Source organism: Sphaerodactylus townsendi, linkage group LG02 (assembly GCF_021028975.2).
Source record: "Sphaerodactylus townsendi isolate TG3544 linkage group LG02, MPM_Stown_v2.3, whole genome shotgun sequence".
In the NCBI taxonomy this organism is placed as follows: Eukaryota; Metazoa; Chordata; class Lepidosauria; order Squamata; family Sphaerodactylidae; genus Sphaerodactylus; species Sphaerodactylus townsendi.
In genome coordinates, this window is record NC_059426.1 from 54550525 (window position 1) to 54611472 (window position 60948).

At 41.9% G+C, this 60948-nt stretch overlaps 1 protein-coding gene across 2 annotated transcripts; it reads left to right on the plus strand.

The window, feature by feature from the left end:
* Nucleotides 1–34510: 34510 nt before the first annotated feature.
* On the plus strand, nucleotides 34511–54927 carry DDX18 (DEAD-box helicase 18). 2 transcript variants are annotated; one of them, XM_048485466.1, is made up of 14 exons: nucleotides 34511–34738; nucleotides 36640–36825; nucleotides 37870–37998; nucleotides 38730–38865; nucleotides 40125–40225; nucleotides 40329–40528; nucleotides 40630–40744; nucleotides 41903–42042; nucleotides 43369–43530; nucleotides 48804–48956; nucleotides 50253–50366; nucleotides 51383–51439; nucleotides 53300–53477; nucleotides 54466–54927. In XM_048485466.1, exons 1-14 carry the CDS (start codon nucleotides 34609–34611, stop codon nucleotides 54609–54611), a joined length of 1947 nt encoding a protein of 648 aa, XP_048341423.1. In that variant the 5' UTR covers nucleotides 34511–34608; the 3' UTR covers nucleotides 54612–54927. The 2 variants fall into 2 exon arrangements, with proteins under 2 accessions (XP_048341423.1, XP_048341424.1); XM_048485467.1 differs by having other exon boundaries at nucleotides 43480–43530.
* Nucleotides 54928–60948: the final 6021 nt, after the last annotated feature.

Here is a 60948-nt window from a genome sequence, read left to right on the forward strand (position 1 = left end):
TATCCTCTCTGCCTTCTTTCCCCAGCAAGACTAATTAAAGCTGGAAGTGGCAAATTTTGAAAAATCATCTTGCAAGGATAACTTTAGAGCCTCACTCAACACTGTAATGCTCTTCTGAAATGCTGTTTTGAAAGAAGGGTTGCCTTTTCAAGGTCCAAAATGCATCCAGAGAGCTGATGATGAACGTCCAATGTAGTACAGTTTGGAGTAAAGTCATGCATCGTGCTTAGACCTGAAATATTTGTTCTGGAAAGTTACCTATATCAAGAAAAGTATGTAATGGGTAGGAAATGTTAGGTAGATTCTTCTAGAGTTTATTCCAATTCCAGTTATCTCCTCTTACCTATCCAGAAAGTCATTAGTATTTCAAGAATCAAAAGGTTATATAAATTCTGAGCTGCAATGTGTAATCTCGTATTACATCAAAGAGCAGATCCCCCCAGTGATATGCATTGGATTGCAAAATGTTATGTGCTGAAATCTAAAAGTTTGTGTGAATACTGGAATTTATCAAAGAGGCTCCAGCTATGTAGTTGTGTGCCTCAGTAAAGACAAAAAGTTCAAGCAGGTTCACAAAGGAAAATAACATAGTTGTATTCCATTAGCTAAAGCCGGGAAAGCACTAAAATTACCAGAGATGACTTTGCTGCACTTTTAAATTTATATTTTCAGCTTTGACTCATAGGGTAGATTTTTGGTTCAACTCCATTTTAAATTCCTTGTGTGACCTTGGGAAAGTCATTTGTTTTTTTCATCTTCATTTTTGGAGATGACCATATGTGACATTTCACAAAGAGGCTTTATCTTTTAATGTCTTGGGGGGTCTCTTGATAAAAGCTGCTGAACACAGTGTTCTACACTAGCACTTTCCCAAAAAATGACTGCCTGGTCTTCTGAAAGGAAAGGCAAGGAGGATGAAGTATGTGAATGGCTGGGAAGATATTATTATGATTAATATTTTAAAATGTATAATTTCTCTTCAGTTGAAGCACTTCGTGGCTTCCCATAATCATATGAAACAGAATCTTTATTTATAAAGAGCCTTTTCATAAATGTTCAATGTGGTACAAATAAATTATTTCATTAAAATCAGCAGCAACCCTAAATACTGTCAAACTGGCTCTATGGCCTGTAGGAGACTGAGAGAAGGAGGGTTCATGGTTCCCCTAGCTCTAGCCTAAGAAGCTTTCTTCCAATTTAATGGCACTGGGTAAAGGGGGGGGGGAGTGAGAGCGAGAGAGAGAGAGAGAGAGTTAACTGTTTTCCTTACACTGTACTTGTTTCCAGTAAAAGATCTAAGTGTGACCATGCATTCTTTGGTGGGAAGCTAATTTAGTACATTTCTGCATTTGAAAAATGTCCAGATTCTCTTGTAGCATTTGGAATCTTATTTAAGTGCCACCTTCATCAAAACCATTACTCTCTGCACTGTTAACTAGGGTAAGAAGTGCATGCATAAATGGCATATATCTCTCATCCCATACCTAAGAAGAAGAAAGTGCTGTTATTGTAATTCCCATTTGGGTAGGGTCATGACATCTTTTATACCCCACTTATCTGAACTGAAATCTTCCTTGCTGAGTGTGAAAGAGAGGCCACCTTCTCCCAAGTATTACTGCAGTTTCCAGGGGTGAACTCTATGGGATGTGTGTGAACACATATCCCTGCTGAGCTCCCTCCCTTCCCCAAACACCACTTTCTCCAGGCAATGCCCTAACTCTCCAGGAATTTCCCAAGCCAGAATTGGCAGCCATATCTTCAATAGAAGAAAAGCTGTATTCATTTGAGTACCAGTTGGTGAAGAGGCCATCCTACCATTCATTGTGCCTTATGGGATCTGCCCAATGGTGGGATTCAGCAGGTTCGCACCACTTCGGCAGAACCGGTTGTTAAAATGGTGCTTGTGAACAACCAGTTGTTAAATTATTTGAATCTTACCACCAGAACCGGTTGTTAAATTATTTGAATCCCACAACTGGATCTGCCCCTAGTTATGGGATGGGACTGTGGTACACACACACTGCTTTCTAAGTAAATGCAGTTCACACCTTTTAAATCAAAAATGGATTTCTTGAGCTTTTCCTTATAAAAATAATCTAAATCCAGAAATGTGTGACTGTATATCAGGTAGAAATGAGGAATCATTTTTCATATTTAAAAAGGGAATGGAAATGTAATAAAAATGTAAAGCCAGAGGGCCATGCCTCTATTTACAATCTGGTTTCTATGGCAGCATGAAATGTGGAGGATTTTTTAAATTTTATTTAAAGAAACTATTGAATTTAAGAACAATCACTTATCCCATAAAATATTTTTTTTCTTTTTTGATGTTATGCCAGAAATGATAGAACATCAAGCATTTATACTGCAAAATATCATGGCAAAATATAATTTCACTTTAAAGCACAAGGCATGTTGAAAAGCACAAGGCATTTTCCCCTGCTTTAGATTCTCAGCCCCTTTCTTTGTGTTATGCATTTGTGGAATGAAGGAGGGCATCTGATTGTTGTCTTGTAAACAGCTGGAAGGCAGAACCTAATTTAATTAACAGTATTAAGCTAGGAGAAATGGAAAGAGCAGCAAAATTAGTCATGATTTGCCATCAACTCTTCCTTTAGATTTGCAGAAATGAGATTACATTTAGAATAAACAGCTGTGCAGCTGATCATCACGTTCAATGTTCAAAATTAGAAGCTTTTTAGAATCTCCTTGCTTGCATCTGACAACAGAATTTAGTAAGGACTACTGAGCGAACATGTACAAAGCTGCCATTGTGAGTATATTTCAGCTGAAGGAAGGAAGAGAAGCATAAGGCTGTGGCAGCCGGTGATCAGAATATACATATTAAGTCACAAGTGACTTGAGGAAATGCATTTAGTTAAGTGATCATATGTCCAGCCCTATCTTGGAGGTAGGCAACAACAGATTGTTAAAATAACAGAGGTGGGCATCAATTCCCACATACCTATCCCCATCTGCAGCCAACACAAAAAGTATTCAATGTTTTTGAAAATATGGTTAGGCTAACATGCTTGAGGCAATTTCATTTTCTGCACACAAAACTGCTGCCATAATGCCTAAAGCTCTGCTGGATCAGACCAAGTTTTATGTCCTCTGTCTCACAATGGCTAACTGAAAGCCCATATGAGCAGACTATCAGACAATTGCAGTCCCCCTTTGCTTGCTACCTAATCAATACTGGAGTTTTCTTTAGTTTCCCTAGGTGGGTTTCCACTGATGGAAATCTGCCAACAGCAGTGGCGTTAGTGCCCAAAGGTGGGGGGCATCTTGCACAGGGTGCGCACCGGGGCAGGGGTGTCATGAGGCACGGAGGGAGAATTCTGGGGGCATTCTGGGGCATGGCGGGCAGGGGCATGGCAAGGGCACAGGGCACATATGTGCCTCAGGTGCAGTTCCCCCCCCCCCACGGCTCTGGCCAACAGACCCCTCATTCAAGAGAATGACTGTTCTGCTTGCCACTAGTCCTGGTCTTCAGTGGCAGGCTCTGCCAAAACCCCATTACAACAGTCAAGATGACAAGCAGAGCTGCCATAAGTCAGCAGGGGTATACTGCCCAGGGGGAAATATGGGGTCAAATGTACTTGGGCTGCAGCCATTTAGAGACATGGGGGGGCAGACAATTGCCCCCACACCGCTCCTCCTCCCCCCCTGGGTCCATGCATTGACTTCAAGGCCTGGTGCAAAAAAAAGTTGTTTGGTCATGGTAGGGGAGGGCAGCCACCCATACAGGTGGGGTGGGGCTCAGATTTTGCACCAGCCTGAGTTTATGTTACAAAGAATTGTACGTTCATTCTTCTAGAATCTTCCAATCCATTCAGCTGCAGGACATTCATTTGCCTTATTTCCCAGTAATTTAAATCAGTATTTATACTTAATATTGTTCACTTGAGTCTTTTAGATACAGAAATTGGCATTTTTTTCCAGGAATCAACAATAGTATTTATTCTCTCGCCTTCTCTCCCCCACCCCAATGAGATAAATATTGTGTTGGGCCTACATTTTCCCTAGATATGCCTCTGTAAGCCAGCAAATCCAAATTCCACCACCAGAGTGGTATAATTTATTATACTGGCAAAGCTGACATTTGACATAGGATTAAGCCTAATTATTATAGTACAATTTGTATTCGCTGCACTGAATAATAGCCTGCATGTAAACAGCCATCTCTTCTGATTCTGTGAGATCTGCAGTAAAAGTATCTAGGACTCAAGAAACAGCTGAACAAGTCAAACAATAGGTCATATGTGTAAAAATGTGGGTTTTCTGAATAAGAGGAATCAAAAGTATCAGAGACACAAGTGGAAGGTCTTGCTGATGGGAATTAAGTGCTTACATGCTGTGTATCCCCTAAATGAGGGGAAAGGCATGTCTGGAGGGAAGCATAAAATACTAGTAATAAAGATACCAGAGGCAGGGGTGTGCATGGATTATCTGCTATGTTGTTTTTACTTCCTTGCTTCATGTCACATATATCTGGCATCTGATGATTATTCGTCCCACATGGCTTTTCTGCAAATGAGAAAAGAATGGTATTTTTAATACCATTGCCAGGTAAGTTTGACCTTTAAATATTAGCATTTAAATATTAATGGAATAGTTGAAGAAAATCAGATTGACAGGTGTAATACAAGTGAGACAAAATAGCACAGTAAAATTATATGCTGCTTTGAAATTCCCATTAGTGATAATGAAATATGCACATATACCTCTACGTGTCGATCTGAAAATGTACTTGGGGAAAAAAATCCAGTCAGAATAAATGAACAGGAAATAGACTTAGAAGTAATTATTCTTCTGTAACTTTTGGGGCACAGTTCTTTAAATTGCACACATACCTTGATGCACATAAGTGGACCTGCTCTATAATTCTTTTAAAAATTGGCTTCTTGTCATATTCATTTCCTAAAATATCACATCTACAGAGCCCTTTTCATTTTGCTAATTTAGTCAGATCTCAATCTTTTACATAAGGTTGCTTTCCAGCCTACTGTCCTGTTTCCTCTTAATAAATGAGTATATCTGAAATGCATATGGATCTCAAGTGCTGTCGAGTTTACTGCTGGTAAGGTTACATACCGGTACTATAGTTTTAGTGAAAACACCATAGTTACTGCCCAGTATACAAGTGCTAAAATCCCATGGAAATCAGTGGTACATAATGAAATATGAAGCTTGCATGCTAATTGTTCTCATTGGCTATTGAAGAAAAACAGGGTTTCTATACATTCTTTGATAAAGGAGTTTTTTTAAAAATAATGTTCAAATTTCTCCAAAGGTGCCAGATCTCACAAACTAACTTTCACATTGAGCCAGCTACTTGCTCTGATGAACATTTTGAGGAACACCTAACTTGGATTTGAGGCAGAGGCCAGCAACCTTATATAATTAAGAAATTATATTAAAATCCAGAGCGATCAATAAACAGCCAGCGTAAGTAAGCCTATGTGCATAACTGAGAATATACATCATAACAATACTGATAATTGGCATATAATCATCTGTAAAGTTTCTACAGCCCAAACACTGTTTTTTGCAAGTGGTATAGTGGTTAAGAGCAGCAGACTCTAATCTGGATAACAGGGTTTGTTTTTCTACTCCTTCACATGAAGTCTGTTGGGTGACCTTGGGCCAGTCACAGATTTCTCTGAACTCTCTCAGCCCCTGCATCTCCTCTCAGAATTATGGTACAGGGGCTGCTACTCCTGTCTCTTATCCAGGGCTGAGCAGATCTTTCTGTTTGCTATGGTGAGGTGGGGCAGACTGGAGGGCAGAGAGGGTGTTGATTATAAAGACAGAGAGCTGGAAGGAGAAGGATGAAAGCCTGAACAGAAGGTCACAATGTTGAAATACCAGGGTTGCACTTAAAAAGAATAAACAATGGGTGGTGCATTGCAGACTCAGCAGATGAAAGCACTGATGTAGGATAAAAGCAAACTTTTCCCAGCTAGGAAAACCACAAGGAACACTTATGTTTGGAAATAACTTCTGAAACTGATGCAGCACAAGGTGTGTCAGAAACAGATGAAATACAGACCAAAATGTTTTCTTCAGCTGTTTTCCTCTATCATTTCCCTTTCTGTAAAGAATCTCTGTGGTGCCCTTTGTGCATGTAAGGTGCCATCAAGTAGCAACTGACTACGGTGACCCCATAGGGTTTTCAAGGCAAGAGACTGCTAGAGGTGGTTTGCCACTGCCTGCCTCTGCATAGTGGACCTGGAATTCCTTGGTGGTCTCCCATCCAAATACTAGCCAGGGCTGACCTTACTTAGGTTCTGAGATTTCAGACCAGGCTAGTTTGGACCATCCAGGGCAAGGCACAAAGCCATGGGCAGCCCCATCCAAACCAGAGGTGGCCGGTCACAGCACTGATACAGTGCCGCCCCACCACTCCCATAGAGGCTTCCAAGCTGCTTGGGGAGGCTCCAGAGGTGGGATCCAACCAGTTCTCACCACTTCTCTAGAAGTGGTTACTATTTTTTTCTGAGTGCTGAGAAGGGGTTACTAAAGCAACCTCCCTGCCCAATAGGGACTGGAGGTGCGTGTGTGTGGCAGTGCCACTGTTTGAATCCCACCACCATTGGAACCTGTTATTAAAATTTTTGGATCCCACCACTGGGAGGCTCCCAAAGCACAAAAGGCTCCCTGCCACCAAGAAGCCTCCATGTGACTCAAAAGACTTATACCACCCTTTTGGTGGCTGAAGTCTAACATGCGACCTGCCAGAGTAATGCTGGCAAAGGTTGGGAGGGAGCAAACTGACATTGGCTCCTCCCCTGGCCATGCCCCTGGCCCATCCCCACTATGCCAGTCACATGGGAGGATCCCTGCGATGCTGGCATAGCATCCCATGGCGTCCCAGTGTGTGTGTGGTGGGGGGAAGGCACAGCAGCCACATGCTAGTGGAATTGCTCCTTTGCTGGGACAAGTGCCTCGGGAAGGGCAAATCCACCAGTGTGATTATGTACCACTCCCAGAAGCAGATCCCCCCCCCCTTGGATGGGACTCTTAATCCCATTCAAAAATTGCCCCAGGCAATTCTCACAAACTGTATTTGAGCATTCCACCCACTTCTTAACTTCAAGATCTTAATTCTTTTTAAAGAGTTATGTTTGGTTCTTCTTGGAGTCACATTTGGTTGTGGAACGGAAAGATGCAGTCCCCCTAGGTTTAAGGTATGCAAACCATATGAGCCATGCTGTATGCTCTGCGGATGTCTGTGACATGAAACCAAATTCGCCAAGGGATTTCAGCCAACTGTAAATTCATGAACTCAAAAACTCCTAACTGAATCAGTGGAGAGAGCAGTTGCTCATCATTGCAACAGATTAGGTTGTCTAAGGATACTGTAATGAAAAACTTCATAGACTGGTGTTATCATAACTCTGCTTGTCTAAGATAACTTTCTTCATCCTTTCATCTCTGTCTCCAACTTATTTTTCTTGACTCACATTATTCTTAGCTCAGGATATTTTTTAATAAGTTGTCAGCTCACCAACTGAAACGCTAGGATCTTTTGTATCTCCTGCCTCCTGCTGTGTTGTAACATATTTATTCTGTTGCCATTCAGAAGATATATGCTCTCCAGGGTTCACAGAAAACTCTGAACCTCACTTTATTTTGCGGGAGGGTAGTTGATTCATGTAATCTCTTGGGCCTTTCATGGGCATATTGGTTGCCTCCTTTTCATCTTCTTTCCTTTCTAGTTTGCAGTCATTAAGGTCTCAAACACACTGCATGAATCCTAAAGTTGACATCTGTTACAAAAAAAGTGAACTTTGTCAATGAATGATATAACTACTGCCCCGCATCCTTTCTCGTCACACATGCACAGATATGAAACATTGTACAATATTAGTGATAGCTTTAGCAGGCTTAGTCTTGTGTTAACATGCTGAATCACAGAACTTGGGTTCAAATGCTGACTCCTCTTAACTAACAAATTTCTGACTTTCTGCCTGGAATATGAGTGCCAGTTTCTGAAAAATTATGAATTTTTTTGTTGCATTAAATTTTCTTACAGAGTTGCTTCTGGTTTTTGTTTACAGAGAGAGTGAAATTTCTGTCAGTACTGGTGACACATTGTGCAGACATGGGTCAGTATTTTTAGTTCATGGAGTCTCTGCAATGTCTCTTTTAAAGGATGATGGAATGCTTTGCTTTGAATTGGGTTGAAAGATGCTTGAACCTTCTTGTTAAGAAGAAGAAGGTTCTTTGAATTACTCTGGTTACCAGAATAAGTCCTTTTTTCTCTACCCTGGAAAAAACTGCTTTTAGTACTAAGGAAAAGCATCTATGCTGCTTTGTATGGACTTATTTTCTTCATTCAGTGAAGTTACTTTATTTGATATATCATTGCAAATATTGTCATGGTAACATCTATCTTCGGTGGTGGCCTGCCATTGGTTAGTGGCAAATTATTTGAGTTTGAGGTACATTCATGGACTGTTATCCTCCTAGACTTTCCCAGTATGTCAGATTATATCATATCCTGATCTATACTTCCTAGTGTTGTCCAGTGTTCCATCATTTGGACATGTACATGAACACCCATCCTACTTTGCCTTCATTTTCCCCCCTTGTTTCTTCCTAATTTTCTGCTTCCAAAACTGATTTCATAATGAGTTTTCACATTAAGGCTGTCCAGGTTATTGATTATTGGATCCTGCCTTACTCATGTATGCCCATGACAATACAACACTACATTTATCTTAAGGCAGTGGTTTTCCAACTTTCTAATTTGAAGGGTAGGACAGAAGGGGGCATGGTGTAGCCCAGTCTAGTCAGATCTCAGAAACTAAGCAGGGTCGATACTTGAAAGTAGACCACTAAGGAAGGCTCTGCTGGGAAGGCAGTGACAAACCACCCCTATCCTCACTTGAAAGCCCCCTGCAGGGATTGCCAGGAGATGCACTGTAACAGAGCTAATTCTCCCTTGTTTTAACAGTGTAGGGAAAGCTCATCATGGTGGGCAAATTGTTTTTCAAAGATATTTGTCTGCCATTACAGAACTTGTTATTGTGAAACCTTCTAATAAACTTCATTATTCTTTGGAACAACATAGTTTCTTGGAAGTTCCTTAATTACAGAAAACACTAGTTAGTATTGAACATGGAGAATCATGAATAGGGCTAAGGTGGGTAATGTGGTCATAAGACTTGCTTACCATGCTGAAGAAAAGCTTTCTCCGGTACAGCTTATATATTCTTATTTCTACTCAATGACACCACTCCTCCCCCACGCACACACAGAGAGACACCTTCAAAAATTAGAAATAGATACATTTATTATAAAGTTTTTTAATACACTGGAAATAGAAAGGTTTATAAATAATGGAATTCTTTTCAAGTGAGCTGAACTACATGAGTAATGAGCTTCCTTCTGACACAGTGTTGTTATTTAATTTCTAGCTAGCTTACTTTGTGTATCTGGTCTTACATATCTTTACTCAAGCCAGTTATCCTTTCAAATTCAGGAGAGTCACCCACCAGAACAAGCTTTACTGAATAAGTGAAAGCTTGAGTTGTATTCCCAGATCTACCTCCAGATACTGGAGTTTGTTTTGGTACTGGTGGAGGGGTGGTTCTCATCTATTAAAAAACACTGCCATCTTCTGGCTTCTTCTTAAAATGGAACCGTTTCACACCAGAAAGGTGCTACTCTGTTTAATAAATGTGTCTGATCATAAAGGTCAAGTTTGCTTTGAACTTTTACAGGAAAATGCCATTGGTAATAAAGGAGAGCATAGCTGAATGTTACTGAGGCAGATTTATTATTATTGCACTACACAGGTTAAGTTTAAGAGAAAAACATTACAGTCACAGTTCAAACAAATGACAGGCATTCTTAGGAGATGTTCTCACAGAAGATGATTAATCCAACATACAGTAAAAGATTAATTTATCAGAAAGCTTATAAATATAACAGGTACAATCTCAGAAACCCAAAGGATAATGCTCAGAGTGGAGAAACCTTATGGACAACATGACAAAAGGCTGTGCTTGGGGGTGTCATCCTCCCCTCACCTTACAGCACAGCTTCCCCCACGCCCCATAAAATTTTGTCAGTGTCTACACCAAATCCCAATATTTGTCACAAGGAGTTGTTAAGGAAGGGAAGAGGCAGTAAAGATTGCCTCCGCAAATACCTTCAGAATGTTTTACCAATCAGAAATAGTGGGAATGTTTGAATGTAAACAGAATTGGAAAGGTGCTGGCCAAAATGAAGAAGCAACTGTGTGTGGCATGGGTGGGGTGTGTTTGGGAATCTGATACAAACTGGCATGTTTTCTGCCTGATGTAAGGGTGTCCTGGCATCCAATATGCTGTACCTATGCCTTTGTAAATAAAACAAATATTATAAAGGCACCATAAGTCTCCAGTACTCTTCAGTACTCTTTCATTCAAAGGAAACTAAACTTTGCAGTTCTGCCATGGAACATCTTATTGAACAGTCCTTTTCAGATCTTATGTCCATGCAAAGCATGAGGCCAATGACCATACATATCAGGAGTGTGAGCTGCCTTCAATCCTCCTGAGACACAAAGTGATCATGTTGTCTGTATTGTGATTGAGGACTGCAGGATAGCTTGATTAATACTCAAGAGGCACTGGTGGCCAGATAGGTCACTCTCTTTCCTGAAAACAAAGCTATAAACATCTTGGATTTCAGGCTGAGAGAAGATGGATACTTTTTATGGAGACAAATGAGCAGCATAGAGATAATTATTTGCCCACTTACTAGGAAAAAGCACGATAGAGTGTTCTGGATTTTCTGAGTAAGGGTTATAAAATTTGATGGGATGTGCTTTAGTGTGATTTTTTTAAAGATGCAGAGTGACACACATGAGAAAACTCCAGTTCCAGGGTAGGTCAGGGAAAAACCTCCCAGTTGGGAGAGAAAGAGTTACAAGGAGTTAGACACTTTGTGAAAGCCCACAAGCCAGGAGTCAGAGAAATGGAGTAAAGTCCTCCTTGAGCACCCTCTGTTTCAAAGGCCGTTTCCGCACAGCCAAAAAACAGCACCCCAGGGATGGGAAAAAAAGGTCCCCGGGGTGCTGTCCTGGCTCCCCCCAAGTGGCGCAAAGGCTCCATTTTTAAAAGTGGGATCTTCAAGCCAGCACAGTGCAAACCGCATCGGCAGGAAGACACCGCTTTCCCCCTCCCCTCCCCTCCCCTCCCCTCTTCTTCCAGTGTCACTCTGGAAGGCTGGAGGGACATACCCATGCTGCCCTCCGACCCCTGGAAGTGGGAGGGTAGTGTGGGCGTGTCCCTCCAGCCCTCCACAGTGTACACTGAAAGGAGAGGTGAGTGGAGGGGACCAAAGGAGAGGCAGCTCCATGTGGAGCTGCCTCTACCGCTGGGGAGAAAGTTGGGGCTGCTCGCATGCTACCATGCAAGCAATCCCCGAGCCTCCACCGGCATAATTTATGCCCGTGGAGGTTCATTTCTGCTGCTGTGCGGAAACAGCCAAAGTTCCAGCTTTGTTTGTATCCATTACTCAGAATGAAACAACAAGGTTAAAACCTATAAACCTCGTGTTTTGCTTCTTTTCTTAATTATGTAACACTTCTGTAATGATTTGACAGTTTTCCAGTGATTCTTGGCTCCAGTGAATAGAGGTGTAAGTTTGTAAATACCATCTTTTCCATTTCTTATAAAGACTCCTCTAAATTTCCCACACATTATTGAAAGATCTCACTCAGTGCTACTTGTCCACACATGGATCAAGAAACCCTGACTAAGCTAAGGTCAATAAGCAGACCAGTCTTCCAGTCTGAGTAGATAATATTGACCTTGATGGATCAATGTCTTCCAGTGACACTGGAAGAAGAATGATCAATAGTGAGAGGGTACGCAGCACATGAACACCCTAGAAGTTTCCTTCTACAGAATCAGACCATTGATCCATCAAGGTCAAGGAAGACTGGACATGGCTGTTCATGGACTCAAGTAAAGGTCATTCACATTACCTACTGCCTGGTCTTTTTAACTAGATATGCTGGTCCAAGGAACTGAATTTGGGACCTTCTGCATGCAAAGCAGAAGCTCTTACACTGATTCTCAGCTCCTCAGCATCTTGTCTGCATATAGACAGCCTCTATCTGCATCTCAAACTGCAGATAGTAAAAGAAAAGGGAGTTTTCAGGTATACTTTGTACACTTTCACACATGCAGAATAATGCATTTTCAATACACTTTGCAGCTTGATTTTACTGTGCGAAATAGCAAAATCCACTTGCAAACAATTGTGAAAGTGCATTGAAAGTGCATTGTTCTGCATGTGTGAAAGTGAAATCTGTCAAACCAAAAGATCTAAGGACATTTCTGAATTAATCAGCCACTTCTTCTTGGACCTTCTTTGTGATGGAATGCTCCGCTGTGGTCCTAGTGCCTACCTAGTTCTCTCCCCAAACCCTTCTGATTCTCTAAAAGCATTAAACAATCTTGTTTAAGCACCGCCACCCTCAAAACTATTATTCTGTGCACTATGAAACACTGAAATTTGATAAGACAGCATTTATAGTGCATCAGAAGACTATCAGCAAGGCTTGCCTTTTTGTATAGTAGTGCCTGCCATTTTCCTCCCCATTCGGGAGCTTCTGAGCTGCCACAGCCATTTAAAAAATCTTGCCAACAGTTTATTCTGCTTGCAGCTCATACAGTGGGCATTTCCATGTAAAAAATAAAGTTTGTTTATCCTGACAATCCTGTGCATGTGGTTTTTTTGTTTTGTTTTCTTTCTTTTATTTTTTTGTTTTAAATTAGTAATATTCAAAGCTTTGGCAGATCCTATATTAGAATAGCAGCCACTTGGAAGTCTGCTCTACCTCACAATCAGAAGCATTGGGTAGACCTGTCCTCCGCTGAGGGCTGGTCCACCCAAGATTGAAAGTAATGGGTAGACCTGCGGAGGCCAGATAGCTACCTGAATGAGACCAGAAAGGAGCGCAAAATACGGATCCAAACCCTCTCGCAGACATGCAGGTTCCCTGCTGTAAATCTGGTATTCAAATGCAAGGAGAGAAGAGATGTGCTGGAGCATCATCATAGTATGAACAGGGGCGATGGCCTGTTTTGCATGCAGATACAGTTTTGGAACACGTGAAAAATCAGGTTTTCAGGTAGCATTTGCTGATACTGATAATACACACATTGCCCCTTTTCATGCAACAAACTGATCACACATAGTGGGAAGATCTACATGCAGAGGTGTAGCTAGGAAAAATGGAGCATGGGACAAAATCTGAGTTTTGCGGGGGGGCTCTGGTATGGGCAGCCACCCTCCCCCACCATGACCAAAGGCCACCTTCCCCCACTTCAACCAAAGAACAATTTTTTGCACCAGGTCATCTCAAAGCCACCATCACATTATAGAACATGCCTCAACTCACAGATCTGAACACAGCAATGGGCCATGGCACACAGCAGAGATAAAACATTTTGACGTTTTCAAAATGCTTTCAAAATGTTTAACAACTGTTATAACACTTAAAGTATTTTAAGTGTCATACAACTTTTAAAAACTTCAAAATGTTTTATTACTGCTGTGAATAATGTTTTATTACTCTCCACTCATTCCTTTGCATTTCTCCCAAGCATTGCCAGAAATAATAGCCAATTTGGATTAATATCAAACCTGCCCAAATAAGCCTCAGTACAAGCAACCTGAATTTCCATCTCTTCCTCTGAATGCCTATTTCACACTTGTATCTACAAGAACTCCACAGGCAACTAAAATAACAAGGGGAAAAACTGGAAGATTTAAAGGTAGATCATTTTCAAGTGGAATCAAGTGTGCAACACTTATATCACATACATGTAGCTGCATACATTTTTTTAACTATATGGCTTATGCATAATATTAAAAACTGCTAATTAAAACTTTGCACATTCAATTGCTCAAGTTTCATGGCATTCTAGCATTTATGAGATTATTTTGTAAACTCTTCAGATTCTGAATCTCCAAAGTTCATGCTTCCTGTGTGCTGTTTGTATAATGCAGTTTTATAGTGCTAAACTATTACCTATAATGGGATTCTTTTCATATTCAGTGCATTAAAGATCTTGTGCAAATGCAATTCACAGATATCATACTGTGCTTATGCTGAAAGATAACAGGTAAAAGCTACAAACTAGCTTTTGTTTTGATTAGCCCCCTCATGAAGCCTCTGTAAAACTGAAAGCAGAAAGGGGAGGCCGACAATGACGAGGGGGCGAGCGGAGGGGGTGGGGTGTGATTGGGTGATTTCGTGCCGCTCATGTGACTTCCACGGGGAGCGCCCAATGTCCTGTGGGAGCTTCGTCACTGTCTACATGCAGATGTGGGCTTTCAGGTACCTGTGGACTGGAAAGGACTATTGTGGGGCCTGCTTTCTCCAGGTGATCTGTGGGATATTGTTTCACCTTAGAGAAACTGGACTGAAACTCTCATAGTTCACCAGCTATGTGCATGGAATGTAAGCCAATGTTAGACAACACTATGGCTAAACAGTTAAGTTGATCTGCAATGCAAAGGGTTGATGACTGAAAAACATTAGTGGAATTAAGACTGGACTGACACTGCACAGTAGTGGACTGTCAGCTGTAGCGTATCCAATTGGAGGTGACTGAGAAAACAATGAAGCGAATGAACATCTGGCAAGATTAAACTGTGGAGTATTGCAGTTAATTCCTTGAGAGCCAAGAGGCTTTGTCTATCCAGAAACCTGCCCAGTAATCGTAAAAGTAAAAAGGAGATGGAGAAATAAGAAAATTGATAGTGAGTGAAAGTGGAGGAGAAAAAATTATGTGGGCCATTTATTTCAATAAAAGGGATTGCACATCCTTAACTTTTTTTAATGCAGTCAGTGAGACTTAAAGTAATTAACGAATTCTTGGCCTGCATCAATATTGCACATTAGTTTCATGGATGCAATTTGATTGAAAGATGGAATATACCAAGTCCATTCTTCAGGTAGTCCAGTTCCATTAGAACTTTACCATGTACTTCCCTTCCCACTTTAATAAGCACCAAAGAAAAATGACTTCCCCTGCAACATGTGGTATAGCTGGGAGGGTACATGTGATTTGGGGGAAACTATGATAGATGCAGTGATGGATTTCCTGAGGGTGAGCTCCACCCTACAGTAATTTTCTTTCTTGTCACAGCCTATTCCACTGCACTGGGATCCCAAGTGGAAAATTTAAAAAATCAGAAAAAACTGGGCTCACAGGTATATGATCTGGGTCAACCCAGGCCTGGGTTGTCTACTGAGGTAAAACTTACAGACACAAGATGGTTTGCTTTCAAAAGTGAACAAGAACAAAGTTTATTTCAGAAGAAACATACAACTGGGGGGAAGTATTAATACTTAAATAGGAGTTGTAGGATGTTAGGTTTTATACAATACATACTTCAGGAAAACATTCTGCAGCAGGTTTATCACATATCACCACAACAATCTGGTGCAACTAAGTTACACACCAGGGCCAGCAAAACTCAGCTGGCTTACTTTAACACTTCAGTACACTCAGTTCCCACAACAAGGAAACTAAATCTAAGATCTGATATACTGTCAGATCTTTACTTCATACTCCTGTGAGGCTAACCTTACCGTTGACTCTCAATCTTCAAAACTTAACTTCTTCTAAGAATCTGCCTGTCAGTTCTTAACTTTTTCCAGTATAGCTCCTGTGAGCAGAGCATGGTTCTGATTGGCTCCTGTGTCACCCGGGTACCTGTTTGTGCACTGCCTCTGACAGTTGTGTTACCAATTGTTAAGTCTTATCTGGGATAGTTGTACCAGGTCTCAGACATTGTAGCACAATATAAGCCATTATCTGAGAGATACATAAAAGCACAGCAGACTCGGACACCTTTTTTAAGATTAAAAAAAATATTGTCTCTACAATATATGGAGACAAGATTCTACTAAAGGAAACCATTCACAATCAGAGTTATCTCAAGAACGAAGCCCACAATGTTCAACACCATCCTAGCCAGAATATGTCTAAGGAGAGCAATTAAAATCTCTTGGCTTTCTTTATATTGTGATTGGTTAGCTACTACTGCTGGATGGAATGTCCAGGAGACTCCTTCTTCTTTGAAGGTCATGCATATGGACGTTAGACTAGCAGGGCTTGATTGCATTTTCTGAAACATGCAGGGAGGGGGGAAGTAGATTGTATAAATAACAAAAATTGAAGTAATAACAAATCTGAAAAGGGAATGGGAGGGGTGGGGGTGGATGGAGGGAAGATGTCCAGGGCAAAGCTATGCTCACTGGCAAATCTCTTGCTCTGGCAGTGAAGAAAATTAAAGTCCCTCTTTAAGTGGTGTTGCTTGGCATGGGACAATGGAAATTGAAAGCCAGACTCAGGAATATACATCCGTACAAGAAATCTTGCTGTGATGGACATTTGCCTCTGCTGCATAGCAAACACCAGATGCATAATAGGCCTTAATTTGGTTTCTCTAAAAGCCATGTGGCTGCATTTTGGGACTTGTTTTTTAAATAGATACTGTATTGATGGTTTAACTATACATTTTAATTTTTAATATGTAAACCCTGTTCAGACAATCAGCAGTCTCCAAGGTTGTCAGGGGAGAATCTCTTATGCATCCATAAGAGGTCGGTGTGTATGTATTGTTGAAAGTTAAAGACTTTGCACTGTCTCCTGCTTAAATGACAGAGGGGGACTGATCAGTATGTCAGATAGCTACAGTGAATCAAGACACTGGGCACCTTTTCTCTACTGGTCTGACACTATCCCTTTGATGTGTAGATTGCTACTCTCAGGGAACTTCCTTCCTTCCTGTGCCCTTCACCATTCCTGCACACACCCTCTAGTTTGCACAATGTGTGCAGAGAGAAGTAGACAGCATCCCTCATCAACCAGCTTGTTAGGTCAGAATAGAGAACCCATGTCTCCACTTTTCTATCCAGAATAGAGTTCTCCAATAAAGTTTCCTCTTATTATTTCGAAATTATGAATTGGCTCTGAGCTTCTTTTGTTGTCAGCACACCTGCATGCCTGGGTAAGTTCTGCTGTGTTTTGCCTCTGTGCACTCTGCTGTAATGAAAAGGTATCTCCTACCAGAGATAAATAACAACATGCACAAACAACCATGATATCTGCAGTTGTGATAGCTCAAAAAAGGCTATTATGCATACTCCCATCACAGTGTTTGCCATCAAGGCTCCATTATTTGCTTTCCACTCCATCTTGGTGCTGAGACACATCTCGAAGGCAAAGACCAAGGCCAGTAGAAAAGGAATAAGATCAAACACACTAGATCACTTCAGACTCTTCAGAAATCAAGGGCAGATCCGGAGAGAAATGATCATCCTCCCTGTGCCTAATCTCAGGTGATGAGTCAGGATTTCTCAGAAACTAATCAAGGTTATTAATGTTAGTCTTCTGGACTGCCCCAGCCCTCTTCATTTTCAGTTGGGAAAATACATTGATTGGCCAACTGTGGTTTCAGAAATTCCTGGCAATTGGGGGATGGCAGAGTTTGGGAAGAGGAATGAACTCAATGAGGATGACATTGTAGCCAACGTGGTCTAGTGGTTAAGAGCCTGTGGACCCTAATCTGGATTTCCCACGCCTCCACATGAGCAGTGGGCTCGTATCTAATTATCTAGATTTGTTTCCGTGCTCCTTCACATGAAGCCTGCTGGGTAACCCTTGGGCTAGTCCAGGGATCTGCAACCTGCAGCTCTCCATATGTTCATGGACTACAATTCCCATCAGCCCTTGCCAGCATGGTCAATTGGCCATGCTGGCAGGGGCTGAATGGATTTGTAGTCCATGAACATCTGGAGAGCCACAGGTTGCAGATCCCTGGGCTAGTTACAGTTCTCTCAGAACTGTCTCAGCCTCACCAACTTCATGTGTCTATTGTGGGGTGGGGGGGAAGCGAAGCAGTTAAGATGCAGGAGAGAAAACTGGAGAATAAATACAAACTCCTCCTCCCCATTCTTCAAAAGAAGCCCTCCAAAGCAACCATTTCCTCCAGGGAACTGATCTTTATAGTTTGGAGATCAGATGAATTCTGGGAGAACTCCAGTCTGCAGCTTCTTTTATAACTTCTTGATTGTTAATCACAAAAGTCCAAATCCTGCATTGTTTGACTCAAAGACACCCACAGAATTAGGGAAGTCAGACACTAAGGTTCAATGAGACATATACCTATAAGGCAGGCTAGAAAAAAAAACATGAATAATCTAATGGTCTGGTCTGTGCTGTCAGTCCTCAGAATACAGCATTCATTATTATTAAAAAGAAAAAAGTTTGTGCAGATTAAGCCCACCTAGGGTCTAGCTTTTAATTTAATATTATAAAAAGCTTGTGTAGACATACCATAAATTGGCAAAAGTAGTGCAAAATGTTCTAACAAAGAATGGTAATTCTTTCATTAAGGGACTTGAATATTAGAACAGCAATGCACTGTAGGAAAGCCTTTTACCCCAAAACCTATTATAATGTTAAGAACTATGTACCAGCAAAAGCTGTAAATTATGAGTGGGCTGCTTATTCTGCAGCTTTTGATTAATCCACTCATTATTCACTTGACCTAAACTGCAAAGTTTCCACTGGAATGTTATAAAAGGGGGAAAAAACTAGAAATATTCAGTTTTTCCAAGTCCATTGCAAGGGTACTATTCAAAGACACTTTAAGGAAGAAATGAGCATATATTGTATATATAACCTTTTTAGCCTTAAAAGGGGCAGGTTAGAGGTCACAGTTTTGTGTATTCCCCATTCAAACCCTGAACTGCACTTCAATCAAACAGCTTTTATTTAAAGATGGGGAAAGGGGATATAGAACTGGAAGGTTTGAGCTGAATAATGCCAAAAATAAAATTGAGTCAGGTTGAAAAGAGAAGTAAGTCTTTTTAGTTTCTGAACTCTATCTCAAAAACTCCAGGAAGGTCTGGACACTTTATAAGATCTTTACAGGCTCTAGGGGGGCACTATCCTTCACAACAGCAGCAGAAGTCCCGTAAACATTGTGGTTCAAAGGTGCACTCCAGAAGATGGCCATTTTTCTGCCTAGGGTTGCCAACTGGTGGGAAATCTCCACACACACACAGAGAGACATGTGCTCCAATCTCCCATGCTCGCTCAATGGAGCAGCAAGAGGAAAACAGACAAAAGCAACAGCATGGACACCATAACATCACTTCTTGTTCAGCATCCAGAGGTAAGATCATGGCATCTGCAGTCATCCCCGGACCCCTCCCAGGATGCACCCTTCATATGCTCATCAGGGTTTCCAGCAGAGCCTGGCAACTCTGCTTCTGCCAACTGCCCTTCTTACTGCTCCATGGGCTTTCGCTCTCTGGAGCTTCTTCTTGCAGAGAAACTCTCCACTCTCTTAGGAGAAACACTTCAGCTTCTACTCTCATCAATCCCCCCCCTTTGGTTTTGTTGCCAGGCAAACATTAGCACTATCTAGAAATCACCCTCTGGAGGACAATGTTAACAGACCACAGACAAGGACTCACTGTCCAAAGGAAGACAGGTCACAAATATTGTAATAATAAATACATATATGTACAAGGCTTATGTATACAAAAAAATCAAAAATCAAATAAAAATAAAAATAATACAACATCTGGCTAGGTCATAAACATTCTCTATCCAAGCAGTGCTGAGCTTCTAGCTCCATGGCCACCTTCTGGGACATATCTTCAAAGCTATGTTTTGGTGTCTATCTGACCGCAACACCAGGAAGTCCTTCCTAAAAGGATACATGGATGTTGATGAGAGAATTGGACAATCCAATTAGTCTTTTCAACAGAATATCATTGAAGAGCACAGTGCTGAGAAGTAGACCCTAAAACACAGCAACTCAAAATGTTCAAAGTTATGTTATTCACTTGGTCTTTTGCTTCTTAACAGTTTTTTAACTTTTTTAATCCTTTATCTTGACATTCTTATACGTGTTCATATTCTTTATTAAATTTGTTTTTCTCTTGTTTCCAGTAAGAAACACATTTCCACCTGTACTTTCCCCCCTACCAATCAACCAGGATGAAATGTCCTTCATATAAGGGAGCTTCCCTGCCAACTCCAGATATGATACAGGGTCAGTTTTATGGACTATTAAAATTCTCACTTGCAGAAGGAGCACACAGTGTGACAACATTGGCATGAGCAAGTTTTCCTGTCTTTCTCAGGATCCTCAAGTGGAAGCCTTTTGTGTGTGCACAAATCCAGACTGCCTAGGAAAGCTAAAACATACCCTTTCCAGCACCATATTTTGGTGGATGAAGCATTTTTCTCCCAATTTGCTCCAATATCAGATGTGAACTTAGATGAAACAAAAATGTTTCAAATGCTAGAACAAGTCACAAGAGAGGACCAGTTTTGCTTCCATCAGCCCATGATCTCCAGCTCTGTTTTAGGCTATCTGCTTTTGCATTACCTCTAGCAGAGCAATCCTAAACAAAATTACATCTGCTAAGCCCATTAACTTTAATGTACTCAGAAAGGTGTAACTGTGGCTCCTTCCACACCTGCAGAATAATGCACTTTCAAACTGCTTTCAATGCTCTTTGAAGCTGCGCAGAATAGCAAAATCCACTTGCAAACAGCTGTGAAAGTGGTTTGAAAACGCATTATTCTGCGTGTGGGGAAGGGGCCTCTGTTAGGACTGCTCTTTAAGATAACTAATCCTTACTGAAGTCTCAAATGAAGATATCTCAGATCTTATTATTGTATCTCATGTTCCCCCTGCTTTGGTCCTGCCTTTCTTTGGGAGCAGTATTTGCCTATATCCCCTTCCTGGTCTATAGCAGCCTAAATTCCTTCCAAAGAATACAAATAACATATTTACTTCCCTTCCTACAATATGTTGCCTGCTGCACATTTCGGGGAAAGAGATTTGTCCAGCAGCAGGGCATCTGTTTTGGTTCTTCCCCCAGCACCAGGTGGGGCCTGGAGACTTCACACTGTTACAACTGACCTCCAGACTATAAAGATCAGTTCACCAGAGAAAAATGACCTCTTTGGAAGGTGGTCTCTATGGCATTATACCCCATGGAAATCTCTCCTCTGCTCCCCATCCCTGTCCTCCCTCACATTTCCTGGAATCTGCCAATCAGGATTTGGCAACCTTAGCATAATCCAACTCATTATTTCCAGTCACCAGGATTTGCTACTAGAATGGATTTAGTTTGCATTTCCAAGTGCATATTCGTGGTAGCAAGAAGAAATATGGGGGAATGCTGAATACAGTAGGATGAATGTTGGTCTTTGGTCACAGTTTTGGACTTTGGGGCTTAATAGTAAATGTGAAAAACACATGGGTTGTACTAAACAGGTGTTTCCAATAATCCTAATAAGTCTTATGAATGCATGCTCCAAGTTTGGTAGCCTTTATCAGCACTAAGACTACCTGACCATCATGCCTTCATTGTCATTGGAGATGCTATCACCAACAGATCTGTAATCTAAATCCTTAATACTTCTAATCCTATCATTTTTCATAGTATTTGTTGCCAGCTTCTAGTTAACTACATTTTTTCTGATAAGTTCCTTTTCTAAAGTAATCAAAAATAGACATATTATGCTATCATGATTTTATCGTATTAATAGCTGTCTTTCAAGATGGCTGAAAAAATGAAACATGTGAAGGCCACTTGTTTATGTAATACCAATTTTGGAAATGTTAAAAAACATCCATATGAGCAAAATGCAAAAGGTCAAATATACTGTTCCAGTTCTGTATACTACAAACCATCCTGGAAAAAAATATCTGTACTTCAGAGAAATGAAAGGAAAAGTCCATATAGCACCAATGTTTCTACTTCCTTTACTTCTTGTTACATTCTAAGCTGCTGTTTAAACTTCTGGGACTTTAAAAAGAAGCTTGAGCAGCTGATGTTCAGTAAAAGGAACTAAGAGTCCATTGCATATGCACAATTCCTTGTGTGCTCATCAAAGGACTCAAGTGAATTGGGACATCTATTGATTTTCACATTTGCAATCTTGAAAAAGTCTGTCTATATCTAGTTAGCATTAAAAAAGCTTCCTGTCTCTCATGAATTCCTACATTTTAAACAGTGTCTGGAATGCAAATCATCAGTGTACATCCCTAAGGAGACCTACAAATTTATCTAAGGGTTCCAGAACTCATCGCACATTAATATGTAGGCATATGACAACTTTGAATATGAATTTCAAACAGTATCTTTAAATATGTTGTTGCCTCAGGACTTTTGTAGAGACCACTCTGTTAACTACGTTATATAATTTCTAAGATTAATTGTTCTACATGACTGTGGAAAAGAAAAATATATCTCTGGAAAGATTTAAGTGGCAGGTCCTTGAGTACTCCTGTGATAAAGTACTCTTGATTGGGTTTTTCATTAACTAGGTTTCTACCTCTAAACCAAGAAACTTCAGGCTGCGCAAGCAAAGTAAGATAAGGAGACATGCTGACACCTTGCCAACTATGATTTGCAAATCAGGGGTCAGTCTGGGAATGTACACTCAAATCTCCTTTCCTGAAATTTTCCCCACTTTTCATAATTATGATTTAGCATTGCATTTATGTAAGTACAAACCATGGTTACCAGTGTCTAGGCCTGTCCTGATAAACGGTTTAAAATCAGGGTTTGAAAGGGGCTCTAGATCCTTGAGCTAACTAAACAGCATTCAAATGTAATGCTAAATGGTAGTTGGAGAGAACAATGGGACAGTGAGCCATAGTTTGTGCTGCAGAAGGATTGTATATTTCCAAGGCTCCTTTATGTCTTCAAGTTATGGATTTTCCGCACTGGAAAAATCTGAATTGTTTTTGTACACTCGAAAATTCTACCTCAGCTTGATGATTGTCAGCACTATCCTAAGAGCACTTTTCTCTAATTCCCATTGACTAGACTTGAATAGGAGCAAACCTTCTTAGGACAGTGCTCATAATTACACACATTTTCTCTACATCAGTAGCGACTAAGTATATTCAATGTATAGTTCTATGTATAGTTGTGCTTTCTATCATAATGCTCATGCTTATCTATACTCTATGCACTTGAGTACCCAATTTTTTATGTTTAAAAAAACTCTGTAATGACAGAATTTTATATTTTACAAATCCATCCTTGACCCATCAGACATAGAACACTTACTTGGTACTCTTCTCTGTATAGTGGGCTTGCAGAGAGCTCTCCTCACATTTCTCTGCTTTCATGTGAGAAGGCACTCCCTCCTTTCCCCAGAATTTTTCTGCAGAGCTCTCCAAGCCTGGTTCTCTTAACTCTTCCCACCAAGTGTTTCTTAAAGGTGCAGATCTCATTACACCCAGTAGTCAAGACTGCTGGCTTAGCCCTTTAAACTGCACATATGTATATATTATTGTTCTGAAACTAATCCCCCCCCCTCCAAAATGAAAGATGCAAAGCAGTTCCCTGAACCACTGGTGACTAAAGAAGGAGAACGTCCGAGAGCAGATATTATCTCCCCTCCCTTCCCTTTCAAACAACACTTCCTGCTGCTGGTGCTGCTGCTGTGGAGGATAGAAGTTTGTTATTTCCAAGCTCTCTTTACATTGATATCTCAAACTATCAAGAGAATTAGAGGTGGGTGTAGTGTGAGTGAGCTTCTTTTCTGTTACTTGAAGCAGCAACATGGAAGGAGGGGAGGGACAAGGCATGCAAAGTAGCACAAGGGAGAGAGAAGGCTGGCCATGGGTGGAGGTAAGATCTCAGGGGCAAAGCTGTGCTCACTGGCAAATCTCCCTGCTCTGGCAGCGAAGCAAATTAAAAGTCATGCAAAAAGGTGGTCTCATTTGCCATGGAAAGAATGGAAAATGAAAGTGGGGCTTGGAGAAACAGGTCCATACAAGAAATCCTGCTGCAACAGACATTCACCTTCATCCCACCCCAAGCACATTGTGCGTAATCAGTTCTTGTTGTTCAAAGTAATACTTAATTTGGGCCAAGTTATTGGAACTCTGTATGCTGCGTTATTTTCAGAGTCCCAGTGCTGAGTTCAGATGCATCTACCTGGTAGCAAATATTTCTATTTCAGGGTTAAAAAGTCTGTGACACAAAAATAAATGGACAGTTAGGATAGTTTTGAAACTGTCCAGTCCAAAACAAGGTTCTTTACAAACCTTTCTATTAAGGTACTCTGAATCTTGAATCGGAAACACTCAGCAGATGTTCATGAAACCCAGAGGTGGGATCCAGCAGGTTCTCATAGGTTCCCGAGAGTAGGTTACTAATTATTTGTGTGTGCCGAGAGGGGGTTACTAATTGGTGATTTTGCCATGTGATTTTTGTCTTGGTCATGCTGCTCCTCCGCTCCTCAGCAGTAGTGCACAGAACTTGAAGCAGTCTAGCAGGAGGTGCACCGGCGTGTGTGGCAGCCTGCGCCTGCATGCATTTGTTTCCCGCCCAAGGACCAGCGCAGCGGCTGCATCGTTGCCACAGCCCCACCCAGCAATGCCCCGCTCCTGGATTGCCTGGCCATGCCCCCGCTGTGCCCCGCCCAGCTCCATTAGCGCTACGCCACTGTTTGAATCCCACCACCATGGGAACCTGTTACTAAAGTTTTTGGATCCCACCACTGATGAAACCCCTACTGAGAGTAGTGATTGTTTGAATATTACACAAGCAACTAAGTATGTTATATAAGCAACTAAGAATGAACCATTGGGACAGAAATGAGATATAAAATGTGACTGAACAACTTGTCTCTGATACCTAACAAATGCTCCAATTTCTGAGAGAAAAAAAGCCCCTGTTAATAATGTTTGAATAGTTATTTTATACTTTTTGCACATGGCATCAAGGATACTTATTGAGTCTCTGGATGTATAGCTGTGTACAGGTATTCACAAAAATCAATCAATTAGTAAAATAAAATGACAAATTTTACAAGGTCTCATAAGAACATAAGAACATAAGAACAAGCCAACTGGATCAGACCAAAGTCCATCTAGTCCAGCTCTCTGCTACTCGCAGTGGCCCACCAGGTGCCTTTGGGAGCTCACATGTAGGATGTGAACGCAATGGCCAAAGTTGCTCCTGATCACCTGGTCTGTTAAGGCATTTGCAATCTCAGATCAAAGAGGATCAAGATTGGTAGCCATAAATCGACTTCTCCTCCATAAATCTGTCCAAGCCCCTTTTAAAGCTATCCAGGTTAGTGGCCATCACCACCTCCTGTGGCAGCATATTCCTCCAAACACCAATCACACGCTGCATGAAGAAGTGTTTCCTTTTATTAGTCCTAATTCTTCCCCCCAGCATTTTCAATGAATGTCCCCTGGTTCTAGTATTGTGAGAAAGAGAGAAAAATGTCTCTCTGTCAACATTTTCTACCCCATGCATAATTTTGTACACTTCAATCATATCCCCCCTCAGCCGCCTCCTCTCCAAACTAAAGAGTCCCAAACGCTGCAGCCTCTCCTCATAGGGAAGGTGCTCCAGTCCCTCAATCATCCTTGTTGCCCTTCTCTGCACTTTTTCTATCTCCTTAATATCCTTTTTGAGATGCGGCGACCAGAACTGGACACAGTACTCCAAGTGCGGTCGCCTCACTGTTTTATATAAGGGCATGACAATCTTTGCAGTTTTATTATCAATTCCTTTTCTGATGATCCCCAGCATAGAGTTTGCCTTTTTCACAGCTGCCATGCATTGAGTTGACATTCCCATGGAACTATCAACTAAGACGCCTAAATCCCTTTCCTGGTCTGTGACTGATAGCACTGACCCCTGTAGCGTCTCCTCCATCCAATAGCTTCCTGGATAAGGGATAACCAACTACCGTAGCTGGATCTCATTCCTGCCAATTTTTAAAAAAACTTGGAATGATTTAAAATTGCCCACACTTACACACAATGTCTTTCACTTGATTAGAAGCAGACATAACACCCACTGTATGATTTCTAATTTCTTTGGTCGTTTGGATATAACATACTATAGATGTAAATATTTAACCTTAACATTATGCTTGAGTGCACGGTTGTAAAGGACCAACCACAATGGAGTCAGTCTGTAAGGCAAAATATTATTCCAACTTCTGAGTCAGGGGCGGATTCTGCATGGGCCAAAAATAGTGATGTGAAAACGATGTGAAAACAGTGTAAATTATTTTACACTGGCAGATTCCTCGTGGGCCAAAAACAGCAGTGTGAAAATGGTGTGAAAATGGTGTAAACCCTTTTACGTCGTTTCAAACCATTTTGCACCATTTTCACACCACTGTTTTTGGCCCATGCAGAATCTGCTACTGTTTTAAACCATTTTACACCATTTTCACACTGCTGTTTTTGGCCCATGAGGAATCCGCCAGAGTCTTGTGAATTCAGTACTCCAAGAATACAGCAATTTATGATTCCTATTCCAGAGACTTGAAAATGGCATCATGTGCATGCGGACTTTCATTCACATTATAGCATTATCATGGCTTTCTAGTGTGTTTCTGTCTGCAACATATTATGACTGGATGTAGGCCAGTTGCAAAATGAGGAAGGGAAGATACAATAGCCTGATGGTAAATTGCAAGAGCTAACAGAGTGCATGAATAGGTGTAAGATGTTACAATCTCATGCATTCTGCATTCATAGGGAATAAGATATTACAATCTCATGCATTCTGCAATTAGTACTTTTAGCTTTATCTATGGCCGTTTCAAGACGTAAGCTTCATTAATTCGACGCCTGGGGCTTAAAAAAGCCAGCTTCCCCAGGCCAGCCAAGCTTCAGACAGGCGCCGGGCTGCTGCAACGCAGCAGCGCTTTTACCTGACCTCGCCTCCCTCCCAGGGCTGCCTCAGGTCGCTTACCTAAACAACAACGCTTTTAAAGGGTTGTTGTTGGGGAGGATGCTGTCTTTGCGCTTTCACTACCGATAATTCAGCCAGCCGTTGTTCGCTGGTGTCATCTCCGCCACACCTCGTCCTCCCGACCTCCAGGGCCGGAGGGCAGCGTATGGGCTTCAACGCCCAGCAGGCTTAATGCACGGTGACATCGTGAGTACGCGAGAAAGGAGAAGAGGCTGCTCCATGCGCGAGCCACCGTCAGCCTGTCGTGGTTTCCATAATTCGCTCGCAAGAGATGCTTGCATGCGATCGGAGTTGCCCCACGCCAGAACTCTTGGCGGCGCAATGCAATGGAAAGTGGTGTGCGGAAACGGCCTAAGGCACAACTATTGCTCTTCATATCAAGCCAGAGCCTTCCCTTAACCTTCCACTAGAGGGAAGCTCTCAGTGATTAGCAGTGTGTGGTGCAAAGCTGCTGGAGAAGAATAGGTGAATGAGGTGCACAACAGTGCGGGTTTAAAAAAAATTCTGACTCTCTCACATTTGTCACAGCTTGCTTATCCAAGTAAGAGAGCTCTCAAAGACCCTTTTGACTTCAAACACACAGATGCACACATCACACTGGAATACTTTCAAGAAACCATTCAAGTGTCCTTCAGACTACCTTTGAAGAAGATGGAAAATGGACTGTTGATTAGATTCTTTGTATCTCCACTGTCAGGTCCTTGAAGCAACATTTTTCCATGATCTGGGTCATCAGCTAGGAAAGTAATACAATTTGTTTGTGCACAAAGGTTAGAAAATCATAATGAGCAGCCTGCAAAATCTGTTGCCTCTTAGGGACCAAGACTGAAGTTGAACTAGGGCTGCATCTGATTCTAGTAACCCTTAATTACATAAAACAATCCCCCCTCAAACTGGATTTAGTAACCCATTTGTTATCACTTGGGCTAGGTCAGCAGAATGAGAAGGAATAAAGACTACAAAAAATTTTTGCATGTGTTTTTGAAGAGTGGTGTGTGGGTTAGGCATTATAGATGGGTCTATTACTTAAAGATATCAAGGCTTACAGATGAGCTCACAAAATCCTCCAAAAATAAAGCCCTTGTGCTGCAAGGCAGGCAAGGTTAAATTAGTTGACATCCTCCCACATTCCTTGGGGAAAGGATGCTTCGGCAAACTGTCAAGATTTAGAATCACAAATTGTGACAAGTGGTGCTTGAAATGTCTCTCTAAGCAAGATAGAATGAATTGCGCATGAAGGATTTGCACCTCCAATTAGCGGCTTCTTACCTCCAGTGACAACTTGAAATGCATTCCCAAGGTTACTCTTACGAAGTTGTCATCTGGCAAGGCATCTTACTCATTCACGTAGTCCCAAACTTTTCTGAAATTTTGCCAAGAGTAAACAATCCCAGTTGTTTTAAATCACTGGGAAAAATCCAATAGTACTCAAAGCTTTAATCATCGACACTGTTCAACTTGTTTCCATCATTTTAATTTCATTTTCTAAAGCAGAAATGGTGGGTTAAATGTGTTTGAGTTTCTTTAAAATGAAGCTGAAAGAGTTTTTGCCTTGCACATCAAAAATAGTATTTTCATAGCAGAGATATGATCTTAAAGAAGGTCCATTTTGTAATCATAAACTATCCAGATTTCTATGCAGAGGAATCTATTGTTGATTTGTGACTGCCAAAGCGTTTCAGATACAATAATTGTACTGTTTGCACCACCTACTGTCCAAAAAGTGTGTCAAATGCATTTGTTAGTAAATAGGAAAGAATGTGTCTTTTGAAACAGGAATGAAAGGTCACTATGAAAACCGGTGAAACAAAAGAAATAGCCTAAAAAAATTCAGCTGTCTGATAAAATTAAAAAGAGCTGTCCAGCTTGCATCCCAAAAATGCAATTAAAATTTCTACATTGATAGTCCAGGACAAAACTAAAGGTTGCACAATAAAACTTTCTCCAAAGGCATACAATGAAATGGGTACTCTGTCAGAGCACTGTGCTGAGGTCCCTTACTACCATGACTTGGAAGATTTACAGACTGGCTGTTTTTGTTCCAGGTCAATCTAGAGGTTACTTGACAATCATGGAAATCCTCCATTCAGATTTCTGCCCGGTTGTTGAAAGTGATACAGAATATGATGTCATTGTGTTTAACTTTCTGTTTCCATGTCACTTCATTGCCTTCCCCACTTAGTGTGGGTGGTGACACTGGAAAAACACAGTGGGGTAGTATCCCCCAAAATAAGCCCTAGCGTTATTTTTTGGCATTGTTAAGAAATGCTTGAAATATAAGCCCTACTCCAAAAACAAGCCCTAGTTACAGAGTGTCAGGAACTCATATTGTTAGTCACATGGAGAAGGTACAATATGACCTAATTACAAGGCCATATCTCCTTGCTAAACCAGGTACAAGTATCTCATATGCCTAGACTACACACTGCGTCTGCTGATTCACGGCCCCTTTTCGACATTGCAATTATAGGCATGCCTGGGACGGCAAAACGCAGTCCCCAGGGAGTCATTCGCGACAGGGGCATGAGCAGCTGCCGCGCGAGCCACGCTTCACCCCTCAAGGCCAATCTCGACCGGCAGCGGTCGGCGCTTCCTAACCTCGCTTCCCTCAGGCCTCCCCTTCTCCCCTTACCTTTAGCCCGTAGTTCAGATAACGCCGAGGTTCGGGGATACCGTCACCTGCCCTGGCGATGCTGGAGCAGTCAGCCAAGAGGGGTCGGGGCTGGTCTCCAGGCCTTCGGCGACGCCGGCCGACGGTCAGCAACATCGCTGGTCGGCCAGGCGACGGCGCCTCTCCCGCCGTGCCTCGCCTTCGCCTTCCCCGGCTCTTTCTGGGACCGCTCATGGGCCGGGTATTGGCGTGGAGCACTGCACTCCAAGCCCTTCTGCCTCCGTGCGGAAGCGGCCTATGTGTTTAACAAGGCTGTCTTTTAGGAGGCTTGGTCCTGCCTTTGGGCTATCTTTTAAGTTATAGCGAGCATTTTTAAAATTATGATTTCTAACTGTAACATAGGCTTAACATGTTGTTGCCACCCTGAGCCCTTCTGGGGTGGGCAGGATATGAAACTAAAAGTAAAAATGAATTTTAATTTTTTAACAGCATACCCATGAGCATTTGCTAATTTGCATATTTCATTTTACTTAAGAGTAGACACATAGTCGAGGCAAAGCATGGATCCAGAGAACGCACATACTTGCACAGTGGTTTCCACCCTTCCCAGCACTGTCATAAACTAGTAATATTAGATAAAACAAATGGATCCTTAAAAGCATCTAGAATACCAACATGTTCAAGTACTTTGTAAAGCTCAGGAGCAACTAACAATGGGGGAAAAAATGCCCCAGTGAAATACATCACATGAAAAGAACATTAGATAACACACACATTTTAGGGCAGAAATACCAATATTTGTATCATGAAGATCAAAACTGCTTTGAGAGTCACATATTTAAAAACAACTGAACAAAATCTGAATGACTGTCTTTAATGGAACTTGATAGAACTGGTCTTGATTGGATGTTTCACTCTGTGTGTGTTTTTCAGAAATCACCTGAGTTTTGTCCCCCTGTTAGGATTCTCAGAGTTATGTGGGAATACTAATAGCCTCAAAGAGGTTTGAACAAACCATTCCCTATTTCATAGATAGTCTTTTATCATGCCATTTGAAGTCAGCTCCTCAGGGGATACAGACTTGTTCATCAAAAGGAAAAGCAACTTTGATTTTATGAACGAAAATGCTATAATGGATACATTTCAAGGCCCTGGTACAAAACCTGCTGGTCAAGAGCAGATGTCTTGTGTCCAGGACACCAATCCAGACTAAACACTGCACAGTCTGATCGTGAGCATGTTACTCAAGCTAGAGAGATCCAGTGTTGTGTACTGACTCAAGATCTGGGGACACCTGGGTTCAAATCTCCGCTCTTCTATGAAGGTCACAGGGTAGGGTTGCCATTCTCCAGGTGGGGGCTGAAAATTTCCTGCAGTTACAGACTACACAGTTTGCTTATTATTTATTCATTTAAAATATTTATTTCACTTCTGGAAAAAAATGCTTTGGAAATGGGCCTGTATAGCATTATATCCTACCAAAGTCCCTTCCTAAACCCCATCCTCCCAGACTCCAGGTGTTTCCAAACCCAGAGTTGGCAACCCTAGACACAATGGCATTGTTACCCTCACTCTTTTTCAGCATACCCACTTCACTAATGGGTAAGTTTGTATTAGCGAAGCACAACTGTATATGCCACTCTGAAGTCCTTGGGTTAAATGTGGGATAAAAATATGCTTGGCAGATAGTATATTGTTCATGTATGGAGAGAATTTTAGTTTTAAGACATCACTAGTTCGTGGAAATAGATATCCCTGAACTGTACATATACATGTTTATATCCTGACAAACAAAACCTCAGCACCACTACTAAACACAAATACCAGCACGGTAAAAAACAAAACAGAAAGGTGCTAGAATTCAATTTTGAAGAACTCCTCTTGACACCTTGGACTTTCCCCAGAAAAGTGAGTTGGATGCAGTAGCAATTCCTGCTAAGGAATATTAATTCACTAGCAGGGTTATAGTATCCTCTGAAGTATAGTGGATAGGGAAAAGAGTATCTTTTCTGCAGTGTCAATTCAAATCAACAATATGCCTATACAGGTAAAATTAGGGGAAATGGTAGAAGGCATTTCAAGGCTTGCATCATTTGTCTCAAGCCTGGTTTCTCAAGCCTTGTAATAATTCATTGGTTCCAGGCCCTTCTTTCCAGAGCTTTCACAACATAGTCAAAGTCCATATCTGGGGTCTCAAGCTTACAGCAGGACTCCAAGAAATTCTTTACTCTAATTGTTAGGTCTCAAACCTTGAATCAATAAACGGACTCTGTATTGTTGACCAGCAGTGTTTATTGGAAGGCAACAAAGCACCCAGCTTACTAAGCCAGCTCTGGTGAACCTGGCTTTTGCTTTCCACTTTATTCAGAATGAATCCCCCCTCCCATTTTCCCAAAGAACGTGAGAAAGAATTACTTCGGAGCCAAGGCGCCCTAAAGTCTGTGACAGATAAAGATAAAGCCACCTGGCCTCCTGCCCCCACAGAGCAACTCACCCAATAATATACTGGTACGGATCATGAGCAGTAGGTGAGCAGAGCAGCAGCACCTCTGATAATCACAATGGCAGCACTGCCTACCCCCCTTGCTAAGAGGCCTTCCGCACTGTAGGATCTGACACTTAGCCAATGGTTTGACGAGGTCAATTCCAGGTACTCCGCAGAGCCATAGAATTCAACTCGTGTCTGCCTCTGCTCCCACCCTCCCGGCCAAATTTTCGAAAGCCAACTGGGAGGCACTTTTGCCGAACTCCAGGTTGCACTCGCCTAAGCCGCCGCATAGCAAGCGGAATCTCTCCTCGCCTCGACTCTCCCGGCCAGCCAATCACAGTGCAGTATTTTGGCTATGAGCAGAACGGGACTCTCGCTGGGCGTGAAAAGTGCCTTCAAAAAAAAAAAAAAAAACCTTTCGCAGGCAAATCGACTCAGCTCTACTCTGTTCTCCGACTATGAGAAGGCTCGCTAAAAATGCAAGACTCCTGCCAGTTTTGTGACAGGCGGGAAATCGGGTACTTTGTGACGCTGGCCACAACGTGAAAGCTTCTAATGCGGCAGTAAACGAAAAAGGGACGCTGCTACATCACGCTTCCCACCATAGAATGGTAAGGTTTCAATCGGGAACAGGAGTTTAAAGATCGGAGGGAGGTAGATCCATTCTCTGAACTCGGGGTCCGAGAGACAACCTGGCTAAGCCATGCGTAGCCAACAGAAGAGTCGAGCTTCAGTGCACCCATTTCTGCAGACACGAAGTCGTAACCTCAGGGTCAGCCTCGGGTTAAAGCGGAAAGCCCCTAAGAGGCTGGTGCTATTGAGGGAAAGGCGGACAACTAGTGAGTGGGATTAGTGGGGAAGCTTGCAAACAGGTGGAGGAAGAACACACACAGGCAGGTTAAAGAAGTAAAAAAAAAATATGGGTGAGTGTGTGGGAAAATAGGCTAAGCAAGCCAAAGTGGGGGGTATAGTGAGGGCAGAAGAGGGGAGTGAGTCGTCAGAGGTGCTATCTGCCTGATGTCCCCATTAACCTGCAACCAGCTCTTAGTAAGCAATAACGCGACACATCAATACCACAAAAGGCTGGGGTCCTTCTTCCACTAAAAAGAATTTACCTTGTGGGAAATAAAACCAATTGTGTGGTCCCCTCCATTATTCAAAAATTCTTACAGATTCTCACATGCAGAACAGCCCAGTCAAATACCTCATCTCTGCTAGATTTCGAAATGTACAGCTTCCCTTTTGTTTAAAAATATTTAAATTTGTACCATCTCAAGTTTGCTACCTCTTGTATATATCTGCCATCAGTTAAGACATTATCTAATGCCCTTCTCCTTTTGCATTTAGGTGGTCCCTTATTTAGTGATGCACAAATTACAGTTTTGGATTAGCCTGATGCCAATGCTAACTTTTCAAGGTGTCAAATGAAGTCTATCCTGTTTATCCATGCTAACATAATCACAGACTACCTGCTTTCTAAAAGTATATGGCTTTATCGTGTTTTGATGTTTATGTATCTTGATGCTGTTATAATCTCTCTATTTAATAGTAGATGTTTTTAATTCACTTTGTTGGTGGTCACTTTGAGCATCCAAAAAATAAAATTAAAAATCCACCCACACCCCAGCTACAACCTATACATTGTCCCTCAGTATCAGTTTATAGCCCGACTGTATTGGAATATGATACAGAATGCACTCTCTATACCATTTTTGTTCCACCCTTCCATCTTCTGGTTCTTCCTCTCCCCAATTTATCCTGAAAAAACCCTGTGGGGATAGTTTTAGGATCTAGACGGGATGGAAATAATCAGAATCGCTGCGGGCACCTTAAAGACATGTAACTTCCAAAAATTTAGATAAATATTCTAGATTTTGGATAGGTTGTGGTTTCGATTAAGGGTTAAGGACATAATGAGTATCTCTCCTGACGTTTCGCCTGCATCTGTGGCTGGCATCTTCAGAGGATCAGATCAGAGGATTCAGATCCTCTGAAGATGCCAGCCACAGATGCAGGCGAAACGTCAGGAGAGAATGCTGCTAGAACACGGCCATACAGCCCGGAAACGGCACAGCACCCAAGTGATTCCGGCCGTGAACGCCTTCGACAATTCTAGATTTCCACTATTAACCTGGAAAAGAATTCAAAGAAATGACAGCGGTGGAATAGAATGTTTGTGCCAGAATAAGATCGTAAGACACGTTTTTGTTTTAATTTACTACCACAAACTAACAGTCTGTTTGCAATATTGGCGCGGGGGGGGGGGTGGACGGGGGGAGTTGAATCCTGTTTTTATGTTTATGTGTGAACCAACAATACATGGTGGATTCCAAACGGCATATTGACAACGAGTTGCAATCGTTTAGGGAAAACGATTACGAATTTAGGGAAAACTCGTTACAAATATGCCGTGCGGAATCATTCCACCCTTTCTCATCGTTTTTTTATTCCTCTGCAGAATGACCGACAAGAGAAAACCTTTCCTTCCAGCGTACTGCGTCGTCTAATCAATGTTTCCTCCCAACCGCCAGGGGTCGCGGCAAGTGAACCGCCATCCGCTGCAGGAGCTTGAGAAACGAGATTCGGCGACGTGTTTCCTAGGGCCACTTCTGTTTCCGGTCGCTCTTCCTGCTACTGGTGTTCCTGCTTTCGCACACGTGCGATAGACCGACCGTGTTTGGTCCTCGCTGGGAGAGAAACGGGATGGCGGCGAGCGGCGGGAACCTTCCGATGCGACTCCTGCGCAAGAAGATCCAGAAGCGCAACCTCAAGCTGCGTCGCCGCAACTTGGCTCTGCAAGCAGCGGCCGATGGAGAGGCTGCCCGGAAAACAGGTACAGTGGCGGGGAGGGACTCCTCGTGCTGAGCTACACGAAAGTAGGGGAGGCCGGTGTGGAGCGAAGAAAAAGTGGCTCAATATCTGTGGGGACCCTTGACCCAGAGTCTCCCTTAGTAGCGTTCCACTTTGCTCCTGGAAATGCGGGCATGTGGGTAAACAGGTCTTCAGTTGACACCTTGAAAAGTTAGCGTTGGCATCAGGCTAATCCAAAACTATAATTTGTGCTCTACTGAATAAGTGATGATAGGAACATGTGGAAATGTGGATAGTAACACATGACGGAGATGCTCTTGAGCATGATCTCATTTATAAAAAGCCTTTCTCCAAAATCCAGGTATTTTAAATAAACAGCTTTAATGACGTCTACAGCGTGTACGTCCCTTGGTTTATTGTTGGAACAGATCGGAAGTTAAAACACACATTTTGCACTCTAATAAAGGAAGTGGCTTCAGGTAATGACAGTGCATCCCTTCAAACGTTCCAGGCCGTGGTAGATGCTTGGTTCTGTTCGTACTTTTAAGTGATACTGTAAAATCCTTCACTTGCCGCAATCCTTCATTACTTTTCTAATTTTTTTTTACCCTGCCTTTGGAGAACTGGTGTTCATTATGAATAGCTCAAAGAAAAGAGCTGATAGGAAGCTAGAATGCCGGGGAAAGTAATTTCTTCAGAAATAGTTTCTTTTAACTTTTGCTGTCTTTAATTGTGGTAGAACATGCACAGCTTATAAAAATGATAATGATTGTTTGACTGCAGAGCATTTAGAGACAGAAGCTTGTGTGGGGCTTAAGAAGATTGGAAGAAGTCAGACGACAGCAGGCTAAATCACCTGAATTAGGGATTGTTGAAAGGTAGGGAATTGTGAGGTAGCATGAGTACAAAGGAGGCTGAGAAAACTCTGGGACCTAAGTACAAAGGTCCTAGAGAGTGCCCAAGGGTATCTTAAATCTTAATTCGTGTACCGTAAAGTACAGTTAAGGTGAACTTTACATTAGAAGTTTTGTGTATATTTCACAGTTAGGTGAGGGAAACATAAAACTGTTCTTCAGTGCTTATCTTTCCAGTATAAGCAATATTCACATATGGCAGGATAGAAGAGCCTGTGTACTGAAGTGTTTACTTATGCTTGCTTGTATAGTAACAGGTGAAACAATTTTCAGTGAAGGAAAATGACATAAATTAAATGTTCAGTGTGCAATTCCTGTGTAGACTTGGATCGTTTTCCTTCATTGAAGAATGGGGCAGCTCATTTGTGGTGATAGTTTGAGTTGTGGCAAGTAGATCCGAATGTTCATATCATTAGAAAAGCAAGGGATAATTTGAAGCTCTGTAAATGTTCTGCGACAAGGCAAGGTGAGAGAATGCTGTGGGATGCTGTATGTATCATCATCATCATCATCAACCTTTTATTGACATGAGTTTAAAATACAAAAGAGAGGTTGAGGAGAATCAAGTTAAAATAAGTAGGTTCAGACATTTCCAGCAGTTAAAACAATAAATAAATAAACTAAAATCTGTGGCGAATGATGCTGTATGTACTGATCAGTTTGTCTATTCAGCTTAAGAGCATTCTGTATGCATGGTAGGCACACCCAGGAGCCAGTGTGTAGCGGTTAGAGTGCTGGACTAGGTCTGGGTGGCCTAGGTTCACATTTTCAGTCTGTCGTGAAAGCTTGCTTGGTGACCTTGGACTGGTTACATACTCTCAACATGTCCTACCTCACAGGACTGTTGTGGAGATAAGATAGAATAGAGAAGAACAATGTAAGGTGTTTTTGGGAGAAAGCCGGGGTATATGCGAAGTCAGTAAATTAATGCTTATATTGGAAAGAGTTTCTATGAGCTAGTCCTTTAAATCTGTGCTTTTTTCCTTATGGATTTATCCCTGTTTGATAGGAACAGTACCTGTAAACATATCAGAAGATATTTCCCCCATCCCAAAACCAGCAGTGGAGGAACATCAAGCAAAGGATGTGGAGCAGGATGATATAGTACTGACTGCCGAAGAAGCAGGAGAGACAAAGCCTCCTGGATTAAAGAAGAAGAAAAAGAAAAGGAAAATTGTGAATGATACAGAGAATGGTAATGTGCATTTTTCCAAGTTTTAAATGAGTTTTAAACCATATTTCCTTTTTCTAATTTATTTACATGTCATGATCCTGCTGCAGTAATGTTAGAAGTGATTGGGGTATCTGGTAGGATGCATGGTTCTGATGACATCTGAACATAGTAAACTAACCCTGCAGTACAGTAGATTACAATTTCATGGACTAAAATGAGTGGACATTGGAGCCTATTTCAACAAAGGCCCCTTCCGCACAGGCAGCAACGAGTTCATAAAACCTGTTTCTTCTGCTCTGCCGCCATTTTCACGTTAGCTACAGGAGCCAGCCAGATTGCTGGGATCCAGGAGGCAGAAGGGAGCGCGGTTCGCACAGGAATGCTGTGTTTCTGTGCGAACCATGCAGCTGAGATTCCCCCTCACCCGAGAATCCCCCCCCACACACACCTGCATGGCATGGCAGCCGCCTATTAGAGTGTCCCCTCTAATGGTGGCTGCCTGTGGAATCCACCATAATGGTGGAGGAAAGGAGGGGATGGAGATTGAACACTCCTGCTCACCATAGTTCACACAGGCAAGTAGGAAGCATTTGCAACCCAGGTTTAAGGGGGGAAACTTGCAAAATTCACCATTTCCATTAAACCTGGGTTCTGTCCACTCAGACGGGTTGGCAGCATTTGGGGGGGCGAGTTCTTTGGACCCCCCCCCCCCCCCCTGCTTTTAAAATTTTCCTCAGTCCATTTTAATTCACCTTTGCAGAGCGGGCCAAAGCAACGCTTCGGCTGTAAGTGAAATTACTTCCTCTTTTATGATTCTTTTTTTCCTGTTTGGAAGATGACAGCTCCACTTGGCTATGTAGCCCTGATTTGCTCCTTCTACCTCTTACATTGGACCATAGACCCCTATGTTGGGGCTTTAGTTGCCCACAAATTTAAAGTATGTACAAATTGGGAATCAGATATTGTTTCAGTTGAATCTAGCATCAGGAGTGGTTAATGTGCTCTTGCATGATATTATAATGATCTAATGGTATGAATTGCTGTCTCTGTGTACTGTATGTGCAGAAATTAAAAAAACAAAAATAGAAGAGGATGCTAAATTAGAAGATGGGGTCGTCAATGGAATGGAATGTCCGGATGAGGAGGAAGTGACTGAGGATGCTGGTGGACCTTCCTTACCTTTAGGATTAACAGGCAAGATTTTTCAAATATGCCTTTAGATTATACTGTATGTTTCCTTCTAAATCTGGTGCATTTTGATTCTTTTTTAAACCTGGCATCTGAATAAATGGCACTGAACTTTGGGATCTCTTTCCAAATAAAAATGTACGTGATAGGACAGTAAGACTCATATTTTGAAACTTCAACATGGTTTACCTTGGGAATCAAACATAGTAATATATGTACATGCTAGTTTACAGTGCAATCCAAAGCTTTAGCAATCAGTCGTTAGCAGTTATTTGTTTTCTCTGATTTAGGGATCAGTAGGAAGTGCAGAATATGTAACTCTCCCTTTTCATGAAGGAAACATGCATGTAGTGTCTGAAATTTTGTTGGCTTGTTTTAGAGCTGATTTATGTCCCTAGTTTACTGCTTAGGAGCCATTTATTTATAAGCAAGTCCCACTAAGCAATGAAAATGTTTAGATAACCCACTTGAGTCAGGCTTTTCATGAAAATGGCATCACTTGGGCCAGTAAGTACTGATATATACATTCTGAACATTTGTAATAATTTGTGACACACATTGGTTAAGATGTTTCTTCCCTTACATGGGAAGATCCAGTCTTAAAATATCAGATTGTCCTAGTTCAGGCATTTAAATTCTATTCCACTTTAATAAAATCCAGTTTATTGAGCTATGTAGCCCCTAATTTTGACAGACTTCTTTTGAAGGAAGTGCACCATAATGGTTTCTTTCTTCAGGTGCTTTTGAGGATACATCATTTGCTTCTCTTGCTGGACTGGTCAGTGAAAACACTTTGAAAGGAATAGCTGACATGGCTTTCACACACATGACAGAAATTCAGCATAAGAGTATTAGACCACTTTTGGAGGGCAGGTAAGAAATGACCTTTAAATCAACATACTCTTTCATAGGATAAGCCACAGACTTATTGTATGTGTACATAGTCAATAGACTATATAATTTGTATTTTTAAAGAACACATTTTGTTGCGTAAGGCAATTAGATTTTTAAATATTTTTTGTATTTGTGTGTACTTGCATATTTGTATTAAAAATAAGGAGAAGCGTATGACCATATCCTAACTACATTGGCCCCAATCTAGCATTAGAGACAGGCCTCCTTAAGTCCACTGGAGTTGGTATAGTGAAGTATGTGCATGCTGACTGGGAGTAAGCTTCAATTAATGCAGTAGGACTTACTTTTGAGTAAGCACACCTATGTTTGGAGTGCATTCTTTCTTACACAAGTTGTGATTTCACTCCAGTCAAACAAGTTTACTAAAACTAAAGATTGGAGTACAATTAATGAAACATTTGGGGGAACTCATCCTTGGGGGAGCGGTAGTTAGGAAGCGGGGATTATTGAGAGTGTTCCAAATAGAACAAAAATGTCTTCACCTGCTGGCAAAAGATAGTAAGAGAAAATGACATACGAATCTTCCTGGGGAGAGAGTTCCAAAGCTTTGGTGCCATGACCGAGAAGGCCGTCTCCCAGGTTTCTACCCACCTAATCTCAGAAGGTGGAAACATCTGAAGCAGGGTCTCCCAAGAGGACCATAATGGTTGGGCAATTTCATGATGGAATAAACTGTCCTTCAGGTATGTTGGTCCCAAACAATATAGGGATTTGAAGGTCGAAATCAGTGCCTTGAATTGTGTCTGGAAGCACACTAGAAGCCATTGTAGTTGTGTCATGACTGGAGTTGACTCTAGTCTACCTCTACTTTTTGGTGAGAGTGGAAGACTATTCCAGAGCCTGGGAGTCAGCACAGTTCCTTAAGGACTGGCATGATGTGCAGCTGACTAGATGTGCCAGCTTCAGCTTCCAGACTGTCTTCAAGGGCAGCCCCACATAGAGCGTATTACAATTCCTTCCTAGAGCCAACCAGAATTTAGGGTGCAGGTTCAAAGGTTTTTTGTATTATGTCTAGCTTATAGTCCTTCTGAATGCCAGCAGCCGTTGCTGATGGAGAGGAGCAAACCTCTTCTGAACCTCTCCTGCTGTGGGAGACCTTGAATTCTGTGAGCCACTTTTGATTACTGAGTGGGATCAGTATGTTCGCAAAGCTAGTCTTGCTTGCTTGTCAACTTTCAGCTACTCTCTTCCACTCTAATTCCTTCTTCTGATTGTAGAGATATTCTGGCAGCTGCAAAAACTGGCAGCGGGAAAACCCTTGCATTCCTGATTCCTGCAATAGAACTCATCTACAAGTTAAAATTCATGCCTAGAAACGGTAAGAGTTTGTTGTCTTTTTGCCTGAAAGTTTGAAAAGGGAATGGAGTAATTGTTTGGTTTTGCTTGTAAAAGTACATCTTTCCTCCCCTCCTTCCTCTCAGGAACGGGAGTCCTCATCCTTTCACCTACCCGGGAGCTTGCCATGCAAACCTATGGCGTTCTGAAGGAACTGATGACTCACCATATTCACACCTATGGCTTGGTAATGGGAGGCAGTAATAGATCAGCGGAAGCACAGAAACTCGCAAATGGTATAAACATCATTGTGGCAACACCAGGCAGGCTTCTAGACCACATGCAGGTAGGAAGGGTACTACTGAGTGGAACATGTGGCTTTATTTTGTCTGTGCTTAATTAACTTGCAGCACTTTTCTATGTTCGCTGTCTTGCAATGTGTTGCAGAATACTCCAGGATTTATGTATAAGAACTTGCAGTGCCTGGTCATTGATGAGGCTGATAGAATTTTAGAAGTTGGGTTTGAAGAAGAAATGAAACAGATCATAAAACTTCTGCCAAGTAAGTCAACTGTTCAGATTATTTTTATTCAAGTAGCGGTGTGAGCCACAGGCCCAGTGTACCTTAGCACTTTTGATTCCTGTTCACAGCTAACGTTATGTGTCAGTGGTTTGAAATGGTAGAATACATAATGAGCATGCTGCCAGTCAGTAGATTATTTTATGCGCACAAAATTGAATCGCGTGAGCTGAATAAGCACATGCAAATTTAAGAGGACCAGACAGAACTCAGTCTGAAGTGAATTTATTTGACTGTTAATTGCACAAAATAGAGTTTTGATCTTTTTGTTTATTTAAATATTTGTATCCCACTATCCCCCAGAGGAGCCCCTTGAAAAAGAGTTCAATATAAATAAATCAACCAACAAAAATAAAATAACAAACTGGGATTTAGTTACTCACTAGTGTGAGGGTGATTTAGAGTCAAAAGTCCTTTGTTTCCTGCCCTTTTGCCATGTCCCCATAATAAGCAAAAGGGGAAGGTACACAACCGCAAGAGATAATATGTACCAAACAGGACGTTTGCGAGAAGCAGGAAGAAACTAGCAGAGTGCAGTCCAATTGATTACTATTTCGTGTTTTGTAGATCACCATTGTTATTGTATTGAGAGTCTTGATCTCTGTTCTACCTAGTAGCCCTGAAGTTTCTTAACGAAGTCGGTACTTATCTAGATTCCGACTTGCCTTGCTTTATTGCTTGTTCTTCATATTGTGCATATTGCTACTTACAAGTATATTATTTCACTCCAGTAGAGCTGTCTGTTTTTGAAGCGGTTGCTTTTGCCATGTCCCTGCATGCAGGAAGGAGGCAAAAACAGTCCTGACACATTATGTGGCTGGCAAGCTCAGCATTTCCCCATTCCTACTGTGAAAGCCTCTTTCTTTGCTTGCTACTTATACCTGCAGGCGTATGACGCTTTTGAAAACAGTCGCTTGTGAAATCTTGGTTTGATTCTGTAATTCCATTCTGCTAATGCAGGTGCCTCTTGTGCCTTTGGGAAGGCCCTTTGCTCTGGAGGAAGGTACCACTGCTGGCAGAATAAAATTATAAAGCCTTACCCCATGTCTTACAGTTCTCAGGTGTTTCTGAAGAATGTCTTCATTTGTTGCAAGCTCACCTTGATTCAGGTGAGATTGCTTATGACTACTTCTTTCTCAGAACGCAGGCAAACCATGCTGTTCTCTGCCACGCAGACACGGAAGGTGGAAGACCTGGCAAAGATTTCTCTTAAGAAAGAGCCATTGTACGTTGGGGTTGATGATAATAAAGAAGTAGCCACTGTAGATGGCCTTGAGCAGGTAACTGTTGAGTATCCACATCTTAATTCTGGTCACATTAACGCTTCCTTCAGATGATTTCAGTGTCTGCTGTCTTTGGGTTCCATTTCCCTCCTCCCTATTTTTTCCATATCCAAAATCAGATCGACTTTGCAAGTATGCGTTTTTCATTGTGCTCTTTTGTTTGCCTTGGATTATTATTTTCAAATATTCATTCATCCTTTGCCAGAAATAATTGCAGCAGTGGCTCTGACCTGATTCCACAGGAACTGTATCGACTTGGTTGTGGCTAAAACTTTCTTTGCTATGGCAAAGGTTTGACGTTTCTGTCTGAATGCAGGAATTGTTTAGTACCTTCTTTGAAACCAGCTCAAGAGGGTTTTTTTGTCAGACAGCCCAATTGTATTGGGGTGGGGGGAGCTGAATGGGCCCCTGGGGCAGTGCTGCACCAACATGTTTAGGGCATTCCTGGAGGTGGAGCCAACTTTAGATTTCTTCCCGCCAGCTTTTTGAGCTGGGAACACCCTGGCACAACTCTTGTCCATTTTGGGCTATGGAGGGCTGGCAGGCAGCTGAGAGTTTTTGGCTTTTGATCCCCCCTCCCCCCCACATGCCACATACAAGGCCGCTGGAGCCCCAGCAGCAGCGCTGTCCCCAGCCACCTCAGCCCTTTTGGGTGGGGCTAAAAACTCTTATTTCCAGTAGAAAAAAATAATTTAAACTCTGTGAATGCTTTTTATAACCCTAGTTTGTAACATTGCAATAACTTAAAATGTAAATTTCAGCTTTCACTAATTCTGCACATAATTTGTTATTTCCGGGTGGAACTCTTAAGAGGCATAATGTCTTGTCTGTAGGTGTTTGTTTAAGCTTTTAAAAAATATAACTATTTTTTGAACATTTTTAGCTTCCAGTAAAAATTGTAGAGTGTCTCAAGTAAAAAAAGAGTTTGAATTTATATCCACCCTTTTTCTCCTGTAAGGAGACTCAACTTACAATCTCCTTTCCCTTTCCCCTCCCCACACAACAAACACCCTGTGAGGTGGGTGGGGCTGAGAGTTCTGAAGAACTGTGACTAGCCCAGGGTCACTCAGCTGGCATGTGTTGGAGTGCACAAGCTAATCTGGTTCACCAGATAAACCCCAACAGCTCAAGTGGCAAAGTGGGGTATCAAGCCCAGTTCTCCAGATTAGAGTGTACCTGCTCTTAACCACTACATCATGCTGACTCTACACCACGCTTCCTGTATCCAGTTCTTTTTCTACATTTAGTTGAAGGTTTTAGTTTAATCTAAAAATAAAAGTGCACAGAAATTTATGTAAATAACTGTTTTCAAACAACCTTTAGGGTTATGTGATGTGTCCTTCAGAAAAGAGGTTTCTTTTGCTGTTCACGTTCCTCAAGAAGAATCGAAAGAAAAAGCTGATGGTGTTCTTTTCTTCATGTATGTCTGTGAAGTACCACTATGAACTTCTGAACTACATTGACCTGCCAGTCATGGCCATTCATGTAAGTGTGTGGTTTGAGATTATAGCCTGTTTCAAAGGTGGAAAATCCACCCAAAAATCTGTCCCAAATACTTCCAGCTGTGACTGTTAGCTTCTTCTTTAAATGTGGGTGTGCCTGTGCACATGTGGGTTCATCCAGTAATGGCTGGTTTTGAGTAAGATCAAACATGATAGACTTTCTGTATCACAGGACATGATCATTTTCAGAAATGGCTGTAAATGCTTCCGTATGACAGTGACTGACTAGTCAACTGAATACGCTTGGGTGAATTGGCTCTAATTCAGCATCAGGAAGCATTTGACCTCAATCATGTACTGTGGATCATTCTACCTGATTGTCAGGAAATTGACTGTCTGGCTTCTTAAGTCACCTTAAGCATTCTGTTTTCCCCAGTTTTCTTATATACATGTTACTTGTATCAAAACATTCCTGGGGAACACGTTTAAAATATATACCACTGGATCTCACCGCCCTCCGTCCAACTCTGGAGACACTGGGGAGAATAGTCAGTGACACCTCAGTATATGTAGGAGTTCTGGGGAATCCAGGTTACAGTTGCTATTTTTCCAAGTCACACATCTTTGAATAACTCAAATGTAAACCTACTGGGAAAATTGTTCTGTACTCATTTGAAATAACTTGGGTTCCTTTTTCTATCTGACGTAAAGGTTTGTCACTCAGAATGTGCCTTTTCACTGTGTCACAGTAAACATTATCCAGTTTGACAAGTCAATTTAGCAATTATATTTTCATTAGCCAAGCACCTAAACATCACTGAGGACTAATGTTAAGCTTTTGGAATCCCACAGCCAGTGTCGATCTAGTGAACAGAGCCCCTTTTTTTACTAGATAGTGTATGGCAGACTGATTATCAAGAGACCAATTTTTGAAAATACAGGCAGGTGTCAAGTTGACTTTGAGGCTTGAATAATGTGTGCTGCTTTGAAGTATATTGCAAATTGCAGATGTCCCTTTATGGAGGCTGGGGGTACATAACAAGAATGTCAGCATCTCAGCAAGAATTCAGCTGTGGAGTCATAAATTAACCTTTAAATGCTGTCAGGGAAACCTTTCCCTTAAATCTGTCTTTAAAACACTTTTCTGAGGAACAGGGTTTTGTCAGCAAGGTTGAAGCTGTTTGTTAGAATGATGTTTGCTGTCAGTTAAACATTTTAACTGGTGCACTAAAATGGGATTTTTTTTTCAATTTCCATGACAAACAAAAGATGGACTGTCCTTTGCTTTTGCATGTATTAACATTAAAGGCACTGCTGCTCAGGTAGAATTTGTAAGCAAACTGAACGGAGGGGGAATACAAGTTAAGCATATTTCAAAAATGGTGTTTTATGGATACTTGTGTCCTGGGGGCTGAACTCTCAGTAAAAGCCCTTATCCTGAGTATTGTTTTATGTGTATAGCTTGCAAATGCAAACCTTAGGACTGATTCTGCCAATGTCCTGGCTCTGAATCTTCTGGAATACATTATTAGAATGTTTTATGGCAGTCACTTTTGGCAGACATATTTGTAGAAACATCTGGAAAATGGATTGTCTTTGTGTGGTGCTGGGATTTTATTCTACATCTGGCAGTATTCAGAGTTATTTGTCACAGGTGGTGTGGTGAATATATTCAAAGGGATGAATTAACCGTGGATCCCCACTTGCAGATCACTCTGTGAGGAGAAAGAAATGTAGAAAGCAGTATTTCAGGGGCAGCTTTTAATTCAGATGAAACAGCAGAATAACAGATATTCAGGAGTCATAATCAGCAACTACTTGTGATTCCTCAAGTGGGCTTCTGGCTTCCCTTTCTCTAGGCTGGTACCCTCTGAAGTTTTCATTTTGAGCACTTCTGTAATGGCTGAAGAGAGTGAGCCAGGCAGTTCCTGACTGAACTCCTGCTTCAACCATAAACTCACTAAGAACAATCCTAATCCTCGTCAGAATCCTAGCCATGTTTGCTGAAGGGGGCTTACTCCTGGAAAAGTGTTCTCAGGGTTGTGCTTGAAACAACCTGAGGAAAGCTGTTGTTCCTCAGACCATTTGTGGTATAGGAGACTCATTTGTGGTATAAGATATGGTGCTGCCAGCTCACTTTGGTCAAGCTGTTGCAAGGATTACTGAGAGAGATGTGAAGTATTTGTAGAATGCGAACTAATATTATGTGATTATACATCCCAATATTTTTGTGTAGTTAAGTATTGTTGGTCATGCTTGCTTTTACACATATGCATCAGTTTTGTTTTGACACTGCCCTATTGTTACCCAAATTAGTGCAACTCAGTAAATTATTTTGGGGAATTTTGGTTTCAGCAAGAGTGGGTAACAGCAGGAGTTTAGACCTTTGAATAGCCAGAATAATGACAACAAAGAGTTTTTTTATTGAGTCTCAGAAAAATCATAGAAACTACTATAATCATTCTAGAATGATTCATTCACACAGACTCTAAGGCCGTTTCTGCACGGCCCCCTCGCGCCCCCACGCCAGCAGGAGTTCCGTCGGCGTGGGGGCGGGAGCCTGCTTGCATGGCGTCGCGGCGAAAGCAGGCATAACGAGAGCCGACAGAAGGCAGAGGCTGACTCCGCGACGAGAGTCGCCTTCTGCGCACTCCCAGCCCGCACTGTCACTGTAGTCTTCCGCTTAAGCCTGCGGGGCGTCGCAGCCCGCCCGCGCTCGCCCTCTCGACCCCTGGAGGTCGGAGGACAGTCAATGGGCGGGCTGCGAATACGCCCGCAGGCGACGAGGAAGACACAGCTAAACAGGGCGGTGGAGAAAGCGTCTTCCTGGAGGCGCTGTTCGCACCGCGCCACAGGGAAGACGATCCCTCCCCAACAACAACCCTTTAAAGGGTTGTTGTTTAGGGCGGCTTGACGCCACCTTGGGGGGAGGGAAGCGGCGCCTGTGCGAACGGCGGCCTGGGGGCGCCTTTTTTGGCGCCCCCAGGCCGTCGTAAACGGGCCGTGCAGATACGGCCTAAGAAAATGTTGAATGGGGTTTGAAAAAAGGAATAGGAATTCTATCAGGGTGATGCGTTACCTGTGCAGAGGTTAAGAAGCAAAAGAGTTCTGCACAACCAGCATACATATGCTTGAGGGGCAGATACGATGTCAGGTGTAAGCAGCACACATCACAGGTGCTTATGGAAAAATATATCTCAAGTTATGCTGATGATGTTTTGTTCTCATGAAAACAATAACTGAATGTTTTCTTGAAAACAAAAGTATTCTGTCAGTTTTTTGTGTGTTCTCAAAAGATGCTGGCCAGTGTCATTAGCTTTGAGGAAAAGACACTGTGTGAATTCAGGAGTCATAATCAGCAACTACTTGTGATTCCTCAAGTGGGCTTCTGGCTTCCCTTTCTCTAGGCTGGTACCCTCTGAAGTTTTCATTTTGAGCACTTCTGTAATGGCTGAAGAGAGTGAGCCAGTGTGAATTTTGTCCTGGGAACAGATTTTTAAGCGTGAAAAAAAACTGGTGATGAACTTTTACAATAAAAGATATTTATTAGGGGTATTAGTAATTCTGTTTATGGGTCAATATCTTACAGGAAAAGCCTGTTGTGACGGGGTCACTTATATTCAAGGCGAGGAAGAGATATATTAACCCACCACTAGCGACCAACTGTAACGGGACGGGTGGCCTACAATCAAGGTTCCCACTAAACTGACCAGTGGGCTTTCCTTTGCCACCCAAAATATCCCAGGCTAGTGTTCAGGGATCTTCTTTTTTTCTCTGCTGCCACCATTAAAGGGAAGGAACTAGGAATCCCAAAACTGTTGCTGGCTGCCAAATATATAAAGGATCCCACCTCACATTCACTCTTGGTCTGAGGGGAATGTCCTTCAGAGTTCCATATACAAAAAATTGAGAGAACTCAAATTGGTTGGGATTCTAGCCACACAAACAGGCACTCTTCAATCTCTCACACACAAATGCAGGCTGGCACGAGGGTAACTTGAACACAACGAATGAAATTTATTTTTAAACACAAGAGAAGGGCTTCTTAAACTGGCTCAGAGAGGTACTAACGCTTGATAGTTTCAGAGAGGTTCTTTTCACTTAAAAGTAACAGAGCTTCAGTTGTTATTTAGGTTTCACACACACACACACACACAGACACACGCAGGTGTCTCTTCAGAAACGACTTCGCTTTTATATACTTTGCTTTTCCTCACAGACAGACACTAGTCCTTTCTGATCCACAACTGACTGAATACGCACGCGCGCGCACGCACACACACACACAGCCTATGCCCTGTGAGATTCTGGCATACAAAGCCTCCCACTCTCACACTAATCCCAAACTGGCCTCACTGCCTCTGGATCGGGCCTTCCCAAGACTGGTGTTGTACAGGGGCAGGACAGACTCCTAGGTCTGGTCAGTGTCTACTGACAAGCCTCTGGTTGGCGCTTCACTCTGCACCAAAAACCGAGTGCCTTCCTTCCTCTCACAAGCTTCCTTCGCTTGAGGAGAGTCACTAGAATCCTGCCAGCTATCTGAGCTGCACCAGAATTCCTTTTCACCAGAGACAGAGCGGAGAGACTTCACTCCACAGACTCTGCTCTCAACTGAACACGAGCTGTTCTCTTCAGAACTCCCAACAAAGAACTGTCTGACCGGCTCTCTCTGTCTTTCTGTTTATCTGGCAGCATTTTAGCGCCCCCTTACTTTGGCCCGGAGCAACAGTGCCTTCCATCAACCAATCACCTTGCTTTTATTTAAATTAAGACCTGCTGCCTTATTTTTACTGTCACCCAGGCCTCTTTAAGCAGGCCTGCTTCACACCAGCCCTTCAGGGTGGGGCAAGTCCGTTATACCTGTCATCACTAGTGTTGAGTTTGTTAGAGTGCAATAGAAGGCTCATTGGGTGTACAGCAATATATACTAGTGGGGGTGGAGGTGACAGGGTTAGTGTTTTATGTTCAGTCCCCTTAGCTGTATGGCGTCTTCTGTTTGAACGCCATTTCTCTCTGATATTACCATGTGAGACTGCACATATCCTTGTAGAGGGATATTATAGCTGTCCCTTAGGATAATGGGAGTAGCCTGACCCACTAACACTACAAGCTACATAAGCAGTTTAGGTTATTTTGCAGTTTGCTTGATATCTGCTTATTCTGTGTCTAAGGAATTTGCTGTGGAGTGTAACGTATAGCTTGGTTACAAGGTAGGTTTGTATTGTTCACATATTAGGCTGCTTTAGCTGTGGAGTTTCATGAACAGAATCCAGTTGCCATAGATTACATTCATCATTGACATCTGTTTTCTCTTAGGGCAAGCAAAAACAGACCAAGCGCACAACCACTTTTTTCCAGTTCTGCAATGCGGATTCTGGGATCCTGCTGTGCACAGATGTAGCTGCCCGTGGCCTCGATATTCCTGAGGTAGACTGGATAGTTCAGTATGACCCACCAGATGACCCAAAGGTAGTTTATGTTTTCTGGAATGCTGTAAGGTTTCAAAGGTTTATACATGAGATTGTCATGATTTCAAAAGTACAGTTGCTCCCAAACCTGTTTAGTTTAAGCGAAGCTGATGTGTAATGAGATGGCAAGACCGCAGGCAGCAAGGTCCCATGGAATCCGGATCTCCAATCTTTTTGAGCCTGCAGGAAATGAAGCCAGCCACAAAATGATTGCCACGGCTTAACTTCAGCAATACAGTGTAAATCCTTGTGCTATGGTGGCAGGTGCTGCCAAAACAGCATTTTAAAAAACATTTGCACAACCAATCAGAAGCCTTGATACTCAAAAGTCCTGCCTGGCCCCACCCACTTCCTAAAAAAACTTGTTTGGCACTCGAAAAGGTGGTGGGTGCCACAGTGCTCATGGACACTTTGTTGGACATCTCTAGTCTAATAAGTAAACCAGTGGCTCTTTCATATGGACCTGCATTCAATTCAATTTATTACAGTCAAAGACCAGCAAATTACAGTCAGGGACCAACAAATTCTATACACATTCTCTCAACCTTGTAATTCCCAGCATAATTGTAATATATGATATACACTAAAATCAACACTGAGGCCTAGTTTGTTTCACTTATCCAATACATACCTTAGCGTTAAAATAAATCCAATCCATCATTTAGCGTTAAAATGAGTCACTCAAGTTAAAATTATTCGTATGTGCGTGGGCTTGCCTACTTATTGGCTTTCGGCCTGTCTGCACTCCCATTTGTTCATATGGGCCTGCATGTTTGTTACTGTCTAGCAGAATGGCTGCTACTAGCACAGCAACAGCAGGACAAATGGGGCATGGCCACCTTTGAAGCTACCTGTCCTTTGAGATTGTAATACACCTAGTGACTGTCCTAGTTCTAACACATGGGGTTGCAACTTAATAGCTAGCTCTGGTAGCGGAAGGCTGACAGGGTCTCATATAAGGAAGTGAATGGAACAGCCCTTGGATTTTCTGTGTTGTTTAGATTTTTCTTTCTTAATATTTGGGTTGACAGAGGTTACATTTTATATCAAGCAGTTGCATTTGGGGACTAAGAGGTTTTAAGTAGGTTTGCTAATCTATGCGTGTGATATTTTATTTTGTTATTGCTCTGTATATGTCAGTGGATTGATATTTTCATTTCATGCTGTAAACTGCTCTGAGCAAGGGTAGGGAAGGATATAAATTTAGTAAATAATAATAATATGTTCAGATGAATCTTTTTGGTATAAAAGTATTTTACCTCAGCTTTAGCTGCACTCCCACTGTTTATTTCCAAAGGAATACATTCATCGTGTTGGCAGAACTGCCCGTGGAATCAACGGGAGAGGACACGCCCTGCTTATTTTAAGGCCCGAAGAACTGGGTTTCCTGCGTTACCTAAAGCAAGCCAGGGTATGTCAGTGTGGAGTTGTAATGGTTAATCAGCTGTTTCAGTGTTTCACTTGTCTAATTGCCCAGAGAGGATTTAAGAAAACAAACTTAGTAGCAATACAAAGCAGCCGGTGTAAATGAAATTGCACAACGGAATATGCTTTCAACTCCTTCAACATGACGCCTCAAGGAGTGTAGTGAATGAAACACAATCTGCTTCAGTGGCAGTCTTGGTACTTATTTTGATGTGCTAGTTCGAAATCCACTATATCTTTAACAGTACTGGAACTAATAGCTTTTTGCTCCCACAGTACAGGAAAATGACCATAAACTGTTTCTTCGTATGTTGTGCAGTTGATAGGAGAGAACGGAAATATAAGCGATAATGGCACAGTGGAGATTTTTTAGCAGGGCTGCTGCACATATTGGAAGGGGGCATTTATAAAAGCCGTTTTCCTCCCTAATGAGACTCTCATGCAAATTGTTTGTGGTAATGGTGCAAAGATGGAGACTTCAATGACTCATTTGGACAGAAATCCATCACAGTAATTGTCCCTTGGCAGGTTTAAGGTGCGAAATGTCCTTCCTTTCTTGAAGGTGCTTCAAAAAGAGAGCAGTTGCGAAACAGCAGCCTGTGACATGGACAATATATACCCCACTGAACATTCCCTTCTCATTAGACATAGTGTGTAACAGACTTCTCTCTGTGATATACCTCTGAAGATGCCAGCCACAGATGCAGGTGAAACGTGGCCACACAGCCCGGAAAACCCACCTCAACCAGCAGCCTGTGAACTTCCTAGAAACCCTTGTTGGGCTATTGGGGGGAACGGCATATGTGGGCGATTGCTGTGATCCAGGATGTTCATTCTTATGTTCTTAAAAGTTTTTAAGCAATTACTGCTACTGGTAATTTCTGCATTTAAAGTAATTTTCTTTCTTTCTTTCTTTCTTTCTTTCTTTCTTTCTTTCTTTCTTTCTTTCTTTCTTTCTTTCTTTTCTTTTCTTTCTTTCTTTCTTTCTTTCTTATCTTTTAGGTACCATTAAATGAATTTGAATTTTCTTGGACCAAAATTTCAGATATCCAGTCTCAGGTAAAACTAGATTTTATACCTCTATCATTCTTTACCAATTCGGTCGGTCTGATCTTCCCTAGCATCCACAAACCCTCATATACCCTAAGAGTTGGTCTCAGATTGCCCATCTTCTAAGTGGGTTTTTAGGATGCTTTCATAAGAATACTCCCTCATGACAGAACATTAGCAGCAGTGTAGTACTCGTACTCTAAATCTAAACTGTAATCTTGTATGCATTCCGTTTCATCCCGGATTCAACTACAGTGGGTTTGGAAGATATCTCTTGAAAGAAAGAGACAGAGAAATAAATGATCCTTGGAAAGAAACTTGCATAGAAGCAAATATATTGGCATTTCCGTACAGAAGGCCAAATAAATACTTTATATATGTACCTGCCCTCTCATTAGCGTTACATGACTATTGCCTCTGCTAAGATTCATTGCCTACATATGTTAATCTAATTTCAGTGTTGGTGGAGTGCGCTTAAACTTGGCAAACCTGATATTCTGAGTGATTGTGGCACCTGTTTCCTTTAAATTGAGGTTAAACTGATCTCTTATCACTTTGTCTCACATGCTTGGTTTCTTCATTCTTACACCCAAAGCAAGAATCCAAGGAAGTTTATACGATCTGCTGGGGCTGCAGAATATTCAGGTCTGAGGAGGAAGGGCAGGTTAGATTTTGGATTGTGGTGCTATTTTGCAGGCTGTGTACTGAGTTTTCTGGGGAACTTGGAGGTGACCCTGTGCTGTGTCTTAACACAGTATTTTAGAGTCAGGAAGATATATTTGCTGTTCAGCTCTTGTGTAGATAATATTTTGGTATATTATTGAAAAAAGTACCCAATAATTCAGTTTTGTTTCCATTATCCCTCTTTATTTTTTTAAAAAAGCCATAAACTGTAAACTTTATCAAAATATTTTTGTAAGTGTGCAAACGTTTATAGCTCAATTGCTTCATTCTTGTAAATGAGTCAGTGGCCTTTTCCACTTGAGTTATTTATAATGCATCTTGCCATCAAATGCTATTTTTTATTTTCTTTTAATTCTGAGGGTTTTGCCCCTGTTAGGTTTGGAACTTCTCTTCCTTCATTGTTCCTCCACTGTTTTCCCGAGCACTTTTAACACAATTTTTTTTCAGTGCTCTTCTGATCTGGCTTCCCTTGAGCATGCAATCATGTTGAAACAGTCTTTATTTCTCTGCCTTTCCAAACACTGGCCCTTATCCAGGCTTCTGTGTAGTTGTCCAACCTCTCCTTCAGCCATTTTCTCCTCCCATTTGTCCTCTGTTTTCAGAAGTAATTTTTAAAAATTCTCTTTGTCATTATTGCACAAGCAGTGTAATGTTAACGTAAACATACATTGTATCCCTGGTTAGGGGGGATGTGGGAAGGGAGCTACATGCTTCTGTTCTTTCAAGTAATGGTGCCTTCTCCAATAAGATTTCTTTCTTTGCTTCCATTTTGGGCGGGTAGGTTTCAGTGATAGAAATGAAGGCTGGGATATTTTTAAATTTCTGCTTTCTTGTAACTGCACAGTAACACTAGAGCACCTGCAATGAAAAAAAGAGAGGAGGGTTGTTATTTTGCATCACGGATAACATTCTACCACCATTGAGAATGATACATTTTGAGCAGTAGTGTGTGGGATAAATGCATCTGAAGAGACAAGGGGCAAAATGATGTGGGGTGGGGAAGGAATGGAGGTGTGCAGTATGACTTCACAGAAAATGTTTCCAAAACACAAGGTTTGACTACTGGGAAGAAGTGTAGTAACCTGTGCATGCAGAGTGGCCAATGACAGTTACCTAAATGAAAGATTTTTCTTCAGTCATTGAGTATACTACTTTGATGCATCTCACAGCTTTTTTACTTTGCAGTTGGAGAAACTGATAGAGAAAAACTACTTCCTTCACAAGTCTGCCCAAGAAGCGTATAAAGCCTATATTAGAGCATATGATTCTCATTCACTGAAGCAGATCTACAGTGTCAATAACTTGGATCTTAACAAGGTTGCCCTGTCTTTTGGCTTCAGGGTCCCACCATTTGTAGATCTCAGTATCCTTTTGTTGCAAGATATTAATGTCAGGACCAGGGCTCCTTGACACCTCAGCCATGGTGCTTCCGTCACCTCAGGGACCTTCCTTGGGTCTCAGATATCCTCAACCTGGATAGCGCTCCAGTGAGCTGCCAGGCAGGGCTCTGAGAGAAGCCTTACCTTTGCTGGCCCGGACCTGGGAAAGCTTTTGTCTGGCTCTCTCACCTCCATGGGCTGCTGCAGCTTGCCAAGTCTTGCAGGTAAGTGGCTTGGGGCGAAGTTGCTGGGTGATTGGGGAAGTTCAGAGGTGTGGACCCCGGACAATTAACACCTGTTCCCTCTTGTTAAAAATTGATAGGAATGGATTGCTTGATAACAGGAAGACTTTTTTTATATTGGAATGAAATATACTCTTCTGTTGTCAAACTGCACTGCATCCCTAGCCTCAAGATGGTGCGACACCCAATATGTAGCTGGAATGGAAGTAAACATGTCACTTCATGCTAGGCTTGGCACTCCCTTCACTCCACGCTTGGCTTGGCAACTCCCAACATTTTGGGGGATTGTTCAGTGTTCTGTGAGTGGTTCTACCTCCCTATTTTCAAAATACGGAACATGATATGAGATCACCACTGCACATGCCAGATGAAATGTTTAGATCTGTAGCACTGTTTTGTCCATGTATAGAATTGGAAATGTTTCTGCATCCTAATATGCAGACATTCTGTGTACTTAAAATGGTTGTACTCGCCTTTGGAACCAACATCAATTACAAATCTGACATACCAATTACCTTCCCTAAATTTAAGAGAACAAATGGAAAGCTCAGAACAGTGCTGACTACTATACAAATTTCTGGAGAAGCTTTCTTCATCATTGCCAAAGTTGCAGGTTTGTTCTGAGAAGTGTTTTGTGTGTTGTAATCTTTTTTTACCGTTGAACGTAACTCTGTTCTTAACGTTCTGACAATTAAGCCACCAAATGTTTTCCTTAACGCACAATTTGCAGATGTCAACAGCAGCCATGGGAGAAGACTGCAGAAAAGAGGTGGTGGTGGAGGGTTTGGCTATCAGAAGTCAAAGAATGTTCAAAAATGCAGAATCTTCAAGCAGATTAACAAGAAAAAAACAGACAACAGGCAGTTTTGTCGCTGATGTGCTCAGTATTCTTTGAAATGACTTTTAAAAGACAACTTTACATCAAAGAATTAATTCAGTATAGAATTAAGATGTACTGTCCTGCCTTGGGCCTAAAGAGGAGCAGAGAGAGGAATGATTGAATTTGGACTGTATTTTCTTCTAATAACTCTTAATTTAAGAGAGTGGAGTGATTTATGCAGCAGCTTTGGAAATTTGAGCACACTCAGCTGTATAACCATTGCAGATGATATTATAGTCCCTTTTAGCAGAAGCTCTTGTAAAGTAATCTTCCTTGTTTCTTCTGTATTCAAAAACAAATTATCTGTTCTTATTTTGTGTGTGCGTGTGGATGTTTTCAAAACTTATTTAACTTTTTGAAAAACAAAAGGGTGTTTTCAGTAGAGAGAATCTTGGTCTGAAACCTATATAAGATAATACCTGGGAAACTTTAAAAGAATTTTGGAGTTATTGGGCTAAATGGTTCACATTATGATGCAACAGGAGTGAGTTGTTGTGAGTCATGAATCATGGTGTCTATTTCTGTCCTGAAGCAAAGAACAAAATCTGGCTTTTCTGTATTTCACCAATTAGAAGTTGCTTCAGAATACACCATGAAACACCATTCACTCCACGCTAGGTTTGGCACCTCCCAACATTTTGGGGAACCTTTCAATGTTCTGTGAGTGGTTCTACCTCCCTATGCCAGCTATTTTGTTGTGAGTCCCACTCATTTTCAAAATTCTAATAATAGCTGGAGAGCTGCCTCTTATTGCAGTGGATCTGGCCAACATATAATTCCCTCTGCCCTTCTTTGAGCAGCTTCAAGGTCTACCATAGATACAAATCACATCCAGTTTTTCACCTTTGTTCACATTACTGTCCGTTCTGCCACTGCAGTGGCCTTACCAGGTGACTGAGCTGTAACATTCAAAGGCAGACTTTCTGCTAATGAGATCCTTATACATTGATGCAAGCATTGTGGGACCAAGCAAGGAGAGCGTGGAAGTTGTCCTCATTATAAATTCTGTTCTCCTAATTGGCATAGCATTTTGTACAAGTTCAGGTAAGGCAATGGGAAAAAAGTGTTGCCCTTCTATTAGGAAGAAGGCAGTCATTTCTTTAAATTAAGTACTGCAGGTGTAGCCAAGGTCTTGTAATTGCTCATTACTAGGGACTTGGAACTATTTATACACCTGTCTGCTGCACGTTGCTGTTCCAGAAGGCCAGAGAAGCAAGCAGAGACTCATCTACTGCACATTTGGAACTAACCTGTGGAGAGTAATTGGTTGGAAATGTGAAGTTAAGGAGAGATCAAGTGTGAAAAGCATTAGCGAGCCTAAGGAAAGGGAAAGGCCCATATTGCAGCCTGAACTTGGCTTGGGCTGTCACAGAGGCTTATAGTTAATCCAGTATGCATAACTTGTCTTGGATACATACAGATGGGGAGTTTCACTGGCAGATTTAGGTTTTTTTTTCACTTATTCTTGCAGCAGCCTCTAGGATCTTTGACAAACTACTGAGGGTGGAATAGGGAGGAGTAGACAAAAATGCCCCCCTGGGGTGAGTGAGGGTTTGTGTGAAACCAGGTGTCCCCATCCCTTAAAGAAGTACTTTATTTCCTTTGAGTATGGGTTTACTGACACTTGATATTAGGATAGTGTATTTTAAATTCAAATTGTAAGCCATCAGTCATAAAAATGAGGAGTAATACACATTGGACAAAGTACTGCAAGCAAAATTTCAAACCATTCTCATATGGCAGATAGTGCTCTCAAGTCAAGAGAAATTAACAAGGAAAAGCAGGAATGAATCATGAAGTGAAAGCATAGTTTTTGAAGGGCAAGCCCATAGCATGAGTTATTGACTGAAACATTAGAAACAAAAACTTGAGTCAGTCACTCCCTCAGATTTAATGTCTCTCACAGGGCAGTGGTTGTGAGGATAAAATGGAGAATAACATTATTTTGAATTTTGCTTCGTGTCCCCCACATTGGAGACCAAAGCAGGGTATACATTTCTAAATACTTTTTCCACGTCTGAGAAACCAAAGATAGGCTGGTCAGTTGATGTATCCCAGTGTTTTCAATTTTTAAATCCAGATGTTCAAAATGTAGTTCCCTGTGGATATTTTGATTGACAAACAATATGCAAAACTGCACAACTTAATGTTTTCAAAATAAGTCCAGCCCAGATATAAATATGAGTTTGCTATGAAGTATTGTGGCTTTTTCTGTTAGCACAGCAGACAGGGTGGATCCAAAAATGGGGTCTTTTATGACAAGGCCTTGTGTACAATCAACTATTAAAAACTGGAAACCTTGATCCTTTTAATTGATCCTTTTAATTTTTGAAATTATAGGTAGACTAGCAGCAAAGTCCATTGCAGGAGAGATGCAATGGGCCCTAGGAAAGGGTGGGAGAGGAAGCATCTCCCCTACAATGGGCTTTAGTGGGGCTGTAGCCCCCCGCTCCCTATGCAACATGTGCCACTTGTCTGGGTCTGGCTTGGGGGTGAACAGGTTGGAGAGTTGTGGCGTGGGGGGGAGGGTGGCAAAGTGAGGCTGTGGTGGTGGATTGGAGTAGAAGGGAATGGAGTTACTTTGGTTGGGGAAAGGTTGGAAAGGTGAGACTTAGATGGGGGAAAGTTGCAAGGTATGCATAACCTGGGGTGGTGGGAGGGTTGGAAGGTGTGGTATGGGGTGGGGGGAGGGTGGCAAGGTGAGTCTGGAGGTGTGAGGATTGAAGGTGTGTGTGGGTTGGAACTGGGTGGGGTGGGGTGGCAAGGTGAGGTTGGAATGGGAGAAGGTGAGAATTGGGGTGGAGGGAGAGTTGAAAGGTGTGGGTTATGGTGGGGAGAGTTTGCTGGTTGGCATGGGGGGAGGTGGTAGGGCTTTGTTGGGTGCTTGGGGTTGGGGGGAGTGGTGAGGGCTTCTCCAGGCCTGCAGAGCAGTGGCTTTGCGGCCCCGGCCTGGGTGCTTGGGGCAGGAGGCCTGGCACGTGGGGAGGGGGGGGGGAGGTTTAAGGCCAATGGGCATGCAGGATACACAGGGCTTGGGTCCCTGTGCGTCCTGCACAATAATTGGCTAAGGGTTCATCATCGGACGTTCTAACCCTTAGCCAATTACGTATTTTAAAATAGGATTGTTCAACAACTGCAAACTAACAAATAACCTGTGATGAATGGAAATGCTCTTCAAAGAAGAAAGCTACATTTAGAGAAATGTATGCTACAATAAGGACCCTAATAAATAAGAATTATGTGCTAGGGACTCTATGGTACTTCAAAGCAGAATTTGTGCCAATAACTTCCAGTATCAGGTAATCATTAGACAGTTGGGCTAGTATCTAGGAGACCTTAAGTCAGGTCTTCACTTTTCAATTGAAATTTGCTGGGTGTTTTGAGGCCAGTTAAATACACTCAAAGTAATCTACCTCATAGGTTGTTGGAATAAACTGGAGGAGAACAATGCAAAGTGTTTTGAGTATCCGTGGAGGAGAGGTGAAGGTATATATGGAAGTAAGTAAAGTATGTTTCCTTCTGTTTATAAAACAGACCCTGAAGGAGTGGTAACACAAAGATTGCTGCTGCCTTCTGGAGGCGCCAAAGAAAAAGTCTTATGCAGTTCCTCACTGTTAACCTGTTCTTAGTTAGCGAGGACACAAAGGACTGTGAAATTAATTCCATGAGCACAAGGGGATTTTAGACACTTTTTCACCACCCTTGAAATGCAGGTCTCCTGGGCTTCATCCCAAAATGTCTCTGAAACAAGGGAGCTCGTGATGCAGGTTTTTAATAAGATATGGTCACCAAAGGGGGCCTCACCCAGGTTTCATGGGATGAAGCAATTATTCAGAATCCAGTTATTATATACAGTAGCTTACAAGTAGTGTAGTCTTCCTAGAGTCTGTATTACAGGAAGCTGTAAAATACTGTTATAAAAATGAACTGGAAATCTAAGGTTTCCTGAGCACTTTTCCTGTGATCAATCTTTCGGATATTTAATAGACCTCAGCCATCACACCCTCAAGGTTTGTCTCATAAAGATGACTGATGGTTTAGGGGCTAATACTGTTTTTCCTGAGAAATTGCCTCCCACTCAGAGAACCTTGACGAGGAAATTGGACTTTGCAAGCCAGTTAAAGAGAGGTGATCAAAACGATCGTGTGGGGAGAAGTTAAAAAACAATCCAAATATAGACCTATAAAAGAAAACACAGTTGCTTCACAGCCACTCCTAACAATAATGATGAATACACTGGGCATGGTCCTGGCAAGTCTTTGACGAATGTTGCAGTGCCCGTGCTGCTTTGTGCAGGGATGATGGAAAACAGTAAAATTCTATCAAAAGCACTCAGGATGAAGTGGTCTAGCAGATGAGAAGTGGGGGGGAAATTGACCTTGCATTAAAATGGTTAAGATAGGCCTTTCTCTGCTTTTTTCTGAGTAGGAATTAGGAAGATGGGGAGGGACTAGAGAGACCAGTTAGGATTAGCCTCAAAATAGCTTCAGAGCAAGATGGATGTTTTCCAGTTGACTAGCGTTGGCACAGCAGTGTCTTCATGATGAAGGCCATTCACACCAGCTGAAAATGTTTGCTAAATGTGTGTAAATGCTTAGCACTCTTCTGTGGTTCTTGTGCCAGAAATCTAAGTACACTTTTGGCACAGCTTGTTAATGAGAATTGTAGGTGGTGGAACTGTGTTCACTATGGCCTGTAATCTTCCACTTGTGTCCATGTTATGTTCCATTTGAGTCTAGTTAGCTAGCTATCTCCATCCTTATTGGACATTAATCTGGAATTCCTTTTTTTCCTCAACTGTTGTTCCACTCATCTATTTCCTCTTTTCCTTTGGGATTTACACCAATGGACTACCATTCTATCAGCACCGATATTTTTTAATGTCATCTGGTTGATGCTGCTTCACAATTCTAGAACTCAGCTACATCAAAATCTACTTTCAAGATTTTCTCACTGGGCTTCTTTTCTACTCCCCCACACTAAGAAAATTATATTTTCCACTTTACGCATTCCCAGAGAAGAAGAAGTAGAAGAAGAAGAGTTGGATTTATATCCCCCCTTTCTCTCCTGTAGGAGACTCAAAGGGGCTTACAAACTCCTTTCCCTTCCCCCCTCACAGCAACTACCCTGTGAGGTAGGTGGAAGACCTCTGAATTGATAAGCAGAGACTTTCAGAAGTAAAACAGCAACAAATGTTTTACAGATACTCTCTAAATGCACTAATTTTGACATTTTCACAACAGAACCAAACATTTGTTCTGGAGTCCACCCTGCCCAATTGGTGGAACCAAGGTATTGTTCTTGGTGCACAATATTTTAATGTATACATATTTGCATCAGAAGCAATTTCTCCGCTAGAGCTCCAGAGTTGCTTCTGCCATGGCTCAGAAACCACATATGGAACAGCAAAACCCACAAAGAATGCAGTTTACTTTGAACATCTTTGAAGTGTTGGCCTGGGAGATTTTCAGTGATGGGTGGAAAGCATCAAACCTTTCCTCCATTTCCTTGCCCCAACCACCTAGAACCGTGGTGGCGAACCTTTGGCACTCCAGATGTTATGGACTACAATTCCCATCAGTGCCAAAGGTTCGCCACCACTGACCTAGAACATACTTTTCAAAATCTGACCACACAGGAAAATATATTCCCATCCCATTTGCTGCTTCTTTAGGAATCATTCTTACCCCAACCCTTTTGTCTATTCTTCAAGCTATTTTGATGCGAATCATGCCACATTTAAACATTGTCCATAGATTCTTCCTGTCCTGTATTTTGTTGGACCAGTCTGAGGAGCTTGGTGCAGAGAAGTCTCATACTGTCTGGGAGAAGTTGCCGAAAATCTTGACTGTGTATCTTCCCAAGATAACAGTATTGTGGTTGCAAAATCTGTTATCCTTAGAAACAGACAAAGCAATGTAAAGTAGTCATTCTGATAGAAATAGACTGTGCAAGGATAAGAGTTTTTTAAAAGGTACCAGGGGAAATCCCAAGAACTCTGTACCTGGCTCCTATGAAAGTATAAATAGGTTGCTTAATTGTGTTACAATTGCTTTGTCTTTACAATTTCCATTAAAATGAACATGCACCAAGAGAGAACTACAGCTAGAGCTTCATTCTTCCAATATAATTGAAAGCTGTTCACTATTTTGAATTGGGCTAGATGACATGATTCCCCTCAGAAGATCTTGAGGAACTCATTTCTTTCATTGCAGAACAGCAGAATAAATGCTAATCTGCTCTCAGGCTTCTCAGGTGGAGGAAAACGTTACCACTTTCCAAATTGTGTGTTTGTGTTCACAGTCTAACCACAGATGTCACTAGTTTGCAAAT

What these genes read in the sequence shown, in the direction of transcription:
- DDX18 (XM_048485466.1), top strand. Translation starts at nt 34,609, where the DNA reads ATGGCGGCGAGCGGCGGGAACCTTCCGATGCGACTCCTGCGCAAGAAG. An exon ending in GGCTTCTAGACCACATGCAG is followed by an intron (nt 40,529 to 40,629) that starts GTAGGAAGGGTA and finishes AATGTGTTGCAG; the next exon opens with AATACTCCAGGATTTATGTA. An exon ending in GTTACCTAAAGCAAGCCAGG is followed by an intron (nt 50,367 to 51,382) that starts GTATGTCAGTGT and finishes CTTATCTTTTAG; the next exon opens with GTACCATTAAATGAATTTGA.